The sequence below is a fragment of the Esox lucius genome, chromosome 21 (assembly GCF_011004845.1).
Source record: "Esox lucius isolate fEsoLuc1 chromosome 21, fEsoLuc1.pri, whole genome shotgun sequence".
NCBI lineage: Eukaryota > Metazoa > Chordata > Actinopteri > Esociformes > Esocidae > Esox > Esox lucius.
In genome coordinates this window covers 11,187,755-11,259,843 of record NC_047589.1, presented here as the reverse complement: position 1 = coordinate 11,259,843, position 72,089 = coordinate 11,187,755, and the positions used below count along the sequence as shown (strand labels likewise).

The 72,089-nt window shown below is 42.1% G+C and overlaps 1 protein-coding gene across 2 annotated transcripts; it reads right to left on the bottom strand.

Annotated features, from left to right (window-relative positions):
* Positions 1 to 19,660: 19,660 nt before the first annotated feature.
* On the bottom strand, positions 19,661 to 69,241 carry rnf152 (ring finger protein 152). Of its 2 annotated transcripts, none has more exons than XM_013139511.3 (2): positions 69,067 to 69,241; positions 19,661 to 26,081 (listed from the first exon to the last, which is right to left on the bottom strand). In XM_013139511.3, the coding sequence occupies exon 2, from the start codon at positions 25,682 to 25,684 to the stop codon at positions 25,040 to 25,042; it is 645 nt and encodes a 214-aa protein (XP_012994965.1). In that variant the 5' UTR covers positions 25,685 to 26,081; positions 69,067 to 69,241; the 3' UTR covers positions 19,661 to 25,039. The 2 variants fall into 2 exon arrangements, with proteins under 2 accessions (XP_012994965.1, XP_012994966.1); XM_013139512.3 differs by lacking the exon at positions 69,067 to 69,241 and adding an exon at positions 36,015 to 36,043.
* Between the last annotated feature and the right edge of the window lie 2,848 nt (positions 69,242 to 72,089).

Below are 72,089 nucleotides of genomic sequence, written 5' to 3'. Positions count from 1 at the left end.
AATAGAATTTCAGATGACTTGTGCTGTTGTTCTCATTCACGGTGGGTTATGAATGACTGGCTTTTATTCAGTTCCCAAAAAGGGTGTAAACAAGTTGTTATTCTCCAGCTTGTTATTGGTCTTTGAATCATCATCATTATACAGTGTTGAGGGCTTGTTTGGCTTGTTCAAGATCTAATTTAGGCGAAGATTGAGATTGGAAAAAGTGAATTATACATTTGATCCATTTCACCCTCCAGTGTTTTCGGTTCTATAATCATGTGTTGAATACTTATCAGATGCTAAGTCACCGTGTGCAACCGTTGAGTGGCCTACACACCAAGCATGTAATTGGCAATTAATAAATAATTGCCACCCTATATTTAGGTGATTTACTTCAGCAGACTATTTCAGTTAGTGTCTTCTTAAGACTCGGTGTGCTAGAGCTGAATGGTGACATGTGAGTCTGGATGGAGTAGCTAATTGGTAAAACATAACAGGTGAGGTGAGACATACGTCGGACACACATGCACTCAAACGCGTGAGAGACTAAGGTTCCTGTCCCAATATCCGCACTTGCGCCCTTGTGCCCCACAATTGCAAGTTCTCGCTAAGGGGTGCAAGACCATAGGGTTTCCCAGTTCTGTAGTGTTGTTCTCCAGGGGTGATCATTAGCGCCGTCCTGCGCACTTAATGCACCCCTTCCACAAGTGTGCATCAGACCTGACTTTAATATAGGCTATTACCCAGAATCCCTGTAGCGTCGTGACATTTCAAACAGCTAACCACTGGGGAAGCAAAGTGGTTGTTTTGGCGCCGGAAGGACAACCGGGAAGAGTGGCGACCGTAGAGCTGTCCCAATTCTGTTCTTAACAGCTTCGGGCCCTTGCGCGCGAACGCCGCTAAGTGCACTTTCAACAAGTGTGCACTTCGCGGAAGACCTTATGGGTCGTAGTGCTGATATTGGGACAGGCCCTGAACATCCTGTCGCCGCCGGATAATAGTGATGGGTCGTTCGCGAACGATTAGTTCTATTTGGGGAAAAAAAAAATTAGGTGAACCGTGATTCATGATTCATTTCAGTAGGCTCTTCTGATCTTCGAATCTCGTACACCGGAAGGAACAATGAACAAATGAACGGTGATCCATGGCTCTTTCAGATTTTCATATCTCATTCTCCGGAAGGAACGGTGAATGATGATCCTCGGATCGTTTGGATCTCGGTATCTTGTTCACTGGAAGGAACGATGAACTTAATGAACGATAATCCATGGACCTTTAGGCACTTTGGATCACCAGAGAACGATGGAAGGGGAACAACTAATGAGAAAATAAGTATTTACATTTTTTGGATCTCCAAATCTCTCATTTATAATCATCCTTAATGTTCCAAAGTAAGAAACGTTAGCTAGAATAAATATTAAGACAGTAGGCTGTTATTCAGCTGTCAAGTGATTGTTATGTACATGACTATTGGTAATGGCCTACTGTAACTGTCAGGTCTCCATTAAACTGATCAGATTTATTAAACTTTTTCTCATGGTCCTTTTCATCCCGCGATCCCCGTAAGGAAAGACAATGATAAGAAGATAGCATAAGTCTTTTAATCTTTTGGATCTCAGAGTCTCTGATTAATTATCAGCCTAACGTACCCTATATCTCAAGAGTTACATTCCCTGGGAACTATTCTAAAAACCGCGATTAATCAATGTGTATGATAATAATCAACGAGTTTTGTAGGATTTCACCTAGCCAAATAAGGCAATTTATGTAGACCATCTCCACTCAACATCCCCACTCAAGCCAAACCAGACGAAAACCTGCATGGAGAGTGCCGCATGTGGCCATTCAAAATGTGGATTGATATATAACTTTCTTGACCGACGTAATGGCAACTAGCACACATCATACACAACTAGATATGTTGGCATAGAACGTAATCACGGTTTTTACACTAGTTCCCAAGGAACGTAATTCTTGAGATATACGGTAGGCCTAACAGACCAAAACTTTATTTGGTCTATTATCATCTATTAGATTAAAATAGTAGTATTAGTACATTTTAAAAGTTGTAATGATATGATAAATACAATTATGTTTTAAATTAACTTTTATTAAAATGTATAATGATTTATTTCAATCTAATTTATGTTTCAGATCTTGCCTCTTGAATTTGACTCTTGACAATGAGTTGTGCTTGTGCGTTTTTTGTACAATAATTAATAAAATCTTCTAATAATTCATGCAATGAACATGGTTTTGGTGATGGCTATACAGAATGATATGGTGTGGCATTTACTCTTAGTTAATAGTACTACTATTACTTCCTATTCCGATCTTAATAATAAGTGTAGCCAGATCCGAAAAGATCCGGATCGATAAAGTGAGTCGAACTTCCCATCACTACCCGATAAACATTGCGGCACAACATGTATTCTCGGGATTAGGTGCATTTGTTATGAGTGTAACCTCTTTTAATCCAGCGTGGCTGCCGCACCCCTCCTCCACACACTTCCATGTGTGTGGCTTCCAGCCCGAGCCTCCCCCGTGCATTCATTGAGGCTCAGAAGGGAAGCATAAACAGATCGATGGGCATCCGTAGGCACAGGTGGAAATAGAAACGGCAAACAGGGTCGAGTCAATCTAATTTCTACGTCCGGGAAAATGCCACCGTTAAATGACACAATCCGCCGCTGATGTGGAAAGCTGACACCTAAGTTATTTTTTTTACATGCGCTCTATGTTTTTTCCCCCAGCTTACCGATGTCTGTCTCTTCCCCCATCTCTTTCTGTCTCCTAGAAAACAGCAGGACCTCTCAGCCCACATATGCCAAACATAGTCATCCAAGCATTAGTCAGATGCAGGGGCGTAGGTTTCATTATACATGAGTGGGAAATGTCCCCCCCACTTTTTGAAAATGGCATTTTGCCCCCCCCCCCCCCCCCCCCCCCCCCCCACACTTTTTACCAACACAACTCTTATTATAAGAAAAGCTCAAACTCTTTAGAATGTTGCAGTGGCAGTACGATAAGCTATTGCGTAATTTGAATCAGACTGGCTTTAGGATCACACGCAGGCACTTTGAGGTACAGTGGTTGCTGGATAGGTCTGGTTATGTTAGTAGTGTAGAGGCTAGGGCTGCAACTAGCGGCTGTGATCTCTGGCTAATGAAAGTTTGATAGCCTAGCTGCCATTACCTCTAGCTAATTACCTCCCGTAACGTATGAATGAGGTAGATACTTATCTTTTCTAAAACTGGTAAGGTAGTTAGGCTAACGTTATATATGAATGATAGTTGCAAAATAAATATCAGCTTGCTAGCTAACGTTATTTCGCTAGCTAGAAAACAGTCTACACTATAGGTTCACCTCTCACAACTAGCACCGTATGACACCCGCCAAGAAAAGACTGAAGTTAGACAAACAGGTATTTTTTATGCAAAGGCAAAGTGAGTGGTACAGCTAGCTAGCTATGAGACATTAGGAGATATAGCTAACTAACTAGCTTAATAGTTGATCTCTTAAAAAATTGGCTAACATTGTAGTTCCCTACATAAGTAGCTGCGTTTGACATATCAACCTAATGTGGGTCTTATAGATCAAACATTCCCATAGTTCTGCAGGCGTCAATGTAGCTCAAGTTGTTCATGTCATATTATGTCCTGCATTTTAGCAGGATCAGATGGTGACCGTGAGAAGGTCCTTGTCACAGCAGGATCAGACAGCCATGGAGAAAAGGTCAGCCATGGAGCTGAGCTGAAATTATGTCTTTTAAGGTGGATAAGAAGGGTGTTGAGTCAACCAATGTAGTCATGCATGAGAGTGGTAGAGCTTAGGAGGTGAGGTTGTGAAATTCAAGTACAATACTGGCAAAATGTACATGTAGATCACAGATCAGCCACACACATTGAAATACTGTCTGTAAATACAGGTCTGTAGTAGCTCTTCACTAAGAGCACACATCATACACACAATATGTAAACTAAGTAATATTAAATGAAATGGGTGAAGGCGGTATTTTGCAAGTTTGTTGTAGCAGAATATGTGAGATGTTGTGTCCATAAGTGCACATACAGCATATGGCCAAAAGTATGTGGACACCCGACCATCACACCTATATGACTTTGTTGGCCATCCCATTCCAAAACCATGGGTGTTTGCAAAATCATATTTGTCCTCACTGACACTGCTATCCTGGGTGCGGTTACGCCAGGCCCCGCAGTTGGGTAGGTGGCCTGTGCCTGACCTCTATAAAAATGTTTTTTGGAATTTTATTTTAAATTGTGTGTTTTCTATGTGGTTATCACAGTCAGACCTCAGGATCGGCATTCAATGCGTATATACTGCTTTACAATTTTCCGTCCCGGGGGGTCCATGTAAGGACAGCTTGCACCCCGGTCCGGCGTCACCACTCTACGCCAGTGTTTGTCCCCCTCACATTTGAAATAAAACCTACACTCCTGGTCAGACGCAAGTCCACCTGACTTTCCACTGGAGTGCATGGGGACGTCGGAGGGAGCGCGGCAAGCCACAGCCACGCATTGACATTCACCACGTGTCGTCGTCTGCCAGCTGCGCGGGATGCACATGCATGGGACGACCCGGAATGCACATATTTCAAGGACGCCAGCAGTCGTTCGTTCGCGTGCTGACAAGCGCGCGTTGAATCTCTGTCCTTTCTCTCTCAAAAGTAAATAAGCACATAAACCCAGATGTCTTTCTCCTCCTAAGTGGTGCGTGTTATGGCCAGCAGTCTATTGTCTGCCTTGTTCCTGCTTGTGTTTTCAGACCAGAGGGTAATTAGGGGTGTGTCAGAAACAGGGAGTGTTCCCATGTGTGTTCTGTAAACAACGAGAGGGCAAAGGAAACTAGAACACTGCACGTAACTTCCTATTACAGTCCTACATTCCATGCCACTGCCAAAACAGAACAGGGATACTGGCTGGAGCAGCAACCTTTGCCTCTCCTATTATCCAATGATACGTAGGATGTTTTCCTCATGCGAGGAAGCAGACAGGCTGTCAGTGGGGGGGTCTCCTATGGACTTATCCCATCCAGGGCTGGATCAGCAAGGCCTGATTAGATGACTTGTGGACAGGGTCTGGTGACAGTGTGTGTGTGTGTAATGTTAAATCTGTAACGCTGAGCTGAGGCAGGCGACTTGCGTCTCCAATGCCATTACCCATGCCCTGTATGCGTAGTGCACTAAACTTAGTGCACTAAATGTGGAATAGTGTGCTGTTTAGGAAGCAGTCAGAGACAAAGGTGGAGGCTTGCAGGCAGGTTTATGACTTGTGGATTGATTTAGATGGATTTAGTGAGAACACCTCGTCTAGCGCTTTATCCACGGTGTGTGTGTGTGTGTCTGCTCACGTTCTTCACACTGTGATCTATTACACAGACTGAAAGCAGCAGCCAGGGCTGAACTAAGAAGGAACATATCTTTTTCAACACACTGCATGCCTCAGAAATGAGTCAGAGAGTGTGTGTGTGAGAGTGTGTGCGCTTGCATGTCATAAAGAAAATATGCAAAAATGATATACTGGCTTAAGTGATGATGGCACAATAAATGTTTATATAGTCAATACACTGTAGAAGAGGCCAATCATTTACTGTGAGAAAAGCATGGGAGAAATAACTGAATCAATAAGTGGGTAAATAAATAAAATGGGTGATGCGACGGAGTGTAATTGAGGAAATACATCTCAAAACGGTGGAACGAATGGAAAGCGGGATGAGATGTGTACGGCTGTTTTCTCTCTCTCTGTTTCTTTCCTTATGTTAGCTGAGGCAAGAAAAACTATTCTGATTTTATTCAGCTCTGGAACTATTACACAGCTCACAGCACAGTGTGGAGTTCTGATTCAGAATAGAATACAATACAATCTAGCCTAAAAATCCTAGTTTGAAAGCAACTGGTTTTGAAAGCATGGATCACGCACTGGCTCATGACTACACACTTTTCATGGGGCCCTGTTTTGGTTTGAAAGCACCACCTCAACAACCAGATGCAACCAGATGTAAATTCAAATATATTAATCGGATGATGTGTCCAAGGTGAGTTCGGACGCCATTTTTTTATCCATATCAGATTATTGTACTACAAAAATAAATTGACGGCCCCTTTCAAGGGCCGATGGCGGAAACAGGTTCCATTAATCAAATGAAGAACGAATCTAACAGGGAGATTAGTGATATGACAATATGTAGAACATGAATTAGGATATTGCCTTTGATTGTACTTCACCAGAAGGCGGACAAAATTCGATTTGACACCGTCGCTATGACAGACAGACGGTCTGTAGACAGAAACACAGAGGCCATGGATGTGTGTGAAAGGGACAGGTCAGTGTGTTGATGTAGTAAACATTTATTTGAATTATTTTCTCTGAACATGGGAAACACACAGCGTATACAGCACAACCAAAACATAATGTTAAAACAGACCATGAGGACATTACAGACAATAGGGATGGAACCGACCAATCTGTCCTCCCCTCCAACCTCCCCAATCCCCAACCCTCCCACTTATCTCATCTCCACTCTGTCTTCTGTCTACTCCATATCTGGCCTTCCTCCCCTACTGCTCGGATGGTAGGACATCAGAAAGTGCTGACGTCTTACGAAGTGAAGACCTCATTTACTTAAGCGAGCCTCTTTCCTTTTCCAAACTTCCAGATAAAGGTATAGTCCAAAATAAGATTTAGAAGATGCAAGGGTTCTGGGGCTTGAACAGTTTTCACAAATAGGTCCTATTTCATACCCAATCCCGTTGACACTTCAACTATGATGAAACAAAAACATATTTTTTAAGGAATGTGTGCCAATTAATGGAAAATAATCAGACCCTTATCCATAACATTAAAAGCTCAGATGCATCATATGTCCTTTGAGATGTCTCTATATCCTGATTGGTGTCCACGTATGGCAAATATAAAGTGATTAGAAATGGTTTAGAAAAACACAAATCTGTCAATATAAGGTCACACTTTACAGTGAACTCACTGTAGACCTTCGAAATAGAATTGTCACACATAGATCTTAGGGAAGGGTATAAGAAAATTGCCATAGCATTGAAGGTTCCCAGTAGCACAGAGGCCTCCATCATTGTGAAATAGATGTTTGAAGCCACCCAAATTCTTCCTGTCTGGCCAAAGACTATGCTGGAGTGGCGTTGGGGCAAGTCTGTGAATGACCCAAGCAACCTGTGGGGAGTCGGGAAGAAAGCAGTTCACTAACACTCGCCATCCAATCTGACAGAGCTTGAGAGTATATGCTGAATTAAGGGTCTAAATAACAACAATGACATGAATCACTTTACTTTTATTGAATTGGCATTTCTTCAATTTGTTTTCATTTTGTCATTATGAGGTATTCAAATTATAATAAATTACAAATAAGGTCCATAACACAACAAAATGTGGAGCAAATGAAGGGTTCTTGTCAAAGGCACAAGAGAATAACATTAATGTAGTCTGACTTAGGGCCATCAGCAGAGGATGTTTAGGGACAAAATCTTTTCACAAACCTGACTTAGCCTGCATCCCAAATCCAAACCTACTTTCCTTCTAGTGCACTATTTTTGTGTAAAGCTCAGATAATATCAATGCGCTATATAGGGAATAAAATGTTAATATGGGATAAAGCCTCTGGTTTTGTGTTAGCTATTCTCACGAGAGGGTGTTGAAGGACTGAAGTTGGACAAAAAACAGACAGAGAATGTATTTAGAGTGACCAGAATTAACGCTGGCTTAAGATAAAACAGTGTGAAACTTAAAAGCTAGATGTCTCAGTTCACACTCAGGTTTCTTGTCACCATACAACGTGATGGTTATTCACAAATGTTTTATTTAACGCGAAGTAGGAGAACACTACTCTAACAATCAAGAGGCACCGGGCTAGCCACTAGGAATCGCTAAACTGAGATATGGTTGATACACTGCGACCAAATAATGAACTCTGGTTGTGGTAGGATAGCTGCAGTGCGTTAGACCACTGGGCTACTCAGGAGATCCGTGAAGGATATTATTCTAGGCAGGCCAAAACAGGGTAATGAAAATGACCATCCTTCCTAGTAATGCATATGTCCACATTTAGTGGCAATGAATCTTGAACTGTCCAATGTGCTTAGATATTTACTATCTGTGTTATTATGGTCCCAATGCCAGACTGCAGTAATGCAATATTGAACCAATGAAACATGCACTCAGTCACAGAGAGAGAGAGCCCTCTCATCAACAGCCTTCTTATCGACAGACCATACAACGGTTGGGCTGAAAACAGACACTCAGCTCTTCTCTCTGTTTCCTAGCAAAACGTCTATAGAATATATATAGACATTAATGGCAAAGGAATTACCTTTCTTCCCTGCATCTTTTCTCATATCTTCCTCAATCTCTTCATAGTTTATGGCAATTTCTCAATTCTTCATGTGTGAAAGGGGTAGAGCCACAGGATAGTGTAAGTCTGCCGACACAATGATCCAGTAAGAATGGAAACCAAACCAGAACTGATGAATTAATATTGGTATGTGTTCACGTCCTGTGGACTTCAGTAACTGGCTCATATGTCAGTCGGTTCATCTGAACCTTTAGTTTGTGAAAACGCACAGACCTTGGCTGTTTAGGGACACGTTACCTCAGCTGTACCAGTCCCATTGAGAGCAATGGAAAATCAAGGATACGGATCCAGTCCTTGTGCTGGCCCGGACGAGACCAAAATCACATAAGCTGCATTTCCACCGGTACATTAGTGTGTGTGCTAACAACACAGCATTCATTTACCCAAGCTGTTTGTCAAATGCCTACCTATTACTTCTCTATTCAGAATATATGTTTAGGCTTGGGGGATTTAGCTGGCAAGAGTGTCAGATTCCAGCTGGTTCAAAATGTTTCAAAGTTAAAAACTAATTCTTCATTAGGAATGAAATCAGAGTCACTATTATTGGAGGCCCTGGTTTTAATACTTTTTGCACTCCCCCATTGCCAAGGCAACAGCATGGAGTCTTCTATTATACTTGATGAGTTAGGGAAAACACATAGAAAGGGACCTGAGACCATTCATCCATGCTGAATCTCTCCAGATCCCTCAGTGTCATGATGGGTAGGACTGTCTAATCACCATATCCCCTCTAATCTCAATCCTCTCAAATCTAATTTTGTCACGTGCAAAGGAGTGATGCAAAGTAGCAAATCCATCAAAATTACAAGTTGATGAATAAATATAGCATTAATTAAAAACATCAAGAGCAAAATAGTGGGATCAATATGTGATAAAAACACTGCAGTAAGAATACAGCAAAGACACAGAAAACTTGGTTGGAGTCTTCTTCTCCTAACAAAGCTGTAAGAGTGAAGTAAAGCTCCAATTAAGAACTTACACCAACCTACACAGAGTCCTCAACACCCACCCTCCAAGATAAGACACTGCGAGGGACAGAAAGTGAAGCCGGGGAAAAGTGGGGAAGGCGAGCATGGTTTAATCAGTGATTAAAAGAGAGACGAGAGAGAAAGCAAGGGGCGAGTGACAGACGGAGCAAGTAACCGGAATCTGTGGCTAAGAACGAGCTGAGTGTCAAACAGTGTGAGCTCTTAAAGTGTAATTGCAGTGGAAATCACGGCATTCTCAGAGAGGAGAGGGATATCCAAAACAGAGTAGAGAAAGGGAATAGTGGCTGCTGTAACATCTCATATTAACTACCACCTAAAGTAAACCACTACTGGGGGGGGGGGGTTCGACCATTGGAGTCATCCTCCAAAACAACAGACAAAAATCCAATTCAGCGTTTGCTATGCCCTAAGCCAAAAGGTCACAGCAAAGATATGTGGCAGCATGAACGAGGCTACTATAGACGACGTGCCATGCCTAAAATCAGACAGCAGGGCGTGCGTGTGAGCGTGTGTGCACGTATAGACAGTTGATAAGCTGGAAGACAAGATGAAAACTGATATCCAAATCAATGTACAAGGAAGAGACACACACAGACCTAGAGAGACACATACATCTGTACTGAATGATTGTTAATTACACGTTTTGTAATTCATCGTGTGTATGTGTGTGTGCGTGCGCGCAATGCAGACTGTCTAACACAGCCAACGTTGCCATTGGAAACAGATACCTGACCATGTAAAGATATTCTTGTGTGAATGTGAAAGACTACTTTCTTGTCGAGGTGTAGAACTAACGCCTTCTCAAATTACACCCTATTGTGTGTAACTACTTTTGACCAGAGCCCTACACTGAAGTATGCTGCTATTTAGTAAAAACTGTTGTGTATTGATCAGCAGTTCAAGAGTTGAATATCCCTTTGTTAGAGGGGTCTAACATTATCCAAACCTAGCCTGAAAAGCAGATAAGATGTTACAGCATTCTATTTAGTTAACATGTTGGATTGGGGAAATAAATCCTGGTATTGTTGGATTGATGGATTATTGGATTCATTCATCCTCTCCTTAAACTGTGATAAATATTTCTAAGTCAGATAACCATGGGACTATATAATCAGATAACAGAGTTATCAGTACTTTTATCCACAGTAAACATTCAATAGTCAAATGCTTGTGAAATATCTTTGGCAATTACAAATCATTGACTTTATTAGTTTAGTGAAAAGCACTGTAATTTGCTGTATTGTTGTCAAATGCACTACTACAGAGAATGGCTGATTTACTGACAGAGTTATGTAAGCTACTGTAGTGAACAAAATCTTTTTACTGTTTTTAGATAAAATAAATGTTTGGGGTACTTGTATTTTTACAGGTACAAGGTAACATCAAAATGCCATCTCAAGGACAGGTATCACTTTTGCATGCTATACCGTAGGGGTTTGGCGTCTGAGACCATGTTGCGGAGCAGGATTAAATAGCTTTCTCTACTTCATGAAGTTTCAAACAGTCAAAAGGTCATATCCATTCAGTTTGGAACCGGGGGTGTTTTAGCTAAATCCTACAGATAAATAAATGACATACATATGAATATCTTAAAAAAATATTTTAACTACTCAAATGCCAATTTAATCAGTGGGTGATGGGGATTTCAGACTGAACATGGTAGATACACAGTGTGCCCTATGGCTCAACCAGTACAGGGCTTAGCTCAGGTGAAAAAACATTGACATATGCACATACATGCCTTTCTCGGAGAAATACATTTATGGATTTATCTCATAGGCCCAACTGATGAGCAACATTAGCAACAGATTTTTATTTGGAATCAAATATGTTTTAATGTAGATTCACTAGACCGAGGCAGTGAAGGGGACATTGATGGGGACGTTGCCCTGCATATGGCGTCAGCCGTGTAATGAGGAGTGCACTTTACCATGTTTCAAAGGAGAGATCCACATCCCTACTACTGATAAGGGACTTCTGAATCTAAGAGAATACGTTGAACATTTTAAAAAGAAATGACTCTCTTCTTGTCAGAAAGAACAAACAACAGAGAATCCATTCTATAACGTACAGTTATGTATGGTATCATCAAACTATGCTTTATCATAATCAAATGTTTATTAACTTTATTTTTACAAGCTAAAAAAATCTGATAAAATTCCTAAAAAGCACTAGGCAGAGAATACATATAATTTGGCCATGTATTAATGAAAAAAAACAAGGAACAACCAATGTTTATGAAAGTGACTGTGCCGTTCTTATTGCAAAACACTGAAATCCTTTTCTTGGACCACTGCCTGATTCAATGTGATTCACCTAATCAACAGTGATAGGTTTTTTTCAGGGATTAAGTCAGGTGTGCCAGCGCTAGAAAAGTTTAAAAACATGAAACGGCTGCCGGTCCCTAAAGAGAGGTGAGAAATCCCCTGTAGATTTCAGGTCTGGAAATCACTGAGCTCATACTGTTTTCTCCACGTGTCAGAAAAAAAGTATCTATATATTTTTTAATGAACCCCAAAACCAGCAAAGGGAGTAGCGTTTGTTTTGAACTGTAGAGTGTCCATGTTTCTATGAGATCATTATATGCTTCCCAGTAACTGTACCTACTGGGGCCGAAAAAGAAAATTGATAAAGGGAGGTTTGCTGAAAAGCCAGATCCTGTACCCATTCTTGACTTTTTTTCTCGAGAACCTAATCCGCAGTAAAAAGGTCCTTTAATGACGACTGAAGGTCTCTGCAAACGTGAGTGACATTTTGCCAATAAGTGATTGCAGCAGTGGTGGACGTGAATGGGACCACTACGGTAGCACCGCACTGGAGACATTGCACTCTGATACATGTTCTGGAGCAGTGAGCAAGACAGGGTCACACTGGAAAAATAGTGAAGGCAGAAGTGGAGGAATTTCACTTCGCCAGCAGTTGAAATCCTGTGATTTATGTTACATAGGGTCATTTTGATAACCAGGGGTTAAAAGAGTGACAAGGATAGCTGTGAGGAGGACCGCGGAAATCCACATGGGTTGTGGCTCCTCATTTTTGTAGTTTAACTGAGTGCTCTTGCGAGATAACCATTGCTCGCACCCACCAGCCTCAAGTGGGTATTCGGACAGCTCTTTGCCATATGACCCAAGGTGTGCAGACATCTCCTGGGCAATGAGAAACTCCAGGATTCTCAGCAGTGGCCAAACTTGAATAGAGATGGCAATTGATTGGCCAGAAGTTAACTACCTGATGCCTGATGTCAATGTTCTCCCCTAGGGAACTAGAATTCAGATATTCCTCGAAAATCGCAATCCACAAGAAAGCCTTGTGCTTGTGGGAGACACATTGACTGCTGGAGAATGGATAACTTTAGCAAAAAAACACATGACTTATCTTGCTAGATAGCACCTGCAATAGTGAGCAGCAGCAGATAAACTGATCTCTGCGCTCACATTTTAAATAGAAAGCTAATTACGTTTTTAGAAACATACTATAAGTGTTAACGAGGCAAAGCAGAGATAATTGTTTTCGTATACAGAGAATGTCCCTGTTCAACAGGTCCAGTCAGTATCTTGCTAACTGAGCCCGAAGCAAGATGAGAAAGACACTGTTCAAATGTTGAGAGAGAGGGAGTGAAAGAAAGAGAGGTAAAAGAAATGTCTGTACAACACAATAGCCATTGAATGACGACTGTATTACCGCCATTATGCTGTCCAGTCCTTGATGTCTGAAGTGTATGTTCTAGCCGATCAAGGCCTTTTGTTGTGCTTCATAATATTTCAGAGTGAGTTTGAAAAGGGGCGAGGAATGATTGATTTATGTCACATCTTTTAATCTCAAACGTTGTCATTCTGATGGGCAGGATAGATGTGTATTGACTATGAATAAAAGCACCAACTCCATACACAACTGGTTGAATTCTAACAGTAATTATGAAATCCATCGCAATCCAGTTAATGTGGTACAATTATGGTAACTTTCCCATATTCAAGGGTTCCCAGGAAATCCAGAAATAGTGTGGAAATCCTTTAATCTTGTGGGAATTTTGCAACTCTATTTACAGGCCTGATGTGGCCTAAATCAATGTTCACTGCACAGCAATGTAGGAGAGTTAAACCAGGCCTCAGAATAAGGCCTCATAAGCTATGTAACATATTTTCATGAAGACTTACATTTTAATGATAACTTACATTTAAAGACTCACTTGGTGAAGGCCGTGAATTCAACAACCATATCTGTTACTCTAACTAACACTGTCATGGGTGGTAACTCTACAATTTACTTGAGAAAGCAAAGCACACAGGAAGATGGAGTCCAAAATGGTACCCTATGCTCTACATGGTGCACTTTCAGTTTGGAGTCAATGTTGTGGCGACAAGCAGTGCACTGCGACAATAGGGTGCCAAATGGGACACAATGACGTCTAAAATGGGCCTTAAAGCCTCGAATATGAGTGGTTTCTCAATTTTATAAGAAAGGCATGATGGAAACTTCAATGCAGAATTGATTGTTAATCTCATGCTCGGCTGACGCTGTCAAAATTTAAATGAAGTGTTCCCCTTGTACCCTAGCAATCAGACCTCAGCAACGGCAACTGTCCTGTTCCTGGAACTAGAAGGTTACATGCAGCCTAGACACATGCATGCGCACACACGCACACTCAAACACGCACTTGTGCAATTGTGTATTTGTCATTGTGCACACTGCAGCACACATTAAGCTGCCATTATCTGCATATACACACTGAAAACAACGTAATAAAAGAATGACAAAATATGTACCATGTATATTCTCTTGAATGTTGGATTGACTGGAAAGAAAGAGGGATCTATATTTTAGTAGCCTAAGTATGCTTTTAGTCAGCTTTTAGAGTTTAGGTTGGTCCATCAATAAATAAGAGAAACACCCTAAGTATCCTGTAGACAAATAAAATCTACGCATGAGTTGTTTATGGTAGCTATATGGCCTGTTTTCTTTAGATTCTTAAGTCAATTTCAACATGCAACCCTCCAAACATTATATAAACCCATGAATATGAAATGGAACATTTTCCTCTCAAATATTTTCAAATATTTAACTTTCCAGCAAATGACCTACTGCATGAAAATGCTCTTTGTAAAGTTTATATAGCTTTTTTTATTCACCTCATTGCACAATGTCACCTAACTTTCAACAAATGGATATCAAAACTGCATTTCTTTGTGCATTGAGATGTCTCTACCTCTTCTATATTAGGTAGATGTATTCTGCTGATCTGTTCAATCTGCTGTATATGAGCCATAACACATACACAATAACAGATGACTAATGTCTCAGCCAATCTGAAATATAACCAGGAGAGAAAGTCGGTTTCATTGCTCTTCTGTTAAGGTGGTTTGGCTTAATTAGTTCAAATGTCTTTAGACTTAAACATATTCCAGTTGGAATAAGCATATGGCGAAGCAGATTCTCAAACATACCAGCTCTAGTTACACTACTGTCAAAACAAGTCTCCATGTTGTCATTTTAGCGGGCTAGATTGGCCGTGCTGCCTGTGTGAGCGTTGCGAAATTAATCTAAACATACATGTTATTCAATTATTTTATCTTAATTTCTCACGCTTGTCAAAGTGCGTCTGTGTTGCTCATTGCCAAGCGCTCAAATAGAACCTGGTTCTATGTGCTGCAAGTCTTATAGGTTGACACCAACATTCCACCCCACATGTGGCACAGCAAGATGATGGAAGAGGAATTATTCAAAAACCTTTACAAAAAACAACTATTTCCCCTTCTATGTATGGATTAATCCTCAGAGTAGAGAACATGAAAAAGGAATATATAACGATTTATGAGAAATCTTTAGGCTACAGCGTCGGCAGAGATAAAATGCTAGGCTACTAAATTAATAGGGGCCATGTACTGTAAACCCTATATTCCTTCCTTCCTGAAACACAGAGAAAAACCTATTTCCAGCTGGCTCAAATATGAGAACATGTTTGATATGTCTGCCATATACCTTAAATACATTGGGCAACAATGTATTAAATGTGTTTCTTGAGAGAGAATGCTTTAGGCTCAGTCTGATCATAATCTATCATAATCTCTATTCAATTCATTGTTGGGCAAATTGATTTCACTGGAACATTTAATAAGACTAGCATATTTCCTCTTTAGCTATTGGATGCATTCAGGAGTCATCTTTACTTATACATTAATACAGGCGGCCAAATTCTGACACTGTAATTTTGACCAATCAGATAAGCTATTTCACCTGAAATTCAAAAGAGTTGTAACAACAGCCAGAGTAACCTGTCATGACACCGTATCCCTGGAACATGAATCTAGCGCCACCCGCCCCGCCACCCCTCAAATCCCAATAACCGCCGCTGATAACAGACCATTCTTTCACCTTTGCATACAGTAGTTAAATATCACTAATTAGAACTAAACTGTAATGACTCTGTGTTGAATATAGTCAATACAAACTGCATATAGGCGAGCAACTGCAATTTACATAAACACATCCACTCACAAAGCGAACAAACATAGCACGGGTGTCCTGACTGTTAGTGGTCACTAAAATCTCCATGGTAATTATCATAAAAGAAGTATTGTTAACCCGTGTTTTGGCTACACATCCAATCTGTCCCCCATATCATCTAACCGTCCACTGCTTCCAACTGGCTCATCCATTCCATTTCCTTTCCTTTTGTTATGCGTACTCTGTCTACAGTCAGTATTGTATGGAGGTCTCAGCTAAGTAACTAAAATGTACAGACAACCACCCCCTCCCACACTTCAAAGACATCCCAGAAACCACTATTCGGAGCCTATGACCCACTGTAAAGGTCCCTATGTTTTTACAGTTATCGTGGCTGCTTCACTGCTTACCTTGTCGCCTGCCGGCGTTGCGGCCAGCCCACTGACACAGACCCGTGTCTCCAAGTCCCCCTATTCCCTACGCAGGGCACTCATTACCTATTGCCTATAAAGTAGTTGGCAGTACAGGACACAGAGAATAGTGTGGCGTGTGTGTTGGGGGGAGGGGGGGTTAACATATCCTTTGCCAGCTCTTTCTCCCCAACTGTGGTTCCCATTGAGACAGAACGGGATGTTGACAGCGTCTGACAAACTGCCTCAAACATACAGTAGACGCCCCCCCCCCCCTCCCCCGCCCCGATAAGACCATCCATTATCCCCTGTCATGCACAAGGACCTGAGCCACTAACCAATGGATTCACGTATCGGCTTTGCGTTTTCTCCCACCTTCCTTCCATTCCTGTATTTCATTGCTGCCGTGCCACCGCCCCTTACAGGCTTACAGATCGACATCTCTAATTTATCACATGTCAGCACCACTCCGTACCTTTACTCCTTTATAGCTGCAGGTTTAATGTCTGTCCGAGGGGCCGGAGGTTGCCTCTAAGCAGAGCATGTGGGCATGTGGATCATCTTCCCTCAGTCAAGGTCCTACCCGACTCCAGGGCTCAGAAGCATGGAGGCAAGACCCCCCCCCCCCCCCGCGCCAATACTGTTAAATAAATAACAGTGAAATATATCGGGCAGGCAAGCAGTTTAGCTCAATCACAACCCAAAATACTGTCACTTGAACAATTTATTTCCCTGTACTGTGCCACACAGAGGCTAACTTAACCAGTGCATCTCGACGCGAGTCCTTGGGACCCAAAGTCCTGTTGGTTTTCATCCTAGCCCTCTAAGTAGACCAATTCAGGGGTTCTCGGAGTTGAGAACCCCTGAGCAAGACTATACTAGCCACATCAAGTTCTAACCTAAATTAATACATGCACTATTCTACTCCTGAACATGTCCTGATAAAGAAAACAACACTTTGTAGCCCATTTTGCTCACCTTTACCATTGATTTTGGAGGGCATTGTACTATCTGGAACTGTAAATATGTAAATGTGCATGCAAACTGTAAGTCCCTGTACATTATTGCATAGAACCCTTACTGCTTAAGTCCACATGTTCCATGTACAGTACGTCAAATTTGGTAGATTTCGTGTAGTCTGTCCATATTTTGTAGCGTCCTACCACCACCAAATTAACACCAGGTAAAAATGTTTGCTACGTTTTTGTAAATGTGCCTAGCTAAAAAAGGCTATTCTGATTTAGATTCTGGACATTTATCTTCTAACAAGATCTTTATCAGCGTTGCACAAACTCTATACCTATTTCTGCCTCTGTCTAAGAAAAAGAAGACGAACGGGATGTATGGGAAACATACTAAATAGACCCGTTTGTTGCCCTTATTGGACTCAATATAGGTTACCTAGATCTACTGTAAATGTAGATTTCATGATAATATTCAACGGCAAATGGGGTTTGGTTTAAACAAGTGACCAAGACCAGACTATAATGCCAGAAATGTTGGCTGCACACTTGTGTTGGACATGCTAGTCAAGTGTAGTCAGGGACAACGGTCCTTACCCTGCGACAATCCATCAAAACAGTTGTTACAGATTCATTTTCCATTGTTTTCCCCCCAGTGATACTGGTAGAGTTTATGCTCCAAGTCCCATTGGAGAGATCAGACTCTCTGGGCTACTGCCTCCGGTGCACAAAGTTACTGCGTGGATTTGAATCCAGCCAACAGCTCTTCCTCAAAAACTCTCCAGACTTTCCTGGCTTCCATGTCAAATGAAGCCTGACATTTTAAATAAAATAAGAAATAAATCCCCCCCCATTTGCTTAAACTGCTTCACAGCCACATCAGCGTCGCCAGAGTAAGAAATGCTGTTCCCAATATGCAAGCGCATACCTCCCACTTAGTTGAAATGCATTCGAATCAGTTGTGCACGCACGCATTCCTGACAGGTTTTGCTGTTAATGGACAGTGTGTGCGTAGAGCTTCGCTATTTTTCATTCATTTCAGAGAGCAGATATCATAATTTGCACATGATATATTGGGGGAAAAAACATGTTAATAAAAGAACAGTACATATTTTAACACTGGCATGGTCTGAGTGTCAAGTGACGTTAACAGTGTTTTATACCTAAGTAAAAGCAATAACTTAATGTTGACATTAATGTGCACCAGGAGGATAAAAGAAAGGACACAATTTACAAGTAAAGGTAGGCCAAATATTTTCCTCACTACTGATCCCATCATTATTAGTCATTCAGCCACATGGGGGGAAAGAGGGGAAGGATGAGACCATTTTTACTTAAGTGGTCCCCTAGACAAGGAGGAAAAAGACAGAAGTAAAACTACTAAAGTACATCTACCCTTATTTCAGGATGTCCCATGCCAGGTGAAATGACAAGAATGTACCGAGTTTTTAGTGGCCTTGGAAATATGATGGTTCCAGAACAATGTGGTCCTTTGGTTCAACTTCCCCAGGTTAAGGGTCAGATGAACCTATCAACTTGCCCCCGGTTAGGGGTCAGATGAACCTAGTCATTGGGTAAATTGACCAATCAAAAAAACAATTGAAAATAGCCTTTCTTTATCAAATATTATTTAATAATGCATTCTCCCTTTCCAAACAGTCTTGGTTACGTTCATAAGGGTGACTTTTAGCAACATGTTTTAATGTTTGTAGGAGGTTATAATGAATGCACACAGAGCAGGCTGGATGGAGGGATGGATCCAAGCGCAGAGCGCAGGACGTTTATTGGGGAGTAGCAAAGGTATATAAAGGGACAGGCTGGAACGAAGTCAAAGGGCAGGCAGAAGGTCGGTAACTGGATATCAGTGCCGATCAGAGGCTGAAGTACAGTAGGGGATAATCCAGAGAGGCAGTCAGGTAGGCAGGCAAGGGCCAGGATACCAAAACAGACTTAATACTTCGATCAGAAAAACAGAGTGCTCAGAAAAAAAAAAGGCTCAGTAAAGCTGAGCACACACCAACAATACCAAACAATGAGCAGCAAACACAGAACTCATACAGGGCGAGTAAACGAGACCCAGGTGCAAACGATAATGACAAATGAATAGGCTACGTTAAAAAACAAAGTAAGAAAACAGGACAGAACAGGGCACATTCAAGATCAAATGCAAAAACACAGAACCTCACAGAGGTGAAATATATATATCCTTATTTTCACTGGAGTACAATAGGTTACGGGTTCAGTATCTTAACTATATGGATATTGGAAGCCCAAACCCCGGTCTTGTCTGTACAGTCTGCTTATCGAGCATTCCATGAAGTATTGCGATGAGAAGTATAGCCTCTAGGGTTTAAACCTCTGTGATCATTTTCTTTTTTAACTAAGTGTGACTGAGTCCTGTGTGCTTCTAATATTGTCTGTACATTGGGCTTAGTGCCACCTAATGTGGAAGGCTATGGATATCCGTTGAGCTGTGTGATTTTGTAGGATGATATGAAAAAATATGGTCATCATCAAAGACAGTTACTGGTGTGCAAATCACCAGCGCTTGTGTTGACGTGTTGTTGGGACGCTTAATTTTAAGTTTATTTTCTTACACATCAACTGAAAAGCTTGACTTACCTTTGTTTGGATAGGTCCAGGCATAGTTCCTAAGCCACATTGATAAACTTAACCAAGTAGTGTTCAAGTTGTGACAATACACTGTTTCTGCCTAAAATTATTGATTATCATCTTACGCTGTTCCCAAAGAAGTTGCTCATGCGGAGTTCAGCAGCTTGTCCATTTTAACACAGTTTAGGATTGGAAATTGGATTAGGAAACTCACTAGCTTGCTTGAGGTCATGCTCAACCATTGCTCTAGAACAGTGGTTTTCATACCTCTCCTCTGGGAACGCCTGTCCTTCTACATCTTAGCTGATGCCCAGAACTAGCACACCAGATTCACTAATCAAAAGCTTGAGGATTAGTAGACAATTTGAATCAGGTGAGCTAGTTCAAATAACCAGACTGGGAATGCTGAGGCTCCCTTTGGGGAGGTTTTAAAACCACAGTTCTAGAGTGTGTTCTAGAGAGAGTGTTTGGGTCTTATGCAACAGGGGGATAGTGGTCTTCTATTGGATATGAGCTGCAACTGGGAACCCGTGAAGTGTATGGAGAAGCCAGGTGACATCTGATAACTTGAAAACACCAGGCGAGCTGCGGCAGCCTGGATGTGGTGTTTATACAGTAGTACATTCTATTCTACTGTACCACTGCAAATACAGAGCAGGCATGAACGGAATGTGCGACACAAAAAAAAGTAATCCAACTATTTATTTAAAGTGGCACTGATGAGTAAAAGCAGGTCCCCGAAAATATGTGTTTATGTGCCACATGTCATCAAAACCACTCGCTTTCAAACCATCGAATTTCATGGCAAACTGAGATATGATAGTGATTCTACTTACAGATTACGCACATATATACAAAACAGAATGTTTTTTGTTATTTGCTAAAGTTCCAGACTGCATCTTTAACAATTGTTATTATTTTCTTTTATAGCAATTATGAGTTGAGTAAATGAATCCCTCCAAAAGAGTGCAGGTGAATTTCAGATGGTTTCTTTAATAGATCACTGAAACAGCTGCATGTGTCTGACTGTGACCCACACAGTCACTACTACAGGAACTTTACATCACTGACTGACGAACACAGGCACAGACATAACAAGCCTTCATCTCCTTTCTGTACAGAGGATCTGGGGATAGAATGTTTTTTTTTTTTAAATGTATACGTTGCTGTCTGACACTTGACTAGGACTCAAATGTCTGCATCCAGTTGCAGGTGGTTATGAATTTAGCTCTATTATTAACATAAACTTGAACTAATTAAGACAGATGGATGTCTAACCCAAACTGCTGGATGATACAAGAATGTGGTATTAAGAACCAAATATCACCAAATAAAGAGAAGTTGAACATGTGTCTGCTAAGGCTTTCCATTTCCTTCCCAGCTGGTGTCAGCCCCTTGGGACGTCAGGGTTGAAATTTGAACATTGTATCAATACATGGACGGGAACTCATTTCTTATTCGTCCCCTAACCATATTATCCAATCATATTATCCATATTCAAACGCCACCTGGTGTGTTTTCAAGTATCCAATCCAAATTTAGGCTTTGATCTGATCATAGGTTTATACAACGCACAATTTTCCATTAAGTCAACATATGCAGTGTTCACCATGAATGTGGTCTCTATGATAGACGGAACATTGCCTTCAAAACATAAATTGTCTGTCTTTGCACATAAACAGTCTTTTAAAGTAAACAGTGGCAAAGTAAAAAAAGAGCCAGGGTGGCGTGTATCACAACATCTGTCAATGAACGACTGACCGTCGTTTGGCCCTGGCTGACTCATTCACTACCGTTAAACAGTACTGTTGCAGTTAGTGGGACAAGGCAGCTCACTGGCCGAGTCCTCCTGACAGAAACCAAACATCAGTTCCAGCCACTAGGCCCTGGTCAAAAGTAGCGCTCGATGAGAAATACTCTGGCATTTTGGCGCTCGGGGGCGTTGTCGCGCATCAATTAGGCCTAGAGTACACTGCTACTTGAGTTGAGTTGAGCAGTCAGTCCCACATGACAGCCGCTAAGAAATCAGCTGCCAGTTTCTAGCGGGGGAAGTGTGTGTGTGTTGGGGGGGTGATAATGGAACCTCTGGCTGAAGTCTCAAATGGCACCCTATTCTCCATGTAGCACAGCGCTATAAGGACCTATGCCCTGGACAGAAGTGCACTATATAGGCAATAGGGTGCGAATTAGCAAACAGCCTCTGTCTTTCCCTCCCACCTACTGTACGTTCCACACAGACCTCCGGGTCTGCCACTGTCATTGGCCCTGCTTTAACCCTGTGTTCGACTCCTTGAAAAGCCTGTCAGTGAGGGAGATGGCCTAATCATAGTCTTGTTTGATAGCTGCCAGAGACCCAGGCCAATTATCCCGCGGATAGATTTAACGAGATCTCAACACTGCTGGAATCTCAGTTTCATAAACTCCGCCTCTCTGGCTGTGGGGTTTCTGGGAAACCAGGGAATGTTGGTAAATAAGGAAGCTGTCACGACCACCGATCCTGGCCCGGTCCGTACAGATCACTGGAAACTGTCCACCGGGGCTTCTAACCTGCTGCAAAAACAACTGATTCTAGACCAGGCTATTTTCACAGAGAGAGGTCCACATGTGAACATAAATAGAGGACTGACAACAAGAAGAAATACAATCATCCTGTACATGGCTTCTATAGAAAAGAACTTGTCAGCTTGTTAGTTTACGTCTACACTGAATTGCTTTAATACAGCAGAAACCAGATCATACTCATTTTGTCAACAGCAAAGACATGGGCTGTATTTACAGCCCACTGCTCCAAATGTAGTGCCCTACCTTCAACAGGGCTCAAAGGGCTCTGATAAAAAGTAGGTCACTATGAAGGGAGAGTATAAAAAGAAAACACCGGAGCAATGAGTGAAACATTGGCAATAGAGGACCAAGTAATCCAAACGCTTCATAAATCAATGCCATCAACATTAAGAGTGGGACCCCCCTACAAGCCTTAACCATTCCCTGCTCTCACGCTCCACCTAGCCGTGACCCCGCTGTCGCTTCCTATAGACCTACAACCCTATTAGAATGGAGGGATATCATTGGGGAGGGTGGGTTGTAAGTGTCTGTGCATGTGTGCATCCAAGATAACTAGGTCAAAGTCATAGGATGCACCTTAAATGGCCCCCTGTATAGTACAGTACTTTTGACCTGCCAAAAGTAGTGAATACTAGGGAAAAGGGTGCCATTTGAGAGTCAGCCAGAATACTGTATTAAAAGCAGAGACCATCTGTTCTCGGTGAAGGACGTTCCGGGTCAGACAAATTGTTTCAAGACTCAACAGTAACTTAATCGTTATTACTTTAGGCTGGCTGGCTACTGGAGACGTAGTATGTGCTTTCTGTCGAATATAGGCTGGTTTATATGTAAATAGCACAACACACAGATCACATATTTCCCTGTTTTTTTGTGTTTAAAACATTATCGATCAAAATACCAACACAAACATACAGCACTGCATTACATAGTGGAGGAACAGTGAACAACCTCAGTTTTTTTTTTATATATATATTTTTTTTTAAGTGTTAAGAGACTCTGAGAAAATAAACACAGTATGTGTCCTAAACGCCAACCTCTTTCCTACTTCGTGCACACGTTTTGACCATGGCCATCAGCACTGGTAATACTAGTGCACTAGACCGTATATAGGACAGGGTGCCACTTGGGATACGGGCAAAGCCAACCACTATTGATTGTTCTGTCCCTTCAGGAGCAACACTTGGCTAGGTGGAGGGGCGGACTATACATAGTTACAGAATACACAGCCAGACCGCACAAAAGACCAGAGAAGAAGCAAACAAGCAGATCCGGGTTTCAGAACACTGGAAACGAGGATTCAAGTAAATCTCTGCCTGTTTGAACTTGCCCAGCTTTAACACGGCAACCTGGAAAGTCCCCAAAAACCAAACCTGTCCATGCGGCAATTAGAGACAGACTTGAGCGATCTTTAGTATCGTCGAGTTATTTGACGTCGTGGATAGGGATCGCGTCATTGTATCCCCTCCATTGTGGCGTTTGAGAGCATGGGCGGTGCCACGAAGGCCATCTCCAATTTGTTATCAAGTTAATTTTCTTTGACTATTTCTATGAGTCGGCAAACCAACTGAAGGGTGCATACTACTACCTGTAGTGTATTGTTTCAACAGCTATGAAGCCAAGCTTAGCAATTTCCCGCCGCCTGCACTTGTTTTACACACACACGTTTTTACACTGGTGTATTTGATCCATCCAGTTGATCGATTACGTTTTGGCTCCACGTGTTAAGTGAAGAGGTTGCAACCGAAAAAAAAACTAAAACCCAAAATCTTTCTTCATTTAAAAATGACCAGTGAGTCTATGAGCAAAATGTTCCATCTGCTTCAAATTCTAAAGATGCTAAAACCTGCAAAATCTTGATTTGTCCAAAGCACCGGAACACTTGTTACCTCACGCATACTGTTGTTTCATGACAGGTTTATCATACAACTTATGTTGTCTTTTCATGAGAGATGAATCCTTAGCCCGTAAGGAGTTTCGCCCAGCAGACTACTTCTAAATGGCGAAACTCCTCGATTGGCGATTCCCGTGCTCAAACGTCTCTATCCATCTCTGTGATTAGATCCCAAGCCTGCCAAGAAGTCCAAACACTGTATATTGGCAGCACCAGCTGGAGATGGCGTATGCATTCATTCACCTAGTTAAGCATGATCACTGACTGAAGTAACTACTGACCACAGAGAGAAAAGGAACAGGACCAAGCAACCGTGGGTGCATAAGCCTGGGTCCATAGAGTAACCCAGATAACATGCCTCATATCTCCACAAGGCCGTGCCGAGGCCCTCCTTCAGAGAGAACAGGTTGGTGTGGGGAGTAAGAAGAGTGTCTGGGTGATAGGGGAAAAGAGGTGCGTGCATCATATTGACTGAGAGGAGTATAGGCCTGTTTGTATCACAGAAGCAATAAGAGGCAACGCAGAGGCAAGTTTCTGTTCCCAGTTTGTTTGTGGTTGTCCTCAATTCTCTCCTTTGTTTGGTACTCTCTTGTCATTCTCTTTTTGTCTCTGTGTTCCTCTTTCCACCTGCCGTTTCCTGTGCCCACCCGTGACATGTGTAAAACCCCCAACCTTGTCCAGGTCCTGGCGGAAGAAGAGGCGGGAGCCACAGAGGGAGGGGGGTGGTGGTTGGGGGGGGTGCGGGGAGTGGGAGGGATTGCGGCGATTGACGGGCCGCCTGGCCCCCTCCCCTCAGCCGCACGAGATGACCGTGAAGCGCTTGGAGATGCAGGACATGTTGTGGAGCACGATGCCCAGGAGAAAGAGCAGGACGCAGGCCACCAGGATCACCGTGCACACGCCGGACCACGTGGAGCCCTTGCCCCCTCCGCCGCCTCCCCCGCCGCCGGGCCCCCGTCTCTCCGCCTCCCCCATGCCGTCGAGACTCATGCCCAGGCCCAGGGGCTGGAGCTCGGGCATTGCCACCATGGCCACGTCCACCTTCTGCTGCCCGCCGGCCCCGGGCAGGAACCGGCAGCCCAGCTCGCCCGGCAACAGCGGCCTGTCCTTGGCGACAGGCAGGGGCATCATGTAGCAGCCGTTGCTGGGCAGGCGGATGAAGACGGGCGTGTGCTCCGAGGCGTGGGGGATGGCGATGACGGTGACGATGTCGGGGTCGTCGGGAAGCTGGGAGACGGAGAGGCCGGCGGGGAGATGGGTGACGCCGCGGCACCAGGGGCAGCGGATCTCTTTCTGGCTCGACCTCATCTGGGTCAGACACACGGAGCAGCATGTGTGTCTGCAGTCCAGCAGTTTGGGCCTCCGCCGCGGGCTGTAGTAGTTGAAGCAGATCTGACACTCCAAGATGGAGTCCTGCGAAAGAGACAGAGTCTCCATTTTGTTTCCGATCGTTGCCGAGGGTCCTCCCGGTCAAGCCGACTCGCGTTCCGTTTCGCCTCACTCGCCAGAGCGTGACGCTATCACGGCAGCGGGCTAGTTTCACGATGCAATTTTCTTTTATGTGTTCAGGACACGGAAGTGAATGCTCTCAACTCTTGTCCTCTTGCATAATTAATTGAAGGTTGCTTGGAAACCTCTGAAGAATATTTCTTATGCTGTAAATGCACTGGAAGGGGGCCAAATGGCATCCTAAATCCTCTGCAAGGCGCTGGAACCCTCCAAAGACCACCGCTGCGCTGTTTTGAGAATGCAGGCTCTCCTCTGCTCCGGGCCAGCCTTCCCCCTCAGCGTCAATGTGATGTCACAGGACGACCAAGGTCACACGGCGGTTCTTCTGTGAAATAAGAGAGAGGAAAGCAGCGTTAATGGGCTGGAGAGAATCGGTGCGGAGAGCTAATCCGCGCGCGTAGAAGTGGGCATTGACACTGACAGCAGAGCAAATATCACGGCTGGGGGCGCGGCATGAACCGAACAACAGGCGGGCGGGCACGTGGGCTTTGAGCGCATCCCAAAGTGCCGCCCTATTCCCCTATATAGCACACTCCTTTTGAACAATGCCCTATGGGGAACAGTGTGCCGTTCAATAAGTTGCCATGTACCCTCTCATAACCTCCGGGGAATCTGTTTCACTCATCATCAAACAGATAAGTCAGTTATCTGCCCTGCCCCTATCAACGGTCTGCCTCTCCACCCGGCAGGCCGGCACATCAGCACGGAACACACACACATGGGCGCCCGCGCCCCTGCCCCTGCCAAGGGGTGGGTAGAGGAGGGGACTCCCATCAGTGTGTCATTGTTCCCTGGCGAGCGTCCTGTTCCTGTGGTGACGAGTCTATAGTTGATGCTTCAAGGCTGCCGGCTCGGATAGGCTGAGCTCACCGTGACGAAATAAGAGTGTGCACATGAATCACCCTCACCCACAGAGCTCTCTTCAAACACACACCACGCACACACCAAAGTCGGTCGGACCTTTCAGAATTAAAATGCCCCCCCCCCCAACCCGAAGCCTAGCCCCAAACCTCAAAGCCCCACATTACATACTGACTTCTTCCAGTGTCCAGAAAAGTGGATTGACAGGATACACACATAGAGTCGCATTTGAATATTTAGCTACTATTTCTTAGCATTTATTTTGGAATAGATTGCTCGATAAAACATGTACAATAAATGTATGTAACTATCCTGGTTCTTTATAATCCTTTACCAAGCAGCTGAATCCAATTCACCATACTGTCTCATTTTGAATTACATCAACAAATACTGAACTATTATGTAAGCGAATCATACATACATACACAATGAGCACACCTAATTGCCTATTTGCATTCATACCCCAGTTTTCTTCGGTGGGCTTTGTTGTCACCCATCATCTTGGCTGTCATAGGGTGCACTAAGCTCTAAGGCACTCATCTAGCCAGATTCGATCTACCAGGTCAAATATAGATTTCTACATACGTAAGCGGACCATACAGATTTTTACATTAAGCCCTTTATGTTCAACATGCTCCAAGACGACTGCCCATATCCAATCCAATATTATGGGTTTACAGGTGAAGTTATAACTTACCGTAGCTGGATTGTGCCAAAAAGAGAAGCTGTTAGAGAGTTGGATATCTCCCAGAGCAAATACGGAACTTCCTTTTGGCAGAAAGCACCCACATTTTGTATTGCCCAGAAGACAAAAAAATTCTAATATCGGTGACACAACTAATAATACAAAGCAAAAATTTAAAAGTATGTTTTCAACATCAATGGTTTTGGTTTTAGCCATGTTTTTACTCCAAAATGGCAATTATTGTTTTGACCAAAGATTTCCAGACTAAATGTTCAGTATCCCCAACAAACATTCGATCTACAATCCATATCTGTTGTAATAAGTAACATTTTAAGTCCACCTTTCTCCCCAAACAGTTTCGCTGACAGGGATATCAAACATTCTTTCATAAATCGTTTGTCCATTCTGTATAACATCAAACATATGATTTTTCATGCACACGACCATGACACTGGAACACTTAACCTCACAGACACGTGAGGTAGCTCACACAAGCTACATCATCAAAATCAATATTTATTATAACACACAACATGGCCAAAATGTATTTTAACACACGACATAGCCATCAATTATTATAACACATGACATAGCCATAATAGTGATCAAAACACATACCACAACCATACTTAATGGAAAGTGAGATTATTATGATTATATTTATTGTCTGGGAAATCACACATATTGGGACATCTCAGGACACCAGGGCTGGCAGAAGATATCTGATAGTGGTTGGGTTATATCACTATATTGGTAATTATTATCCTCACTTCAGTAAACTTTATTATAGCTGCGCACTGTTTATATGTATTAGTTGGCCTCAGGCGGTGGGAATCTCGTCTTTAGGTTTCTCTTACGCCCCCTCCTCTTGCATAATAGCTATGTTAGTTACTTCATGTAGAATCTGTTATGACACAAACCCTTACAGACCATTAGATTCTCTGAAAATATTGTGCTAAAATGCTAAAGAGGGTCTCTCCCTACGCATTTCTCCTTGACTTTGGGGTGTGGAATGGATTTGGACTCAAAGTGAAGCGAAAAAAATGTCTTCCCGCATTTGTATCTCCGCCCTACAGGAACACAGTAACACGGTAGCAGGCTCGGCGCATGTCTAAGAAAATGACGGTGTCACGGTGGACCATAAAACCATTTTCAGGGTGACCACAGATACTACTCATCTCAACGGAATTGTCAAATGATATCTTGTCAAGTTATACTCGTCGGCTCCCATAGCCGTTCGCTCACAGGGCGCAATGGTGTTGCCGTCATATTGGTGAGGTTAACGTGATTCCGGAGGCTTCCCATGGACCTCGACAAGAAGCAGAGCACTGCCCAAGGAATACACTCCAGCTGTAATGTGTTGTTTGTCTGTCCTCTATTGCACTGCTAAGCTATGCAACCCGTTTGCCGCGGGTAGCGTCGCCGCCGCACACGTACGACAGAGCTCACTCCTCTTCTCACTTACCTCCCTGTCCCCTTTCAAGCCCAATCCTACCATCCATCCCTGGGCAAAACGTGACCCCCCCCCCCGCACGTACGACAGAGCTCACTCCTCTTCTCACTTACCTCCCTGTCCCCTTTCAAGCCCAATCCTACCATCCATCCCTGGGCAAAACGTGACCCCCCCCCATCACTCCAATCTACCTGCCCTCCACCACCCCCTCCCCTGTAGGCAGAATACATCTTTCTGTGTCTGTCCTGGGGCGATGCCCCCTTCACTCCTCACTCTCTGCGTGACCTAGTTTTCTGCATTTTCTACCACCATGTCAAAGTCAAGCAAAAAAGCAATTTTACTGTTACAGAGGAATAGAGAGGGAGAGAGAGAGAGGAAGACAGAGAAAGAGCCCTTCAGGGGTAAGACAGCCAGGGGTATTAGTAAAACCCTTCCTAAGATAAGGATTAGCTTTGATCTGACAGAAATGCTTGGTTCAATATTCCTATCCACCCACTCTTTCACTCACATTTCCTTACCTCCTTCCTTTTCTTCCCTCTTCCCTTCCATCTTCTGTTATTCACTTTCTACTTCTCTCCCGCTCCCTGGCATTGTACATTTGTTACCGATTTTTGCATTAGACCTATTGTGGAATTAAAAAAAAAAACATCACGGTCCATGAGCAAGCCGTTGAGCTAGGCAAATCTAATGTCTAAAATGTTCTCTAGTAAGTACTCAAAAAAGAAACTGTGAAGGACTTCAGAAAAGTATTAATACAACCCAATGTTTGGTCCACCATATGAAGGTGTAAGAAAGAGAATAAATCCCAAGATTTGATCCTTCATATCATTTGACTGATTAAGGAAGGGGTAAAACATCTCAAGATTTGATCCTTCATATCAAATGACTGATTAAGGAAGGGCTAAAACATCCCAAGGTTTGGTCCTTCATATGATATGAAGGTATAAGGAATATAATACACCCCAATGCCTGGTCCTTCATATCATGTGAATGTATAAGGATGGAGTAATACATCCCAAAGTTTGGTCCATCATATCATATGATTTTATGAGGAAGAAAATGGTATGAAGGGGTGAGCACTGCTGGTAGCCCCAATCCCTGTCCCCTTCACTGGCCCATGCAAAAGGACAGATAAACAGTCCATAAAGTGGGGCCGTACCACACACACACACACTATTGTACATCCTTTATAACTTTTCATTTCACTATAAAGTAAGGTACTACAGTATATGTATAAGTAGATCAACGTCCACTACATTGTACCCCACACACATCCACTGTACTGGTTCTCTCTCCAGCTACAACTGCCTCCAGAGCGCACACAATCAGCCAAGGAGAAAGTTCATTCCTCCTCACAGACTGCTGCTAAAAATAACCAGGAACACACACATACGCACTCTCCCCAAAATGATAAAGTGGTTGGAGCTAGACAAAGAGAGGTGAGGAAAGGAGGCGGAAGACAAAAGGAGAGGAAGGGACAGAAACAATGGCTAGCACTGTTCAGCCCAAAAGTCCCAAATGGTACTGTACCCAGAGTCCCAAATGGTACCCTGTCTCCCTATGGGTCTTGGTCTAAAGTAGGTGAAAGAGTGTGGTACAGGATGCAGGTAAAGGGCGACATTAGACCTGCATCAAGGCTAAATAGTTCCCTTATTTGAGAGAGAGGCTGGCTTGCATAAAATGACATGAGCTTTTACTCAAAAGCCATTACACAAGTATGTATGCATGAACAGACATTGATATGCGCAGAGTGCCTTGCTTTGTGAGCAACTTAGCAGAGGAGTTGCCACTTACCAGTACCTCAGGCACAGTCTGACAATCTTCTTTTGCACAATGAAACGGTATGATGTTAACCCTATTATCTTTCAGATACACTCTTGAAAGTGTTTTTTCTTTTTTTTTTCAGACTCCGCATTTATCTGCCTGTTCCGCCCTGATACTTAGCTTCACATTTAAGTGTTTCACAGTTTTCATAATGGGGAAAACAACACTATTTGGCATAAAGTTTCATTTATTTTTAACACACTTAGTTCACATCACGATGTTCTCCATGTTAGGTTTCACATTGCCAAATGTCAAACGAGCTAAAGCCCCTGAACAAAACATGAAAATCAACCTGTCATTTGCAAAAAGCGAAACGTGTCCCAAACTTCATATTACGGTTTTCTCTTTAGCTCCTCTCCTGCTAACTGAATCGATGACATTGCTGCTTAAGGAGGGTTTCAGACATAGAAAATGAATCAAATGCTTGCAGTCAGAAAAGCACAATGCAGTATATTTCCTAACTACTATTGCAGTTTGAGAGTGCCAGAGAAAAACAGTCTCATCATTTCAACAATATCTTCCAATAGTTTACAGCTTAATCCATGTAGACTCAACACACGTTTTATGCAATAAAAACAAACAAAAAAAAAATCCCTGGGCCCATCTCTTTAACAACCACAAGCTCTAGCTCATGTTAACACATAGACTAATGGAAGAACTCCACAAATGAAATGGAGCATGCTAGAAATCTGTAGCATAAACATTGTTTAAAATGAAATTGGTTTCAAGTCCAAGACGATATGAAATGGCACTGACTGAATGGTCAAGTACATTTATGCTCAACACTATGTTAATCCTCCACTCAACAATTTAATCTCAGTTACACTCCGATTAGTTTAATACATTGTGAGTTAAGCACACAGGCGAACAGAGAAGAGCCTATTTACCCTTGATAGAAGTATGTGAAATATTAAAGTGTGTATGGATGTGCGTGTGTGGTTGCAACTTGGTCTCAGGACACTACGTAGACTATTTTACGAAAATCCATGGCACCGGATTTCTTATGATATGTGACGTTACGTTAGGTTACATTACAATGTGCCCCAAAACATATGATACATAACCAAATTATTAAAACGCAACATATCTTACAAACGCTATTACAACGTATCAAATGTTACGAGTGCTATGAAAAAGTAAAATAACATACAAACACCATGATATTTACGAACGCTATGAAAGACACATTTTTAACCACATTTACTTGTGTTTCAAACCAGCGACTTTTGGATGAGAAGGAAGTCACCCTACCCACTGCCCACACTGGATATGTAAATGTAGGATGAGTAACAGCAACACCAAGGTCGCTAAAATATGTTATAAAAGCATTTTATCATTAAAGTTAGGTTAACGTCAGGCATCACAGCACAGCGGTTTGTGTTAAGGTTAGATATCACAGCACTGGGGTTAAGGTTAGGGTTAAGGTTTGGGCTACGGTTAGGAAACAAAAAGGGTTAGGTTGAGGTCTGGTTAAGGTTAGGTCTCACAGCTCTGGGGTTCAGGTTAGGGTTTGGGTTAAGGTTAGGTATCACAGCACTGGGGTTATGGTTTGGGTTAGGATTACAAAGAAAATCACTTCAAACATATTTATGTTGTGACATCACCACTCGCCTTTGCTTGTTACAGGTTCCTCACTGAAGCAGTGGGTAGTGCACCTGCCTAGGATGCAGAAGGTTGCTGGTTCAAAACATGGTTTTCTGTCATTTTTTCTCCATTCCGACGCCAGCGTCATTTTACCGAATGTAATATATCTTACGAAATCCCCTGGCTAAAATTTACGTAAAATAGTCGGCGTAATCCTTCTGAGACCAGGTTGGTGTGTCCTGAACAGATGGAATCCCTGATAGAGGCCTGTGCAGCAGACCGCTACAGGACAAATTATGGCAATTTCCAGCTTGAGAAGCCAGTCCCCATCAACGAACACACATATACAAAGCAGGACAAACCTGCCACACAGCAGTGCTGTGTGTGTGTGCGCGCATGTCCTTGAACGGGAGGTCATCATACATCTCTTGAAGGGCTTGTGTCTCATTCTCCAAAACCAATATTTGACCAATACCTTTCCTTTCTTATCAACAAACCATGAAGGTGGAAACCTGTGGAGGACAGACCCAACAATATGACTTGACTGGCTGATCAAATGTCTCAGCTGGCTACATTTCGTTAAACACGTTTCCCAAAAGTAAGTAACGGTAAAGAAGTTGACATTAATCAATTAACAGAGTTTTTTCTGAGTTGTCAATTCATCTACGAAGAAAAACAATGTCATCAAAGGAAATGATTAGCTTGTTAATGAAAAGGGGGTGTCCAACTGGACCAATGCAAAGCCCTTCACAGGCTGATGCCCTCTGACAACTACTCTTAAATTGTAGCTGGTTCGTGTGGTGGAGACTTAAAACAAGGCAAGCTGGATTCTAAAGCCCTGAATGAAATAACTACTTCTCAAGGTCTCTGTGGCCCGGATTAAAGTGGCAGAGCGACTTTATTGCACGTTTGAAGTTTAAAGGTAACTTCCGATATGCAGCGTCTGATATGAATGTGGTCCACACCAATGTGGGAATATTGGTTTTAACTTTAGCAGAGCCAACAAATGGATTTTGTTTTCGCACCAGTCTAAGTGAATGTTGGACACTGTTCTGTGTGAAAGGCAGAGTGGGTAGCCGTTCTAAAATACTGGAACCAGCTGAGATAATGGATCCGGCAAGCCAGGCACCAATAATTATGCCAGGGGTTTAGGTAATTTGTTTCAACCATTCTAAGATTCAATTTAAACAATACACTGGCCATGATTTGCATGTGTATATGCATATATAAATATACTGCATATGACTAATGGTGATTCTACAAAGTAATAACTCAGTCAATACAAAATAGATATTTTAACCTTTTCACGCGTGAGTTTCAAATATTCCTTACCGACCCCCCAGCGTGAGTTTTTTTGCACGTGACTTCAGTACTCTGCAGCATTTGAACTCACGCCAGCATTTGAACAGTCATCTTGCTAGGTAAGGAACACTACATGCATTGCATTGCAAGCTTCTCTCGTTGACTCAAATTCTAAGAGTTGCAAAAGTTGGTTGATTTATTACTGTAGCTAGCTGGAAAACGTCAGCTAACCGCTAGCAAACGTCAGCTGCCTGCTAGCTAACAAATCGTGACCAGTTATTCAGTGCAGTGAAAATGAATAAACTATATAAAATGCATACAACGGGGAACGTAACTTCTAGAAAGTTTTTGCAATGGTTTTGATCGGTAGTAGTCGCTAATATAATTCGTTTTTGTGCATTAGTGTTGGCTGTCTGTTGGTACGTAACTAACACTTCTTGTCCCGATTTGAATGCTTTCTACCTGGTTAATATCATAGTATGGTCTTGAAACAATTACAATCAGGAAATAAAGTTATAAACACTGTTTGAGCTAAATGTGAGTAAATAATAGCGCGGTTTTACCAGCCATTGTTACGTTACTTGTAGCTAGGTATGCTAATGGTGCGTTCTAAACATGACGTTCTAATCACACCGGTGTGATCGTACGCTCCAGGGACCACTCTAGATTGATCACACCAGTGTGATCGTACGCGCCAAAGGGTTAATGTTTGGTTATGTGTAAATTAATTACATTTTCTGTTATTTTGACACATTTTCATTTTCTGAAAATGTGTCATCGAACAACACCCCAACAACAAACCTCTTCATAATAAAAGAAAAACAATTTAATTCAAACTTTTCAGAAAATGTATATACAGCATTTTGGAATAAAACTCTTATCTATATTCTAGTATAATAGCCAGATCCAACAAATGAGGCAATGTCTTTGTCTTCCAAAGGCAATCACATCAACCTCAGTTCTATGATTAATTAATATAGACTAAAACATCCTAATTATTAATAGCATTACCATGTCTTGGTCTGATGATGAAAGGTAGGTTTAGACAGAATTGATGAAGAGTACAGACGGTAGGGCTATTATCTATGTGATTAAAGGAGCAGTTGAAAGAAGAGGTTGTGTGATTTCATCAGCCTTAGCATCTATCTACTATATGCCAGACATGTAGTTACTGATTGAGAAGGAAAATACAGCTGTACCAGACAGCTTGAAACAGGTTGAACCGGATTCAAATGAGCTTAGTTTCAGAATCAAACAGAGTCTTAACCATGACAGTTGGAAATATGAATGATAAATGTTGTTCACATGTATATATCTAACAATATGTGTATCTACACACTAAAAAGTTTATATTGTTTGGAAGATCCTTTAGGTTTCTTCACATTGAATCTGTCATTTGAAAGGGTCATTCAAAGACGTTTTTTAATGGTTCCTCAAAGAGTCATATGAAGACTCTTTTGGGGTAGATTTTTGAGCAGGTAGGTTGTTGTATATGCATCTTTGAGTAACAAGTATAAAAAGTTCTTTACAATATCCTTTGACATTTTTCCTTGAACAATTTACATGAGTTCTCCCACAGTCTGAAAGCAAATACACAATTAACTTTTCTTTTTAATGTATGTGATTACACTGAAAGTTTACTATGCATACTTTTCATTAGACAGAGGCAACTCCGGTCCTGGAGGGTCAAAACATGTATGGTTTTCATCCTCTCCATCCATTTAGAAACTAATTTAGACCTGGTACACCAGGTGAGGATATTTACCTAGCAGGTAAAATAACAAACAGAAGTGACTCAGCCCTCCAGGACTGAAGTTGCCTTTCTTGGCTATAGATTCTGATGCTAACCAGCTGGAGCTACGCATGGGACTGAGAATTGTAGTGCTATCATGAAACAGTGTTCTGTAATGATATCAAGAAACAGAGTAAAGCCAGAGAAGATCTAGTTCATTGCACAAAGACAAGAACTGTCACATTACTTGAGTGTTGTCAATAATGTTTCTTGGAGTATGGCAGGACATTTTTGGCCTGCTTGTTTCTTGTCACCTTGTCAAGATCAACAGCAGCTACTTTGTCGTTATAACCACAGTAACAGGACCTCATCTCCACAGCAGGCTTTAACCCTTCCAGTACCTCTCCAGTGGAGAAACTGGATGAAATTATCGAATTTCAACCAGGTTTGGAATTAAAAGTATGTTATCTCAATGTGTTTTTCAGACGAAATTGAATTCCCATTCATTTTGCCCACTAGGAGTTTAACATCATACCACTGTTAGATCTTATTTAAAATAACACTGCCAAAGGCATCACGGTCAAATCTTCTATAGACTTCAGAGGGTTTTAATGGCAAATGATCTAAATAATATGTGTTGTGGAGGGACATGGTATAGACATGTACAGTTGAAGACGTCAACTAGTGTACTACCATCAGACATACAGACATCAGACACACACATATTCTTCTCTGTCGTCGACGGTGTAAATAAGGAAAAAAGCGAAACCGATACAGACCTGAGAGCTAATCTTATAATCTTTTATCAAAACCTTACCTGAGAAGCTTAGCTGTTCCCCAATGCTGTAGAGCAGGTTTAAGCGGATGTATTTGCACACTGACTATATTTTTTCTCTCTCCCTCTCTTCTCTTTGCTCTCTCATATGGAACTATTGCAGAGCGCCAGTAACAGCTTCATAGATCCTACTGTTGTGAAACAGGTGCACATGCGTGGAATAGTGACTTATCAATTAGCTAAGCTACAAACCACTCAGAGATAGAGTTAATATATGCCCTGCATAGAGCACTACTTTTGACCAGGGACCATATGGATTAAAGAGATTCAATTTGGAATGAATGGTAGACTGTACAGCTATATCCTCTGTGGTTAGGCAGTCTTTCGTTGAGCTCAAAAGACTTCTACCTCAGTCCCAAATGGCATATTGTTACTTTAATGTGCACTTCTTTTACCCAGAGCCCATTGACTATTAACTAAAAAGGGTGGCATTTAGGATGCAGATTTGCCATCAATAGGACAGCAGCATTGATTGGTCATTACTTACTAGTGAATGCGCCTGGGTTATTAGTTCAATGAGTGGATTATAAATTACTTTTTCAGTAGTAAAACACCCAGGTTGTCCCTGAGTGTCTGCTTACTGATAAATATGTGTTATTCTACACTTGTTTGTATTGTCCTTCCTTCTGTCCGTTTTCATATTAGTTAGGTGAAATCGCTATAATCCTTTGAGTACATGCCAATTATAAACACAAATTGATTCTTATTAAAAGAGATAGTAATAATGTCATTTAAATGTTCTCAGTAAGCCTCTCCAGATGAACATTAAGAAAAAAAGCCGCTCTTGACAAACATTAATGACATCACCAGCTAACACCATTTAGAAGGACAACTCTCTGCCTGTACTTAATGTACCTAAAAATAGATGGCAAGAGCAAGGCCACGATGTAGGGGTTGACTTGGATTGCTCTATGAATGTACATTATTTAAATTATGACTGGATCAAAGTTTTAATGCTCTGACTATATCAACGTTTCTCAGACTGTTTTGATTATATATTTTTAACAGTTTGAGCGACCAGCTGTTATGTCCCCTTGAAGGTATGACTGCCAGGAACATACATGCATGCCTTCTTTTTTCCTCTACGACTCACACAAGCTTTGTAGGAACCATGAAAAGGAGCTGTGGCAAAATTGCAATTGAAAGCAAGGCATGTCTTCTTTTTTTACACTCAAAGATTAGTTGATGATGTTCCTTGACAATTTAATGAACTCCCCAATACCATTCTAATGCATTTCATTAGCAACAGGAAATAGACACGAAATCCTTCAGATTTCAATTTGGTTTTCCAAGCTTAACACAATGTGTGTTATTAAGATGTGTTTATTATAAATCCCAGGTTCAAAACCCAGTACCTGGGGGTTTTCCTAGTCACTGTGCATCAATACCATGTTTTTGATTGCTCTTCTGGATTTCTGGGCCAGGTATCTGTATAAGCATTTGTTTGAACTGCTGATGTAAAAAGGTTTTTATAAAACACATCTGATTTGATTGAATATTTGTGATGGGAGTAGCCTTAATGCCAAAACATGTAATCACATAATTGTTTCAAATTGTCTTAATGTGGCCTAAAATGGAAAATGATATTGATTAATGCACTATGTTATGACTATGTAAAAATAAGTTAGGGTAGTAAAAATATAGAGAATTTGTAAAAAATGTAAACAAAATAAATGAATTTTAAATAAAATAATGATATTTTTCTTTATGCAAGCAGTCCCCAGAGGAACATGCTGTGATTATCCCTGGCACAAATGCCTAAATGACTTTAGAGTAAATGCAGATCACTGTGAGTAAGTTGTCTCCAATTGGACAGACAGAGACATACAATCAGTGTGTAACAAATGATAAGCCTGTTCTAAGAAATGGCCCAAATGTTCAAACCATACTACCAGAGCCAGTATTCAGCCATAACAACTGCCGCTCTGGGATTAAATGACTTTGAGAAATGACTTTCTTGTCGCCTGTTGGCTATTTTCACACCCTCTCCCTCTCTGCCTCTACCCCTCTTTTCTTCTTCCCCTTTTTCTGTTTCTTAGTCTCTATGCTTCCCTCTACGCATATCTTTAAGAGCAAAAAAAATAGAAATGGGTGAAGAAAGTAGAGCGATGGACACCTCTGGCTGGTGAAAACACAAATGGATCGATGAGATGATTGACACCACATCCCAGCCCTGGGCCAGCCCAGACACTCAGTTTGCTTCAATAATGGTGTCCTATTCCCTATGTAGGCCACTATTCATCACCAGAGCCCTATGGAAGTGGGATGACCTTTTGGGACGCATGCTGGCACTGACTGTAATGAATCCATCAATATAGGACTCACTCCCGTCCCCTTCTCACCCCTTCGCAACTCAATCACCCTCTAAGACATCCATTATATAGGCCAACACACACATACACACACAAAAAGACACAAAATGCCTTTCAAGATAGTATTCACCAACATTTATTATCACCCACACACAAAATTACAGTGAGGAAAAAGAAAGAAAAATGTAAATATAGTACCATAGGTAACTACCTCCAGAAGGTATCAAAGGTGATATTTACTGACAATAAATGGGCTTCCCAACTACTTTAAATCCACCCTTTGGCACTCTACAGCTATTCATTCCTTTCTACGGACAGTCAGGAATCAACTGGTTCTTTGTCATCCCCTCAGCAAATGACCCCAGAAGTCAGCAAATCAACAGCCTTTGACATTCTTCCTTTGTACTCATCCCACCAGGTTTTCCAACTCGAACATTTAAAATGGAGCGCTCTCTCTAATTACCTCCTGACAAATGACATAATGCATACATAGAGCCCTCCAAATGATAATGGAATGCAGGACAACGAGCGCAAAGCAGGAACATCAAGGGAGTGTGTTACCTGACAGTTACCCAAATGAAACTTTGGCCCAAAACAAGTTAATGGCATTATAATTCTATTCAGCTGTATTTTATGCAAGCACAAAGTCACAGATGTTTAAAACCGATGTGGTTCACTAAAGGGGACTCATCACCAATTTCACAATTCAATGGGAACCCACTCACATATTAGAGACCAACATGGATACAGTATGTTGTTTAGACTAGGGCTGTCATGAGATCAGATTTTCACTACTCGACTATCGTGGCCAAAATAATTCACAACAACGATACTATCATGATATCTATAGAAACTTTTAAGAAATTCTGCTATCAGTCAAATTCATCTGCAACTTTGTTTATTGCGTGTTTTGTCTCTTTTTTGGCAAATTAATTACACTCAAAATAGGAGTGTATGGAGGTGGAGAGTGTCTGTAACCATAACTGTACATAATGAAAGTTTACAAAAAGAACTATTGCACTTAATGGATAGTGAAAAGGCAACTAGATTAACAAAAGATCTACAAAGCCTGAGATTAATTTCGGGAAAAATACATTGTCATTTTTGTCTAGTGAATACGGTATTATCATGTGTATTATTAACATAATATCAGTATTTCATTTTTTAAATAACACAGTTATCGTGAAAACTGGTATATTGCGACACCCCTAGATTAGACTAGGCATATGCCAACCGCATACTGTAGACATGTACACTCACCTAAAGGATTATTAGGAACACCTGTTCAATGTCTCATTAATGCAATTATCTAATTAACCAATCACATGGCAGTTGCTTCAATGCATTTAGGGGTGTGGTCCTGGTCAAGACAATCTCCTGAACTCCAAACTGAATGTCAGAATGGGAAAGAAAGGTGATTTAAGCAATTTTGAGCGTAGCATGGTTGTTGGTGCCAGACGGGCCGGTCTGAGTATTTCACAATCTGCTCAGTTACTGGGATTTTCACGCACAACCATTTCTAGGGTTTACAAAGAATGGTGTGAAAAGGGAAAAACATCCAGTATGCGGCAGTCCTGTGGGCGAAAATGCCTTGTTGATGCTAGAGGTCAGTGGAGAATGGGCCGACTGATTCAAGCTCATAGAAGAGCAACTTTGACTGAAATAAACACTCGTTACAACCAAGGTATGCAGCAAAACATTTGTGAAGCCACAACACGCGCAACCTTGAGGCAGATGGGCTACAACAGCAGAAGACCCCACCGGGTACCACTCATATCCACTACAAATAGGAAAAAGAGGCTACAATTTGCACGAGCTCACCAAAATTGGACAGTTGAAGACTGGAAGAATGTTGCCTGGTCTGATGAGTCTCGATTTCTGTTGAGACATTCAGATGGTAGAGTCAGAATTTGGCGTAAACAGAATGAGAACATGGATCCATCATGCCTTGTTACCACTGTGCAGGCTGGTGGTGGTGGTGTAATGGTGTGGGGGATGTTTTCTTGGCACACTTTAGGCCCCTTAGTGCCAATTGGGCATCGTTTAAATGCCACGGCCTACCTGAGCATTGTTTCTGACCATGTCCATCCCTTTATGACCACCATGTACCCATCTTCTGATGGCTACTTCCAGTAGGATAATGCACCATGTCACAAAGCTCGAATCATTTCAAATTGGTTTCTTGAACATGACAATGAGTTCACTGTACTCCAAAGTCACCAGATCTCAACCCAATAGTGCATCTTTGGGATGTGGTGGAACGGGAGCTTTGTGCCCTGGATGTCCATCCCACAAATCTCCATCAACTGCAAGATGCTATCCTATCAATATGGGCCAACATTTCTAAAGAATGCTTTCAGCACCTTGTTGAATCAATGCCACGTAGAATTAAGGCAGTTCTGAAGGCGAAAGGGGGTCAAACACAGTATTAGTATGGTGTTCCTAATAATCCTTTAGGTGAGTGTATATATATGGTTTCAGGTGCTATAGGCATTCTTTAGAAATGTTGGCCCATATTGATAGGATAGCAATAATCCTTTAGGTGAGTGTATTTTGAAGTCTGCTAGCTAAGCAGTCAAACACTGCAAAGTTTGCGTACCATCTGTGCCGATCACATTTAGCTAGCTATAGTTGGGGAGTAACGGATTACAAGTAATTGTAAAGAAAATCTGTAAAGAAAATCTGATTACAAAAAATCAGTAACTGTAATCAGATTACAGATACCTTAGAAAAGTTTTATGACTTTTGGATTGCATCAATTGAAAAAAAATGGGTGTGCGAAATAATTGCATTGTTTGATTTTTTTTATTTAATGTTTTAAAAACATTGTCATTTGAACCAAAATAACAACTGAGCGCCTCAGTTGTTGTGTGTGTGATCATCATGAGTGCAAGGTGGACGCGCATAACCAGTTTAGTGACTGATGACGCTCTAGTGTATCTACAATAATATTAGCCGACCTATTTAAATGTGATTTAGTTATCTACTCAACGCATCTTTCTCAGAACAATGATACGTGATAGGACTCGTGTTATATATTTTTAAAGTTTCAAGGTGTATTTGTCAAATGCACCGAACAACACAGCCTCGGACAGGAAATGTTTTTGAAGATTAGGCAACTATTTGTTAGATAGCTGTAACATAATGCTGCATTCAAGATAAAACATTATATGGAATTAATCAAGATATTTAAGGAGAAAAGGTGTTTTGGGAAGCACTCTGGCGAAGGATGATGATTTTCAGTAGACCAGTAGACAACCACCTCAACTACGTCCATACAGGTAGGCCATGTGATTCTGCTTGCTTTACATCTCAGAATATTGCATCCTTAGGTGATCATTGGCTGCTTATGACATTGACTTTAAGCTAAGAGTACATGTGTATAATCACAGTTCATTTCTTTCATTTGCGTTTTGAAAATCCATCACTGGTGGCCCTAATAATCACGTTACGTTTGTGTGGGTAAAACGTATTTGCGTGCAGATGTTCACGATTACAAACGTGCATTTGCATGTCTGGGGTTTCTGCAACGTTTTGACAAGGTTGGTGGTTGTGGAGCAAAACATCAGACTACTGAAGATTTAGTGTATGCGTGAAAAGCTACGGATATCTTGATTCTTATATAAAACAATGTCAATACCCTTTTTAAGAAATTGCCATTTATTTTTCAACAATGTTTTGAAGTAATTAAAAACATGAATAAAATGAATAACACAAAAGGATAACACATCCTTCGATTGTGGGTTATGTTCAGATAAATAGCCATATTCTGGAAGATCGAGGGATATTGGATTACTTGGAACGACTGAATATCTGACTGAATATCTGACAGACCTTTTGCGTGTAATGTAGAGATTTAAAGCAATGGTTAAGAAATCCTTTAAGGCGCTGAACAAAACTCATAAGGTAAAATGCAAATTACGTTGTTGGACAGCTATGTAAACTCTAACATTGATTGATCCCACAAAAGGTGTTCAGTTGGTTATAGGCTATTCCGATTTGTTTTTTAATGCCTCTTTATATTAAAGTAATCTAAAGTAATTCAAAGTAATTCGATAACATTACTGAATTTGAGTAATCAAAATTTTATGTTACAGATTACCAGTGGCGTAACATTGGTGGGTCACAAACCATTTCAAAATATAGGTTACATACCAGTAAAGCTACAAAATTCCCTCTTGCTACTGATGGGTATATTTAACACATCAAAAAACACTTTTAACGACAGAGCGGCTAGCTTCTACCAGGAGTTGTAGTACACATACTGAAAATCGAGAGAGAGAGAAATTCTTGTGTAATTGCTCTCTTTCTCTCTCACACACATTTACAAACCTAAATTAGGAATGCAACAAAGCTCAGAACCAATGGGCCTACAGGGCCATACAGGAACAGCAATGAGCTCAACACCATTGAGGGCCAGAACGTAGCTAAAAGACAACTTTTTAGGGATACAGATCCATTCTATGACAACAACCATAATAGATAAGCATGGACACACTGACACTCGTCACCATCTATATCAATCAATCCAGCACAAAAATATGACCAATGAATGGTGGTTCTTCCTCTGGGCAAACTTTTCGATTACTTTGGGAATTAAGTCATGTAGCTGCTGAATCAGCTGGCTTTCGATTGACAACATGGCCAATGCGTTGAGTCGCGGCTGTCCCATGGTATTGCCAGTGCAGGTTTTTACCCTCTTCAAGGTGGAAAAGTTCCTCTCTGACTCGGATGTCGTCATACGTGTTGTTATGATAATTTTCAGCAGAGTGACAGTCTCAGAAAAAGCCTCTTCTAGGTTGTTCTCATGGATGGATCTTAACAGCGACAGTCTTACCAGTGTGAAGCTCAGTGTGGCGGTACAGAGTGGTCAGCTCAGACTTCAACTATTCCTCGTTTCCTAGAGGCCATAGTTTCACCGCACAGTCAAGCTCAGATGTAGGGAATGTGGGAAGAGCAAGTTGTCAACCAGCTTGGCAGTAACCAGGTGGTCACTTTGTGAAAACCTCTGCTCCACCTGGGAGTTGACTGTGTTGCATGCCTCCTTCATCACCGGCGCTGTGTTGGTTACTCGTCGGCCTGGTTCGTCTGTTCTATCGTGAACGATGGCAGCCCATTCATCTGTTTGCTTCTGCATATTCTGGACATTCTCCTTGAAACGGGTGAGCATACTGCTAATCCCAGATGCATCGATGCTCCGTTTTTGCAGTGTTGTATAAAACAAACTTCTGGCATAAGGAAGAAAAAAAATTCCAGCAGCTGCAGGAAGGCTTGGGGCCTCAGAGTTTTTTTGACACTTATGGTGGCCTCATCCCATCCTGGTTGTGTGCGTATGTCTTCCATACACAGGAGCAGCACGGTTTTCCCAAACTGCATTGACAGTTTTACTTTTAAAGTTACATCGTACAGCGGGTGTCCTAGGAATGCATCTCTGTGTTGCATCAGCAAGTGCCACAACATGTTTTGGAGCGCCAGAGAAAAAGGTGGCAAAAGCAATTAAATCTGCAAAAAACACCTTCAAGATGCTCATTCTTGCTGAACAAAGTTGCTGCAAGGTCAGGTTCAGCTGGTGAGCATAGCAGTGAACAAACTGGGCACGTGGGTATGTCTCTTTCATTAGCGTCTGTACCCCTCTGACGTTTCACTCATTACAGCCGCACCGTCATAAGTCTGAGCGATCAGCTTTTGTCCCAGCTTCAGTGGTTCCAGCACACCCTTGATGCTATTAGAGAGGCAGAGTCCAGTTTTATCTTTGACTTCCACAAACTCCAAAAACCTCTCTGTCATTGTATTTTCAGGCAACATGTATCATAACACAACCACCATGTGTTTTACAGGAGACATCTCATCTGCCTGTATGGCAACAAATTATCTCTCGTCCACTTGCTTGGCTATCTCTCCCCTTTACACTTCACACACAGTCAAACAGTTTGTTTTGTACAGTGCTACATGTCCCTTTGAAGATGGGCTGAGCATCATAGTGTCTCTGAAGTCTCGAATCGCCTTCACCCAAATAGCAGACATGGAAAACAGAAGAGTGCCTTCTTTTGTATGCTAACCGTTTGCCACTTTTTCTTCAAAAACCACTCCACGTTAAACCCACGGTTACTTTTACCAGCAGTTTGAGTGATTACAATATCCCGTGGCTGATGGGCACCAAGTCGCTTTACTTCAAGTTTCTCCTCAAAATTAAGGGTTTCAAACCAGTGCTCGGGTATGAAATCAACTTTATTCATTTTCTCAAGTTATCTGGCGTTTGTGAAGCTAACAAGCTAGCTAAGACAATCTACCCTCCTCGCTCTTCTTGACAAATAATGTTGGAGCTAGACAGACAGATAGCCAATCAGGTCTGAAATACAAAATTACGCTGTAGTTTGGCTACCGGCTGTCAGATCTACTTGGCATTATATTTGTGTGATCTACATTGAAGAAGCATGCATATTAATATTTTCACACGTGCAATGTACATTGCATTGTGAGAGAGGGGCTCGCCCCACATTCACACTTAGCCTATGGCCTACAACTGCGAACTCGAATCGTCAGAACGCAGCAAGGCAGGGACCAATGTACATGAAATAAAATCCCAACACAAATGATATGCAATTTAGGGAGATGCTATATTCATAGATAATAAATTATAAGAAGTAATCCTTGAGAAATAAAAATAATTATGTTGCAGTTCTTTTCTGTTGACAACAGGTGGGGCTGTGCCTAGGACACGGGACAGGTAGCATTAGCTCAGTAATTAGTAACAAAATGAATTACCAGTGTAATTATTTAAATGAATTTTCACTGAAACAAGACACATTATTAACTCAGGTTTCTGCAAAATTGGGTGTGTTAGAATTCTAGTAGTTAAGAAGCTTAGCTGGTGCAGAATGAAAAAAACAAAAACTAATATTCTATAGCAGTCATAAAAGTATTAATTTGGTTTTTAAATGTAAGGGTTTACCTGACCAGCTGTTTTGCAAGGCTTGACATAATTTACGTAGCATTGATGCGGATCCCTTGGTGCAGAGGTTTTCTGTATATTCTCCAATGGTATTTATATTCTGATTTCTTGCATTAAATAATGTCAAACCATGAATGAAATTAATGACTGAAAACCATTATAGCCATCTTTTTATGAGCTGAGAAGTGCTAGAACGACAAGTCAGTAACTTCAGAAGCACAATCTTGACAATTGCTGATCCCTGGATATTGTCTGATTCAGTAGTGACAAAAATAAGAACTACATTTCATGTGAACCCAAAAAAGATATAGTCAAAGAGTACAATCATTATTTAAATAAAGATAACATTTACAGGAGACCGAATCGAGGCATAGTAAGACAAAAGAAATGTGAAAATGTGGATAAGCAGATACAGGGGGAGTGGGCCAGGCAGGAAGGATGATAAAGGGCCATGGGAAAGCAGAGAGGGGGTAGATGGAACATAAACCTCTGATGTATCCCTCCACTACACACCCTGTGCGTGGCATGAAAACACTCCCTAACAAGGTCTTTCTCTTTCTCTCTGTCTCCCGTGGGATTGACCTCCTCTCCTGCCCATCACATTTAAACACGCCCTGACAAGGTCTCTGCCTGTCTGTCTCTTCTCTGTCTCTCTTCTGTGGGAATGATCTTCTGCCCTCACTCCTACCGCTTCCCGTTTATTTATCTTTCTCCCCATCTCTCCGATACTCTTTGAACCTCTCTGTTTTCATGTTTCTGCACTGATGATGCCCAACGGCACGGGGGAGGGACAAAGGAAGGGGTGGGGCACAAGGGTTAATCAAAGGTCAGATGCAAAACAAATAAACATCCTTAAAGAAAACACGCATACCAAAGCAAGCACAAACACACACACACGCATTTTTCCTTTTCACATACAACTACCCCGAGCCAAGTATAATGAGGTTGCAAATTAATTCATATACATTTATTACATTATCTTCTGTCATTTCTTACCAACGTATGCACCTGTGGAACGCTTTCATTTGCACTCAGACAACCAACATAGTTTCAGTGTTTTCAAACACTTTCATAATCGCTACCATCAAAATACTTGGAAAAGCATACACTGCATACTGCGACAGACAAACAGAACGCAATAGCATTGCTTTCTTGGAAGGAGAGGAGCTTGACATTTGGCAAAGTAATCACAACACTGTTTTGGTTTTAGAATACAGTTGATTTTAAAGTAGAAAGGCCACATGTTTGCAGTTGGGAAAAGGGCAAGAAGCAGGTTATAGCAAGTAGACTACAGGATGGAATGAATACTGGAGCTGTTGAACATCTCATTTGGTATTTGTGACTGCCTGTATTGCAGCTTTCTGAACTTGTAATTTATCTATTCACACAGTCTATATCTTTTCTCCTAAGTACAGTGAGGTTGAATGCAGAATTGATGTTGTAGCTAATGTGTTTACTCAGACACATTCTGTGATATCTCTCTCGCAATTGTCCTTAGGCTCTAAGAGCCTTTTTACACCGAACAACAGAGGAGAGAGTAAACGAGAAGAACTGTACCTTATTTTACACATCATTTACATAACATTTCTGTTTTTAAGCAAAGACAGTTATTTTTGCCTCAAAACAAGGGATATGAAACACAGCAACTTGACCCTCAACGCCTAGTCGTATTCATACATGGGATGGCTTATGTATGTGCATATAAGGACTGGAACCGCAACAAAGAGCTCCACCCCGCTCTCTGCAAGTTACAGCCAAGTCGACAAGCCAAATTTGACTACCTCCTGAAAACCATGAGAAGTTAACACTTGCAAAACCATGTCCAAAGCAACAGAACTAATACTGCTGTTTCCCTCATGTGTCCCCTTATATGATGACCTATTGTCCTAATCATGTTTACATAGTCTGTGCTCCACTGATTATAAAGCGTTGCACACTGCGAGCGTAATGTGTCATTTGGGACTACCTCAAGACAGCATTGATTTAAACAGATCCTAAGCGAAGTGGTAACACATACAGCATTGTAAATGCAGAGTACTCTTCACAGCCTGTTTGTGTGCATTTTCACCTCACGCCTGGACTACCCCACATCACTGTAGGTAGGGCTCTATGCTTGTGCTGTCCAACCCCTGCAATTCCCCCAGAACACCACAGCACGTCTTAAATGTTCCATTTAGAGATCTTCCATTTAATCCTTCTCGTCCACCATTCCATTACAAGAATGGAGTGCCAAGGGGACCTTCCTTCAGGCAATGATCAAACCCTTCTTCCCCACCCGCGTTCTTTGATCTGACATCTGTAGTCTCTAGTCTCTAGTCTCTTGGCCATCCAAACCCTACAGGAGGGCCACTTCTGTTCAGCCCAGTCAAAGCTCCCACCTGGCACCCCCAATGAACCTAGCGCATCCAATCTTCTGGAAACCTCTAAAGCCCTACCTTTTTAAAGAGTAGCTAAACACATTTGTTTATTTAGTCACTTCAATTGTGTTCAAGCTTGTCATTCAAATCTGGGTGGGGGAACATGCTAAAAAAAAATGAATAGTGCACTGCGGTCACGCCCGTGTAAGCACGATAGCCTGGGGAGCGGAAAGGAGGTCAGAATCAATGTCATGAGTGTTCGCTCCATACAATCAGCACAGGTTGTAGGTGTGATTTTCTGTTCACAGAAAGGTTTCAGGGAGTCCCTAATGGCTTATAGACTAGGCTGCCCCCAGTAAATTGCTTACCCTCCCTGTGAGCGCAGTGGGAAAACACATTTATGTCAAGGCCCGGCAGCCAGGTAGCAAATTGTCCACAGCCCGGTAGTGGTCTGGGGCCCAGTTGTTGGGGATTCTCTAAAGTTTAGAGGATCACCAACCAATGAGCAAATCAGTGGAAATGAGACACAATGAGCTGGTGGTTTAGAAGCTGGAAAACACACCCACACACACTGAGAGCGGTCAATTAAACACACACACACCCACACACTCCCAAAGACAGAGGAGTCAATGAAACACACATTCATAGAGGTACTATAGGTTGCACAGTCAGCAAAGCCAGTCAGTTTGGGTGTACTGGTACACACAAAGACAGAAAGAAGGGAAGCCAATTAGTGTTACTGTGAGTTAGACAGACAGACACACACACACACACACACACACACACACACATAAACATGTGTGTGTGAATACCAGGACCGCTACCATCTGTCTTATAAAAAAACATTGTCTTCTTAATATTTTCAAATTAGTGGTTGATTCAGAACGCTGGACTGGGGTTCAGCGGACTCCTGATAACCTCAATCTCTCCCATTGTTTGGAGCAGCCGTTGTCATGGTTACAAGATTCATCAATTCCAAGCCTGACGCACTCCAATGTGTTCCTGCTATTCTGTTAGTGTGAACAGGGTTCAGAACATGGATATGGTCGCGAGTTATGTTATCTATCAGCAAAATGTGACAGAAACCCAGACAGGGGTGTTCCTTTTCTTTCTTTTCTTTCTCTGTTTTTATAGAGAAAGCCCAGCAGGCTGTTATCTGCTGAAGGGCAAACTTGTCCTGTCCTGTGTGTGCAAGCTGGGACCTAATCCTCTCGTTCCTTCCCTCCATCCCTTTCTTCATCCCTCCCTCCCCAGTGAACAGAGAGACAGACAGACAGACAGTAGTGCATGGTTATCTGCAGATTATTTGGATGGTCAGATTCAACCACAGATGGAGCTGGGCAGACAAGGCAAACACGCCTTGCTGGACTCAAACAGTATTGGAAATATATTCACACGGGGAAAACGATAAGGAGGAACACCCTGAGAGATGTGTAATCCTCAATGAGACCGAGGGTCTGTCTGTAGCTGCATGACCCGAGGCACAGTGGTGGTCAGTGCATCGATGGGTGTGAAGGAGGAATATAAATATGTCTCCCCTCTACGTTTCACTAAATGGGGAGGCGGGGGGGGGGGGCGAAGAATAGATAGATGACGAGAAAGAGATGATGTGACAGAGAGAGAGGGCCGAAGGCATTCATGAGCCTGTGTCTCGGATGTGTTTAAGTCTGTCATTATTACAAGGCCATGTTGTGAAAACTTGAGTGCGTGAAACTTTACCTCAAGGGCAGGAAGCACAGCTGATTCACACTGTTACTCATTCCACATAAAACACCCATTCTCATCTCTCCTTCTTCCTGCTTCCACCCCACTCCCCACCCCATCCTCTCTTTCTCACCCCCCCCCAACCCACCCCACCTCCCCCCACCCCACCCCCAATTGGGTCTATGCTCCCCCGCCGGTAAATCCGAAATGTGGCTCACCTGCGCTGTAGATGGCACAAACTAAAGCGAAAAACAGCCGAGACAAAGGAACGTGACGCTTCCCCACAACTCGTTCAGTGGCCACTAGCCGCGCACCGTGCGGGAGTGGTGACACGGTGAGCGAGGCGAGGGGTGGCGTGGGGGAAAACCACCAAACACGCATCACCTGGGACACCTGCTGTTCATTGTCACATTGCCATCAGCACACACTAGTGGTGTCGGCGTTTGAGTCCGTGTTGTGTTGGAGCTGTCACCGCCGGCCTTCCTGCAAGGCACCGGGGGGAAATCAGCCTCTTCTCAAACAAATTAGCTGGAAGAAAACTGCTGAGGCTTTAATCTTCTAATTACGTCAACTTAAAACCAAATTATACCAACTCTCTTCTGCTGTCCGCTGTAACCAATATACATCAAAAAGCCTTCCCTTTTCCACGGCTGTCTTTCCCTCGCTGGCTCTCCCCCTGTCTCTTGCCTTTTTCTCCTCCTCGGGTCTGACTTCCACTACCTCCCCTCTCCCTTTGCGTCTCCTCTTCTCCTCAGCTTCTCTCCTCACTAGTTTAAACCCAAGGCTTCATCCCTCTCTCCACCTCTACCCACTCCCACTTTCTTCAATAATCTCTCACTCACTCCCCCTATTGACTCCTTCTTCCCCCTTCATCAGTAGGCTGGATCATTTAAACCCAGGGCTTCATCCAGCCTCTCTTCCCCTCTCTCGCTCATCCTCTCCCTTCACCGCAGTTCGGCAGGTAGCCTAGCAATTCAGGCATCTTGCCAGTAATTCAAAATCCGTAAACCAGGAAGGTGAAAAATCAGTCATTTTGTCCCTGTATTACAATGAACCTAATGCAACACTGTGGAACTTGACCCAAGTGGAAACCAAATCTCAGTTAGACCTTGTGTGCACCCTGACAAATGCCCCATTTTTTTCTCTTTTCCTATATCCAGTCCCCATCTTGTCTCCCTCCATCAGCAGTCTGAAACGTTTAAACCTATTGCTTCATCTCCGTGGAAATAGAGTCTGGGTCCGAAACGGTACCGTACTGCATTTTTAGTGCACTACTTTTGACTAAAGCTCTGTGGTCCAAAGTAATGCAGTGCATAGATGACAGGGTGAAATGTCCAGACAACCCATACAAGACGACATCTCCTTTTCCTTTCCAACATTGGTCCTATCCTTTCCTTCAGGTCTTCTGTTCAGCCGCTCTATTCATCCCTTATTGCCTCAGTTTTTATATATCTCCCTCCTCTCTGTCTGTCTGTCTGTCTGTCTCTCTCTCTCTCTCTCTCTCTCTATCTTGTCATCTACATTGTCCGACATGGCTTTCGTTCTACAGCCCGGCTGTCTGTAGTGTTTACAGACAATGGTAAAAGAAGGGAGCGAGACAGCCTGACAACCAGCCAGACTGACAGACAGGCTCTGTATGTGGCCCTGTAGCAGAGAGACTGTGGATCTTGAGATCTGTGGAAAGGAATTATATCACACATCATTTGATTTCCCTAGCCTGGATCTATTTGTGTCTCAGCCAACTCTTCAAATGTTGGTGGTCATTTTGTCCAGCGGTCGATTGTTAAGGACATTGGCCAACCAAGATTATTTTAGTTGAGCTGCCACAAATGGATTTTCTTTCATGGTGTCCTATCTGATCCACCTCTGTCTCAGGATGAATCCATAGCAACGGGCTCTTCAACTTCAGTCCTGGGTCGAAACATTTCTGTTTTTTTTATTCTACCTGGTAGTTAATTCAGCTCACTTGGTGTCCCAGGTCAATCAATCGCTGATTAGAAGGAGAGGATGAAAAACAGAAGTATTTTGGCCTTCCTGGGCAAGAGTTGAATAGCTCCTGTCATAGAACCGAATGTGTTGCATTTTAAGAATGCAGGTGTACTGACAATGACCTGGATCACAATGGATGACAGTGACCTGGTTATTTTAACCATGAAAAGTAAAGTGAAAAACAAAACTAGTGTACTGTGCAACGACACCTGCAGCCACAGTGCAATTAAAACAGAGACTATTTTGTTGTCGTTTAGCAGACACTCCTACCAAGGGCAACGTGCAGGAACAGTTGAGGGTCAGTGACTTGGCAAGGACAGAAGGACAGATTTTCACATCGCCAGCATAAGGATTCAATGTAGCTTGAGGATTCGAGCCACTCTAAGGCACACTAACCGCAAGGCTATCTACCACCCCATGACATGAGGAACAGATACTGTGAGTACCTCTGACTCCTCTGTTTACCAGCGTTTTGGAGCACTTTAGGAATATCGAAAAATGCTCACTTTTAAAAGCGACCACGACCCATGGCATTTTTCAAGTGCGCGTCCTTATGGAAATCTAGGGCATTATATAGGTCGAACGAATAGTCAACTATCGGTCACCTATTGTTGGTTTGGGGTCGTGGAGAGCCCTACAACCAACACCAGAACAGTTGTCTGAGCCATAGTCTGGTCCTAGCATTTCCCCTGCTCTCCGTAGAGCTGCGTGATATCACGGCGTCTGAGAAGTGCCATTTAAAAATGTTGTTATGACCTACTGTTCATCTCTTTGCCAATAGAGAGAAACAAATATTACGAAAGAGAGAGATGGGGAAGAGAGAACAGACAGACACAGAAGAGAGAAAACAAGACAGAGCGATATATATATAGAGAGAGATTACAGGACATAGAGCTCACACACACACACACACACACACACACATTATACATACAGGCGAGTCTATTTGTTTATCTCCTGAACCATTACAGTGCTGTCCAGGCACTAAAGCAATTAATTACTGAATGTACCACGCTAGCTGCTGCCCTGCTGCACAATGAATGCAATAGGCCCTGGGGTGCTTTTCTCATTAACAAGTACACACTATCCTCGGCAGCGTCCCAAATGTTACCCTATTCCCTATGTAGTGGGTTGTTTTCCACCGGTTCTGGAGTGGACTAGTCAAATGCAGTGCACTATGTAGTAAACAGGGTGCTGCATCGGAGGCAGCCAACCTCAGGGAGGGAAGCAAAGGCTTTTAATAACATTTAGCATTCAGATTAAACTGCTGTATATGTGCATCCTTAGCCTGGGCCAGAGTCACCATCTCAAGTGGCCTCTATTCCCCCACAGGCTCTGGTCAAAAGGTAGAGCACATCAAATAGGGCATCATTTGGGAAGCGCAAACGTTTATAAAAACCTCTGGTACGTATTAGATTACAGGCCAATCAAATCAAACGCCTCACGTTTAGGCCCACAAGACTCACACACAAACAAACAGGATGTTGTCTTGGGAAAGTTGAGCACTACCATCAGCCAGAATGGAACGGTCTAGCTGGTTTGGTATGTATAGTGAACAGTTGCACCCCCGGGCTCTCTGCTCTGCCAGTAAATCTCATTGTAAAACCGCACACTTCCTTCCATTAACAGATGGGGACCAGAAACCGTCATTGTTAAACCCGCCATTTAGAACGGCCCACGGTGCTAAAGATGGACCAGCCAGTGTGATGTTTTGCCCGTATTGCCCTACGGCCAAGCCGGTTTTGGCTCCCGTTCTCCCCACCATCAGAACACCAGCCTCAGATTCCATCTCTCGCCTGGAGAAAAATATCAGTGGCCACCCGCAGTCAACATTCGTCCGCAGACCGCCCAGCCAAAGTGAGGTCAAAGGTTCAGGACACCGACACACACACACACAACCACCCACGCATACACACTCACCCCAGCATCGTTCGCCTCCCCTCTGGCCAGCGGCTGGCCGAGCCCCATGGCCTAATGGAAGGGCCGTGGTCGAGACACAGTGGAGTGGACACCTAATGTGCAGGATGACAAATCCTCACTGAAGCAGTTGTCAGAGCGGCCCTATTTGTCCTGCTCTTGCATGTGGACTAGGCTAGCTAGCAGGTTAAGTAACTAAAGACAGGTCAGGTCAATGAGGCATTGGATGCACTTCGATCTTCTATTTCCACATATTAGATGAATTAACTGACACACACAAACACACACGTGCACGGTTATACTATACTTCCGAGGACAGTTTTGGGACAACAATGTACTTCCATGAAAATAATATTTCTTAAAGCCATAATTCTAACCCTATCCCTAAATTTAACCCAGCAACCTTAAAGTAGCATTTTTACACTTCCAATGATGTCTGCAGCTGGAAAGTATAGTACAATGTCATTCATTTCACTAAGCACAGTCAGCCACACACAGGTTTGTCAGGTTCAGTAGGTGCACGGATCAGATAGAAGCTTGTTCCGTTCATTTTTGAAGATGAAAGTTTCAAGCTTAAGGGTATTTTGTAACTAGTTCCAGTCACTGGTGGCAGCAAACTAAAATAAAGGCTGAACAAAGGAAGTATACCAGTCCGCAGGGTCACTATTGAAGTAGCAGATGTCAAGGGAGCAGTTGAGTAGAGGAGGCTTTTACCTAAAGGGGAGTGGTGAAGAAGTTTGTACCAGCGAGTCTGGTGTTGTGTATGTAGGGTGAGCGAGTTAACGAGAGTGTAAAGGTCACAGTGATTAATGTTGAAGGGTATCTGGTATCAAAGCAGTTTCCAGTGTGGTAAATTACATTTCATTTACTGAGGAGCTTTTTAACAGCAAGCCCGTGGACTCCATCAGCGTACAGTAGTCAAATATTGGCAGGATGCTCGTTTTCACAAGGGTATTCTTGCATTTAACTTCAGAGTGAAGGTGGGTTGTATGGGTACTGAAAGAGAATGAGCAGACAAGCCAAATGCCAAGATATTTGTAGGTGTCAACTGTTCTAATTCCCATTCAGACATGATATGTGTTGCTACTGTCAAAAGGACAGTCTAATAACATTAGATAGCGTAGAAAAACAAACCCGCACACGCATGCAGACACAATCACACACAAATACACACACCCAAACCTACTGCAACATCTTTATTGTGGTCGCAGAAAAAAAAGCCAGAGACAAAGAGAGAGACAGAGAGGGTGAGAGAGACAAGCTGAGAGGAAGAAAAAGGGACAGAGGAGAAACAGAAAGTGAGAGAGACAGAAAATAAGTAACAGAGTACATAGTGTCTTGACTGACACAGTTGGTCAAAGGGGATGAAAAGGAAAAAAGAGTTGTGTATGCAGTATCCTTGACATGGACATTCTGTTCTCTCTCTCTCTCCCTCTCATTCTGATTGACAAGGTTTCACTAAGAAGTGGCTTTTTGGGAGATCTCTATTGTCCCTGCTGTTCAGCTTCTTACTTTAGCCCTAAGGGAGCCCCTTCAGAGCGGGGCACTATACAGGCTAGGGAGCAGAGTGCCATTTGGTGCGCTGATTTTGTGCCCTTGTAACCAGGAAATAAACCCCAATCAGGATCTCCACGGGTCTTTGTTTTGGCTCCTCCATCCCATAGATTCAACACAGTAGGACGGCGTTTCAACAACCAGTCCCAAAGCAAGCTTGACACAGCAGGGGGGGGGCACTCTGAAAAACCCACCCATCCCCTCCTATCCAGCGGCATCCCAGGCGGAGACGATAATTTACACCCGGCAAAAAACCCAGTTCGGCTCCAGCTCGACCAAGCCGCCACCAAAAGGCAATTGTTCGGTAGAGGAAATAACTTTCAGATTCAATCCCGAGTCAAATCTGAAAGTGAAATGAGATGCCCGTGGCTAGGCAGGCAGAAAGGGAGTGACTTACAGGGAGAATATAATCTAGCTACCTGGCCATCGGACAGAGGACACCAGGGAGAAATGGAAGGTAGCTCCACTTACATACCAATAGAAAAGCCCTGCATCAAGAATAAGCTAGCCTAGGCCCCAAAAAGGCCTCCCCTCTCCTACATAGTGTATGAGTCTTGTTTTGTATGCGTTTTAATGGATGGAAATACATGAATGAACACAAATACAAATTTCCCATAGAGACGCATTTATCACAAAAAAACACCATACTGCTACTTATGAGGTGTAACAGGGCTTCATGAGGTCTAGTTAAAAGTAGGGCACTGTATCTCTATATACTTATGACATAGGGTTCCATTTGGACATTTACAGTGAAGTCATTTACCAGACCCTTTTACAGTTGCAGGTACATACATTTATTATACTTTTTCAAACTGGTCCCTGTGGAAATTGAACCTGCGACCCCGGTGTTGAAAGCATCACACTCTTACCAAGTGAACTGCACGGGACAGGCCTCTGATCTCCACCGGACTGTATAATACAATTGCCTTATGCTATCAACATAACGTGGAGGCGTCATGGTTGTCTCGCTAATGTCCTCAGAACATTTCAACGAGGGGAGATCAACGCGGCGTCAATGTCCACATTAAATAATGAAGCCATGCATGTAAGAGAGCAAGTTGGCCTACTGAAAACAGACAGGCAGATGCTCAAATGTAGGTCAGGTGAGGTATCTGCTAAGTACACAGTGATACAAACCAGACAAGCTTGGAGGCAGAAGTTAATGACGCCCCAAATAGCACCCTATTCCTTGTACAGTAGTGCACTACTTTTGACCAGGGCCCATAAAGAGTCATTTGGGACACGCTCACGATTTGCATCACAGACTAATCAAACAATCTAACTAAATATGCAGATTAAAGCTGACAAAGGGTTGGAATGGAGACTAAAAACATTCAGAGTTCCTTTCCATCTCATTGGATTAATTGCATTTGAGAGAAAGAAGGAGAGAAAAGAGACAGACAAAGCAGTAACTGCTGTGAAACGCTGTACAACAGCAGAACCTGGGATAGAGCGGCTTCTCCCTGACAAAATGTCAGAAATATTAGACAATTACGGAGTGATATTTCCCAGAATGTGAGCCCATTATTCAAGGTTTCAAAGACCTCTGATGAAATTAGGCTCCACATGCTTTTGGGGCAGGAGGCAGAGAGATGTGCTTTGGAATCACACTACGTTGCCGACAGCCCCAGAATCAGGGCCAGAGTCTGGGCAGACCAGCAAACCTGTCTCAATCGCCATTGTATATCGTGCATTTTTCTTTTTTTCTTCTCTTCATTATTGTTCTAAAAAAATTCCTGGTAAAATGTAATTTGGTCCTTTAATGATGACATAATGTGAATTCATAATTATCCCGAGAGGGTTCTTCAGCAATATTTACATGGTTACATCATGCCAATAAATCCATTTTAATTTGACTGAGAGGAAAGTAAGACTTGCCTAAGAGGTACCACTGTGATTTTTTGTTGATGGGTCAGGTGTTCCGCAGTTCAGCATCTTGTCAATAAACAGGTCACAGATCGAGTGCGGTGTCACCAGCTCCACCTAGCAAATGAAACTGTCTGCATCCCAAACTAGTATAAACCACAGGCCAATAGGTGTTACAGTGCCACTTGGACGCTTGAAACGACATTCTCCGAGGGGTCTCGCCCTCGGTTCTCTGTCACAACATTATGTTACAGTTTGTTTAGGGTTAGACCTTCACAGCTCAGAGATGTTACACTGTAACCATCAATCTAACTCTGAAGCATTCATCACTCACTGTCATGTTGTCTTCTGGTTATTTTCACACCTTCTCCCCCGCCCCGCAGAAAGTTAGACCTTTTTTGATCATGAATCTTGTTCTGGAGGCAGTTCTACCAAGTAGGCAGAAATTATATAATTGGTTCACAAAATGATGAGGGCGAGCTTATGTTCCAGCTTTGAAGTTCAAAAGAAAAATTTTAGGGTCAATATTAAGGGTTAAGTTTAGGTAGTGGGTTAGGGTTTAAGTCAGGAATAAGCTCTAACTCTGGTCAACTATTCCTCTCAGAGTATGCAGACAATTTAAAATGTAAGTTCCGCCCCTCAACATCGAAGCAAACCGTCAGCCTTGGGGCGGGGCAAACCTTGGGGCGGGGCAAACCTTGGGGTGGGGCAAACCTTGGGGCGGGGCAAACCTTGGGGCGGGGCAGGTTTGACTCAACAAGATGTCAACCTGCTCTCCTGCCCTTCTGTCAACCTCCCACCTTCTCTCTCGCTGTTGTTTTCTCCATCCCTCTGTCACTTCCTTCGGTCTCTCCTCCTCTCTTCCTTCCCCTGTCCATCCTTCTCTTCCTGTGTCTCTCCCTTCACCTCCCTCTCTTCACCTCCCTCAGTTCTCTCTCTAAAATATTTCTTCACACTCCATCCATCAATTATATTCGGATCATTTGACAAATGTTTCCCACGCGCCAAATTACAGCCTTTTTCTTCAAGGTAATGATGATAATCATTAGGCCGTACACTTGCGGGAATTGGCCTAAATGAAAAGGGCTAAATTTAAACGCTGTTACAGACGAAATACTGTATGAAAAGCATAGGCATATTATGGTATCAGTACTGTCTGGAGATGGTGGGAACAATATTAGTCTAAAGATAAGGGCAGAACAGTTGACCTGAAACATCCAGACATTACACTGTTAACTATATGTGAATTTCTAATATTATATATCCTCATTTACTGGTGAAGAAAATAGTTTAGATACATTGGGTAAAGGATAAGAATAATCCAATTAAATTTAGGGTGAGTGCGACATGGGATGAAAAAAATGACATGGGTTTGAGTAAGTGGTTGACCTGCTGTTTCCAACACAAAGGCCACAACACAAAGTCTGCGCAGTAATTTCCCTCCGATTTTATGAAGTCTACACATATAAAGGGGATTTTAGTTTATTGCTCTCCTAACGGTGCCATGGACAACATCAGAGCAAGCACCCTGTAGTTGCTTTATTAACAACACAATCCTGCATCGCTTCTATCACGCAATAGCTGCTTTTGATCACGCAACACAAAGACACCGCGCTACAAACGTCAATCTGGGTCAGATGGACATCATTCGAAAACAGGTTCTGTTGCCAACATGAGATACAATGTTGGGCTTTCTCAAGTCATTTCAGAGAAACGGATCGTCACCTTGGTGTGGTTGGAAAGGAGTCACGAGTGCATTCATGTGTGTTGTCTGCTGAGCCTTTTCTTCACAGTAGAAAGTCACATTCTGTTCAGAACAACCCAGGGAATGACACCATGTCATCTTCTCACTGTATGTCAAACATGTGTGATCATAAACCTTATGACGTGAGTTTAATGATCAGGACATTTGAAACTGTCATTTGGACTCACTAGGCTCACTGGGTTTATTATAATCCCCAACGACTCATCTTTTCGAATATATTGAGTCCAGTTAATAAAAAAAGCATGATCCCTCACTCAGAATACAAAACATTTGCAAAGTTGCCCAATTAGTGTGAGAGATAAGGGCACCTTGCACAGCGCAGTGCTAAAGAAAAGAATGGCTGTCAGTCAAAGCCAAACAGTGTCTGAGTTCTGACATCATGTATAGCACATTACTGTGCAGCCACTGCATTCCAATTTAGTTGCTTCTCAATGACCTAATCTGCAATTTTCAACACGTACTACACTGGTAAGAGTGTAAGGAGCTACAGCAACCCAATCAACCCAAAAGTCATTCCATTTTGAGATTTCCTGTCCTGGTCCCAGATTTGTTTGTTCTCTTGCCAGCTCAGTTGTTTGGTATGCAAACGCAAAACAAGGAGTTGTCATGATGGCAAAAACAGACGGGCACTCAGGCAACTGTTTTCACATATGGCCAAAACACAGCCAGTGATGATGGTCCTGGTCTCTACCACCAGGGTTGTCCAGTCTTGTATGAATATGTTGTTGAACTAGAAGGAAACACTGTCCGGAGGTGTTTTCGATTTGATAACACAAGAGATCTGAACTCCAGCCCTGGGCCAAATATGAGCGATGAGCCAGACAGACAGACTGACGTATTGCCCGGTACACAAGAAGACAAAAAACAGACCACCTGAAAGAGCCTGGAGAGCTCCAGAGAACCAGGCAATTTACCAAACACTCCGTCCACTCCTGTAAGGTCCACTCTGTCGTCATTCACATTTAACCCGCCCGTTAATCGCTAGTGAGCGAGAATGTTATCAGACTATTCAAGTTATGTCTCCGGCCAACACTGACACTTCCAAAATAGAGTCATGTTGTGATAGTTCTTAACAAATCCCGGCCCTACTGGCTAGTTCACCACCCATTTAATGAATCTCCCATGGAGAGACCACATGAACATCTATGGCAGAGTAGATTTGATTTGGTGGGATGCTTGAGATAACAAACAGCATTAGCTCTGGTGCTTTGGATAAATCCCAATTTTGCATCAGGAGTTTTCAAATTTCATAACTAGAGGGAATATCTGGCCCATAGATTTTCCTATAGTAGTATCTATATTCAAGCATCTGACCAATTACAGACGTCTTTGTGTTTAGGGTCCATTCCGATTTCCCATTACTTATATACAGCACATAGACAGTTCCAAATGAATAGGATCTGTACAGAACAAATCAAATTCGAAAGGAAACCAATTGTGCTGTGAAACCGTATCATGCTGAATGCTCAAACTGCTCTATTAAAAAAAACTGACGTAATGCGCTCTTTCACCATGGGTTAGCTACAGTTTACAGTAGAATAAAATAACCACTGACAACACTGCAGATGCTCCTTCTCCACCGTCTCCCATTGTCTTAACAGCTTGCTAGAAGCAGAGTAAATGATCTTCATCTGACAACAATGGATGTATTAGCTGTCGCCATTAGTCTCCATCGCCATTAGTCACCGCTGCGTCCCAAATGGCATGCCCTTTTAGTGCACTGCTTTGGATCAGACTGCATAGGGTTCCCCTGGTTCTGGTTAAAAACAGTGCAATAGGCAGGAAATTGGGTGCCATTTGGCTTGCAGCCCCAGGATACAATACATCCAGGAAGCTAGAAATAAGATAATTTATCGATAGGAAGAGTTGTCCTCTGAACACTCCGGAGATGGTGAAATTGTGAGCTTATTTGGAGACTGTGAGGCAAAACTGTAGGTAAGTTAGAAATAAGAAATTATTAAAATACTGTCATTAAGGAATATATGGTGTGTGCATCCAAAATGACACCCTATTATGTATGCAGTGCACCACTTCTGCCCCATGGTCTGATCAAATCAAATGTATTCTGTAGAGTATAGGGTACCATTTGAGATGTGACCAGTGGGTCACTGGGTCCGCATTCATGGAAAGCTAATTTTAGATAGAATAGAAAAACAAATAGAATTTCTGCAAGAGACTCGGACAATAAAACACTAACATCTGCCGACGAACAGGCTGAGAACATGTACTAGCACTGTTAACAATGTGCCCAAGAACTAGATGTGTCTCAATATTCAAAAGCGTTGAATTGAGTATAATATGATCTCCCTTTCGTTCTCCATCTCAATATCGCAGTGGTGACATATACTCCTCATTTCTGTGCTGAGAAAGGAGATTTAACATAACAGACCCAAACATCTTATTCTCTGTTTCCTCCCACCTGTTAAGCCTGCCTCTGCATAATGCATTTCACTCATTTTACCATGGCGGATACAAAGACCTTCCCTCATTATAGAGGTTCACAGCTGACACCCCATCAACTGTCAGAAATCCTTTTTTTGTCTAAAGCGTGTATCTTTCAAACAGCTTTCACGAAGTGGAAAGGGATAAGAAGCATGATAAGTCACAAAGTCACAGAGTCATGTACGAAGATAGAGAGATGGAGCGGTGACAAACAGAAAAGAGTGAGAGAGTAAGACCTAGAAAAACAGGGATTGTGAGGGGAGGGAGAAAGATGGAGGTCGAAATGTTTTAGTATGAAATGAAAGTGACATTTTGTCAACTCAAGTATCTAGATCTGGTGCAGCCTAGTAACCCGGACCAAACATATAGGCTAATAATCAGGTGGTTCAATCCCTGAATGCTGATTGGCTTAAATCTGTGGTATATGACACCATATACCACGGGTAATAAAAAAATTGAAATGTTTACTTTCAAATAATGCTGGCAATGAGTTACAACAGCAACAACGTTGGGGCTTTCTGGTGTATGGACAATGTTGGCTAAAGGCTGTATTCAGTGCCTTAGAAGTCTTCAGATGTGGTATATATGTTAAACAAGTAAAACGTCATCCAGAGTAGGCTCTCATCTTCACACCACGTTGAGGTTGAGAACAAACCTGCATCCCATGTAGACTACAAAGATTTGCTGTGTAGTTGGTTGTCCCATTTTGCACCTATTACTTTTGTTGTCATGCTGTATTGCTGTCAGTGTCACCTACTCAACATATTAGCTGCAGACTGACCGGTGTTAAACATTGGGCGGTCATACGTAGCTAGTTAGGTCAGTTGTCAGAGTAAGTTGCTATTGCTAGCTTGCACACTATTTGTAGAGCAGAAATGAAAATGTAACTATTTCACTGGTAATTTGCTATCCTGGAGACTCAATAAGTTATGAATAGATGTCCCAGCAGGACACCTCTGGCCATTATTGCACCAGTTTGATGCTGAGAGACTGAATGTACATGATTTAAAATGGATCAAATTAATCTTTTCTATGTATCTTGCGCGTTCTTTGGCAGGCATAGTTGACATATATTGACTTTACATAATATATTTTGGGTCAATTATAAAACTAATACAATTCTGGTGGTTCTTTATTAGTGGTGTTCTGTACTGCTATTTTACAGGAATGTCTATGGCGAATGTCGTTTATTGTCCCCAAAAAGAAGCCAAAGTCCCCGGATGTGCCAGTCTGATGTATTGGCCATACACCACACCCCATTGTTTCTTGTTGCCTGATTATTTGAACATTATACCACAGGGATAACAAAACATGCATTTAACTGTTTCACAGAAATTGTGTTGGTTTACCATAGAAACGCTAAGGTACAGAGAAAGGATTGTTCCAAACCTGTAAAAGAACACAACGAACGTGAGGAGCAAGGATCAGCCAGGATCGACAAAGGTTTTCGAGCACACTGCTCTGACCGTGTGCAGTACTTAAGTCAGTTTAGTATACTTCAAACAAAATCAAACAGCTTAATTAATAAGCTTAGAGATGTCCCCACAAAATAATGTGATTTTATAGCACATAGCCGATACAATAAGGTATTGCATTCTTGCATGGCGCCCCAGAGTATTGTCGGGTGTGGCTAATATACCACAGCCCGTCTGGCCTTGTTGCTTAATTATAGCACACAATCTCCATCTCCAGCAGGCTCACTCAGATGAGCGATACAAACACATTTTCAAACAGGTTGCATTTGTTTGATTTAACAGGAGATCCCTGGGGAGTAATATTATGCATTAAGAACAGGCACACATAAAAGCACTTGAAAGCCGAACAGAGGATGTTGTCTTATTGAACTTTCAAGAGAGACAAGGCGGCGTGATAAGTGGCGCACGGTGGCCGAGATCCAATAAACTGCCTTTCGACTGGGTGAAATGCCAACAGAATGCATGTAGGTAGGTAGCCATTGGCATCAAGGTTATGAATGCCTTCCAAACACTGCAGTATTTCATTCATAGTTCACAACTTTTGACCGGGGCCCATGGGGCTACCCCCTATGGTTTGTCTTTTCAAACGTTTAATTTGGTTTTACCTCTGCGGGTTAAGGACAAAACAGATTTTCTTATGCTCCTGTGAACAGCCATCTGTGCGCTGACTCTGTGTTCATCTAAAAGTGTGTCTAGTTCATGTTTGAAAGGGTGCTAGCCTGTAAACTGCAGATCATCACAGAGCTTTGGACCTCACCACTTCCTCAACAGCGCCGGTGGTTTGCATCCTGCTTCTGAGCTGCTAGATGAGTGCGAGATTATAGGCAGTGCAGAGAGCATGTCGACGGAAGTACTGCATGGTTTCGACCTGGTCTGAACAGAACGCTAACAATGGAATAGCGAAAAAACTGCTGGGGCACTTCAGAATACTTCATATGTAATGGAAGTGCTGACTTACAATACACAAGGGCAAACGCGGACACATTTCAAGGCGAGTTAGGTTATCAATACGAATTGTCGTCACACATAAAGAGCGACTGCACCCAACTGTTTCGGCCATACTTCAGAGATTGAGAAGACAGAGATTGAGAAGAAAAATGTGGGCATGGCCTTGTCTCACAGTAAAATGTTGAAATTCTTGTTAGGATGTCCAGTGCTACAAGTGAAATGTAAAATATTTTATATATAAAAGGATGCTATTTTTTTTTAACATTTCTGACAAGTCAGTCTATGGTCCATCAATCCTATTCTAAGCTTAACAGAACAAAACAACCAGAGTCCTTGGACACCTAGAAAAAGATTGTGTAGCTGAGTGGAACACCACCGAAACAGTTAACAGAATGCCATTGTCCCAGCAACAATGAGTCAACGTGGTACAAATCCAGACACAAATTAGCCTGGATTTGGTGCAGACCTCAATGTCCCTCTCTTTCTCCCAACAGATGGGAACCAATTAGCCAGCTGAGACGAGGAGAAACACTTGGGCAGCCAGCAACGCAAAGCATAGAGCCATGATGCAAATTAAGCGAAAGAGATGGTAAGGACCTGAGAAAGCCCTCTTAGAAAGAAGAAATTAATGAGAGGGACAGTAGAGGTGAATTGGTCTTTCCACCTCAAAAGGGCAGAGAAAGAGGATTTAGACACCCAGCATATCAGATTGTCCTAAAATTAATTATTTAGTTATAATAACCAAAATCATTAGCATTTCTGATTAACATGACTTGAATTTGAATTTGATCTATGAGAAATTAATTTAATTGACAGGATTAGATTCTGTATCCAACATAAAGACTACTATGAAGATATTAAGAAGAGACATGCAGACCCCAAAAATGCAACACTAATCCCACCCAAGCCATTGCAGGGGCCCGTTGCTGAAAACAAAATGTGTGCACTAACCAAAACCCTCACTTCATTCAAAAAACAGTCGTCGGAAATAAAAATGTTTTTTCATTTAATTAAAAATTGGCTTATTTATTTCTGCAACCACACACAAATCATCACAAATAGGAAGCAAGGTAATGCCTCTAAAAAACAATTTAGAAACCAGAATGGATCTGTATGGGCTATCAGTTGATCATTGATGTTCATGACTGATGTACATCTGCTAATCAGCTAGCTTAATCCTTTTTTCTCTACATGTTTAACTGATAGTGGTTAATCTTGAATGCTTTTAAATTATAACAATAATAAAATATTTAGAATCTACTGAAACTGCAGCTGAGAAACGTGTGAAAAAGGGTTAGCGCTGTGTCAGAAGATCACGTATGTTTGGATTCCTGGCATGCACGATCTCTACCACTGGGTCCAGGTGAGCACCGTACAGGGCAGACCAACATGCACCAGTAACAGATGGGTGGGGGTGGGTTATGGCACACCAACAACTTAAAATGGGTTCAGAGCAATAAAAACAAAATGAGGTAGCAGGGTAGCCTAGTGGTTGGAGCACCTGACCAGTAACTGAAAGGTTGCTATTTCAAATTCCAGAGCTGGCAAGGTAAAAAAGAAAAAAAAAGGGCTGTCTTGTCCCTGAGAATGGCATTAAACCCTAATTGCTCCCTGGTTGTTGCTGAAAGTAAGAAAGTGTTCTCAGTCAATTTACCATGGATTACAGTTTCGCTTGGCCCATAAACTAATTTCAGAGCAAAGAAACCTCTAACATCAAGCTTAAAAGTAGTGTAGTTCTCCTTAAATTGAGCCCTGATTACGGGCCAACGCGTAATATATGTGCCAACATCGAATAATAATGTCTCAATGTCATTAGATACAAACATCAAACCCTTACAGCATATGTAAACAACTTTCCTCCAAAGGACCATTCTATGGATTCAACTAAATGAATGTTTTCTACTGTGTTCATTTGGTTCACGAGGCATCAGGTGTGAACAATGATGCAGAGCACCAGACATCTTGCCTTTCATGTCTTATTGGAAACATTTGTGAACAAAGTTAGGAAAGATACCTTAAGTAGGATAACTATAATTCCACAATTTGTGCGTTCTCAGTGACACCTCCAAAAAAGGGGATCATCTAACACCTGTCAGGTGGACGCTACTTCAGTCAGACACATCTGAAGAAAAAGCTCTAATCGTTTCTGTTGCCACAATCATAGCTTTCATTTCAAATGTCTCTCCCACTCACCTCAAAAGCAGGTAGACAAAGGCAAAAAAAGAAACTGCCACAGAGCATTAAACTCCAAAGGACCATTTTCAAAGCCTCAGATCTATCCATAGCTTCTCTCCTCTCTCTTCATCTCTTTCCCTCTCAACTTCAAAGCTGCATTTATTTTTGCTGCTATTTGTAGAGCCCTTCTCAGAAAGCAGCACAAAACATTAGTTCAAACAGAAGAAGATTGACAAATGAGATAAAACAGAGGTAAGGAAATAATATAAACACAATTCTAGCACAATCTGTTTCAGCTTCAACCCAGCTACAGGCTGAACATTCACATAATTTACAGAATGTTTTAGATGAAAGGGACAGACTAAAGGACACAATGTATATCTCGACCTAACTCACATTTTTCATGTTAAAACTTTACCTTAGAAGCCACCTAGGACTGGAAAAACAACTAAGTACTGAACACCACATCCTTGTTGAGAGAAGGGAGCTGGTGAAATTTTGAAATTCTCCCTAAAAACAAATCGTGGCCTCTTTCTGCCATGCATACTAGAATATCTGGTTATAAAACAACCTCTTGTTTTGTTGTCCTTGTCACTTCTGATTAAGCTTACATGTAAACACCCTCCATCGTTCATATACAGTTAAAAGTGATATCATTTTCTGCTAAAAAATACTTTCAATGTCACTTTATCAAAGCAGTTCAGAATTAAAGCAAAGCAAGACTTACAAACAGGGCATAGGAAGTTTTCTCTGGTTCATTTGGAAGGGTATACTATCAATTCCAAACCGCAAAATGCATATTTCCAGTGTAACACCTAAAGAGTCTCTTATATGCACATATTAATCAGTATTTAAATCACTAGATCATACAGTTGACATAGGGACTGTGTGTGTGTGTGGGTGTATGTGTGTGTGTAACAACATCATACCCATGTGCAAAATGAATCACAATGCCCCTCTACCCCTATTTCCCATCCCATTACTATCTTGCCGTAACAAAAGAAGCCCCATATAATATAGGTATGTTCACTGGTGCGCCCAGACACATTTCGGCCAAATCGCTGCATCTTAGCGCAGGTCTTAACTATGTTAGAAAAGACTAAGCAATATCATAACACCTAAACAGATCAGTCTTCTCAGAAATGCAACAGCTAATCACCCAGAGGAGATTCATGACAGGCATGGTATCCACAGCGAAGCTCAAAGCCATACCAACAGGGGATGATTGCTAGCATAAATTTGCAAATCAATCGAAAACAACAGCATTCAAACAGATTTTGAATCAGTGTATTACATCAGCATGCCTTATGACAGTAATAGTGGGATAAACTGCAATTTACCGTTTCCTAAACTAATTTCAACTAATACGCGTTGTGGTGTTTCAGGGTCATAGACACTATATTCAGGAAATGGTATGACAGCTGCCCTCTACGGGAATGGTCTCCACTGTCCAGACACAGACTTAGCCTATTCATAGACAAAAAGGAATGTGTATTCAAAGGACCCTCGGCTGTACCACGGTGCCATTAATTGTGGAGGTCACCGTTTATACTAATTTGTAAAAAAGTGCAACACATGCTCGACCTTAAAAACACAACACTGTATTAGAATAATAGAAAAATTGTATGTTGCTGCTTTTTCTTGTCATTAGCTTCTTTGGTTGCAAAATTCATATTTTTCTCACGATTATTGGCACCCCTTGAAATTCATATGGACCCAATCTAATAGAAGTATCTTCGCCTTGATATATATATATATATTTTCAAGTTCATCTGAGACATTAAGAACTCTTAAGTGGATGTCTTGGCAGAAGAACCTCCACTCTAATCAAGTTGAAACTTTAGCCCCTTGTAGTTATCTTAACGTCATTGGAAATTGTACATAGTAATTGGGTTCTGTGGTCAAATAAGTCCAAAATATCTAATTGGACACAAACACCGGAGGTGGATTTTGCTATGCAGAAAACAAACATATACAGTATGGACATAGATGAATATATGATGTTGAGGCTGTTTTGCTTCCAACTCCCTGGGTGTAGATAAATTACATCATGGACATAAGTACAATGATATTACACCAAACTCTGGAGGAGGAAAAACGGTGTCCTCTTTGGATCTTCTGGCGGGACATGCACTACATAAACTGACTCACTAATCACATTATCTATCTGTTACAATTCCAGTCCATTGACTTACATTCTATTGAATACCTGTAAGGTGAGCTGAAGAGGAGAGTCTACATGCGAGATTCAAAGAGTTGTAAGAATCTCTAGAGAATTTGCATGGCTGAATGGTCACATGCTGTGTTTTCTCACCTCATCACACAATATGAAAGAATCAGCCCTGTTATCTGGGCAATGGAACATGACACAAAGTACTAAATGCAGGCTTGTCAATATTTAGGACACTTTTAGAATTTTGATTTCTTGATTAAGATTAAAAAAACAAAATGTATTGCTGAATATTTTTGCAATTCACTGAATTTCCACATGTGGATATTCATATACATTCTAGATGTAGCAACTTGAAACAAATCAGTGAAATGCATAACGTAAAGCGAATACATTCATGTCATCATTATGTTTATTTTTGCTAGCCACAATGTAAAAAAAACCTCAGTGACTCAGTGAAAAGATCAGTGGAATTTCCAGAGATCATAAGGCTTTCTGCAAAGGCCATGGTTCTCCAGCCAGTGTTTCAGCTCCTAAAGGGCCCCAGTCCACGCACAGCCTGATTGTACGCCACTGTTTGAGTATCTGTTTGTGTGTAAGTGTTAAAAAAACAAATGAGGAGTTACACCCCCCCCCCCCCCCCCACACACACACACACACACACACACACACAAACTCACACACAACTAGATAAAAGTAATAAATACTTCGAAAGGCTAAGTACCAAATCTTTCCTAGCTGATTTGCTGTCTAAAATAATCACTACTAGTGATTGGCAAATCATTTGGTGAACTGCAGACAAAGCAAAACCTTTATCTGGTTGCCTATAATACTTGTGTTATCGTGTATATTTCTCTTTCCTCTCTGCGAAATTACTGAATTCACAGCAGAGTGGGCTATGCAGTCAAATACAAGCAACTACAAGACTGTACATTAACTACAAAATATTTATTACATCAAAATAATGACAAGGTAAAACATTGTTATTAGCTTTTAAAGAAACAACAATCGACCTAGTTTCTTGTAGACCTCGCCCATCAATTCACTGCATTCTAAAACTTATTTTTCAAGAAAAGTCACGCTAAATGTGAAGCCTGAATAATTTTGTTAAAATACAAATGTCTGTCCATTAGAGGGCAATAAATGTGTAATTGCCGCAATCGGTCTGATAACGTTTCCTGTAATATTATTATCAAGGAAAGGACAAAGCACCAAGCCAACGGAGCGCTGCAGGCTGCAGACAGTCCATGATATTTCTTCGTAACATGTCTCACATTGCCTAATGTGGGCCATATGTCCAATCGCAACATTTATTTTATTCATCCGATTCAGAAGTTCATTTAATTTGCTCAGTCAATAAATCCTACCGCACATTGCATTATGTATAACAAAATAAACTCAATCTCACCGTATACATTCGCTGTGTGTCATGTACAGTTTGCAGAAAGTGCAGCAGCAATCCACATTCAGCGTCAGTGTCTGATGCTTTTGTCTGTAGGCTACCTGGGCTGCCTCCTGCACACGAGCCTAGACTAGACTAACAGCGATTGAGGTTCGCGATTCTCTTTGATGTAGGTAGACTCAGCTACTTACACCGAGTATGTTTCGGTTTTCTTCCTACCAACCAAAAGAAGACCCTCCCACCGGAGCCTCCCTACGGATACGCCCTCTAATATTATAGTCTTTCCACTTGATGATAAAGACTGTTGTTTTGTGAAACGATTCAATTATAGCCACCTTATGTGCCACACAATTTTTATCACGTTTTGTAGTTATGTAGATATACTTTCGAATACGGATCAAAACGCTTTTAGATTCTAAAGGGTTCTTAGAGACAGTTGAAATTAAATGGTATATTACAGTAAAAGGCTGCAATATTGAAATGTTGTCATCAGCAGTATTTCTCAGTCACTGACAGTCACTTAATTAACCAATGTCAGTTATATACAACATCAAATTAAAAACGGCCAACAGCTTTTTTTGTTGACCCTATGGTCCAGTGTATAGTTGTCAACTATGACTGAATGTGTGGGGCATGGATGTGTAATCAAACAGACCCAGCATGCTAAAGTGGGCCCTAATGACAATAATGTTTTCTTTCCTACACAGGCATGCAGTTATCACTGCAGTTTCAAGCTCCGATTGTAATGGCTTGGGTCTGTAGTGTATTTAAAGCGTTACTGGAACTTTCGCTCAAGGACAAGTTTGCCTGTTTGTGTTGTATACTTGTGTGTGGGCTTGTTGAAAGGTTTTATATTTTCCTTGTAGTGCCAGAAATACATACAGGCAAAGTTGTATTATAAACAATGCACGTATACTCAATGTGTTTTTCCTTGATTAAATAAAGGTAAATGAAAAAATGATTAGTTTCAATTATGGAAGATGATGTACATAAATATGTGATACATCAACCAAGACTTAGTTATGGTCATCCAAGCTAGACTCTGTAAATGACTGATGTTGCTGCAGAGACCAAGGGAGTTTGAGACATTCAAGATTATGTGTCCCAAATGGCAACAATGTTTAGTGATTTAATTTTGACCATAGTTAAATCAGCCTTGGTCAAGGAAGCGTTGTGTAATAAAATGAGTAGTGTGCCATCTTGAATGCAGAACATTGTGGAAAATTGAGTTAAAGAAAAACGGTGCATCTGAAATGATAATGTGGCCCGCGTTTATCTAAATATTTTGTCTCCGGAGGGACACAGAGGAATCTATGTAGGAACAGGGATTTTTTTGGGCTGTTGTTTTCTGGCTGGTAGTCGGTGGGTTTGGATTAGGGGAGAGCAGTGCCGTGCACAGTCCTTTCCAGAGGCATGTGGTGAAACTGAAAAAAGGGGTGGAGTTAGTCGTCTGCGCACACGGACAGGCAGTGTGTCAGTCGGTGACGTGCGTCACACAGGCGGACGGGCACATGTCAACAGGAAAGGACACTAAACAGCATGTGCTCTGCACAGGTTGAGCCTTACCTGTGCACATGTTCGGTGGAGAGGTGTGTTTGTGTGTGCGTGGAATTCTTCTGGGGAAAATAAAACCGACACTTTTAAACTAAAATGCAACTGCAATTGCCTTCCAAATAATTGTGCTAACTGTCATTTTCACATCTCTGTTCCATCTTTTATACTCAATTTGCGGTACTCAAAATCATGGCCAAGAGCAGCAAAAGCTGTCCTTGGGAGAGAACCATTTAAAGAACAATTTTTCGGTTTCACACAAAACCCTTTTCCCAGTGGCTTCTATTTGAAGCCCAAAGGACTTCTATAAAGGGTCACCCAAAAGAGACAGTCAAAGAACCCTTTTGGGAAATCTTCTTATTTTTTTCATTTTCCGCGCAAATAACAGAAAGCACTAAAGCCATTCATTATCCCAATCTTTTTGATAGCATCGATGTGTCGAGTTTACATCCCCACAACCCATCTTCAGTCCTGTCCCAAACGGCACCGTATCCCCTCTAGTGCCCTGCTGTTGAGCTCGTCCCTGTCATAAGAAGCACTACATATTTCTGGGAACAGGGCACCGTTTTGGATGTAGCCCACTTCCTCAACCCAGAAGTACATGAAACTCGAGCTATTCCGGTGACGATTAATTAAAACAACCACATGCGCCGTGACAGCGCATCAGCTAGTCAGACATGCCAGTCTCCGGCCCGACACCGGCAACAATTATCTAGCCATCGCAGGCCTTAATTGGCATTCTTAGGATGAACTCACCCTCCCACTTTCGCTCTCTCGCTCTTCAGTCGCTCTAGGCTGAACAAACAAACATGCAGGCAGACAGGCAAGGTGCAACCTTAATCACCTTGATATGCGATCAATAACTCCGCCACTGAAACTGACTGACAGGCATTGGCATCCCAATTTGAATGTGCCCCAAAGGGCCTCCTGTTCTGTATTTAGTGCATCACACTGGCCAAGGCCTGTTGGGAGAAACTTCGAAATGACGACAGGATGCACTCTGGAAATGTTTGGTACTTTCAAAGTGCGTGTATATATTGTTCTGAACATTTTCACTAAGTGGCGCTATTGATATTCATGTGAATGTGTTTGTCAACGAAGGAATGTGGGAATTGGAATCACCCAGCTGTGTGTGTGTGTGTGTGCCAGTGTGGGATGAGAGAAAGTCAGTCAAATATATATCACTTAGTGATTGGCTTCATAACACTTGCCTCTTCTAAACCAACCCTCGTGGGACGTTCGTCTTTCCATGCGGCACTGACATCAGTCCTAATCAGTCCTACGGCACTCTTAAATCCTTCTCAACACATCTGATATATCACTGCAAAGCCAACATGGTTTCGCGGTCTGAGCCCAGCTTTTAATATTGGTACCTTACTGAACATGGCCCATGTGTTAGTCTGATTGAGAGCAATGATGAGGGCTGTGTTGTGGGAGTTGCATGGCAGATGGGATCATAACAGATCTTTAGTAAGCAA

What these genes read in the sequence shown, in the direction of transcription:
- rnf152 (XM_013139511.3), bottom strand. Translation starts at nt 25,684, where the DNA reads ATGGAGACTCTGTCTCTTTCGCAGGACTCCATCTTGGAGTGTCAGATC.